The sequence below is a fragment of the Sminthopsis crassicaudata genome, chromosome 3, assembly GCF_048593235.1.
Source record: "Sminthopsis crassicaudata isolate SCR6 chromosome 3, ASM4859323v1, whole genome shotgun sequence".
In the NCBI taxonomy this organism is placed as follows: Eukaryota; Metazoa; Chordata; class Mammalia; order Dasyuromorphia; family Dasyuridae; genus Sminthopsis; species Sminthopsis crassicaudata.
In genome coordinates, this window is record NC_133619.1 from 488,761,490 (window position 1) to 488,833,578 (window position 72,089).

The 72,089-nt window shown below is 39.7% G+C and overlaps 2 protein-coding genes across 2 annotated transcripts in view; both read right to left on the bottom strand.

Annotated features, from left to right (window-relative positions):
* The window catches only part of LOC141563111 (uncharacterized), an 87,846-nt gene extending 78,266 nt beyond the window's left edge, over nucleotides 1-9,580 (bottom strand). Inside the window, exons 1-7 of the mRNA XM_074303744.1 lie at nucleotides 9,418-9,580; nucleotides 6,705-6,813; nucleotides 3,490-3,626; nucleotides 1,911-2,036; nucleotides 1,561-1,731; nucleotides 1,203-1,427; nucleotides 502-628 (exon numbers count right to left, since the gene is read on the bottom strand). Coding sequence (XP_074159845.1) covers nucleotides 502-628; nucleotides 1,203-1,427; nucleotides 1,561-1,731; nucleotides 1,911-2,036; nucleotides 3,490-3,562 — 722 coding nt within the window. The 5' untranslated portion in view covers nucleotides 3,563-3,626; nucleotides 6,705-6,813; nucleotides 9,418-9,580. The remainder of the gene's footprint in view (nucleotides 1-501; nucleotides 629-1,202; nucleotides 1,428-1,560; nucleotides 1,732-1,910; nucleotides 2,037-3,489; nucleotides 3,627-6,704; nucleotides 6,814-9,417) is intronic.
* A 1,193-nt stretch (nucleotides 9,581-10,773) lies between these two features.
* LOC141562243 (uncharacterized) lies at nucleotides 10,774-42,319 on the bottom strand. The gene is made up of 22 exons (XM_074302221.1): nucleotides 42,316-42,319; nucleotides 41,914-42,030; nucleotides 41,020-41,169; nucleotides 39,120-39,335; nucleotides 36,143-36,247; nucleotides 35,069-35,210; nucleotides 34,370-34,575; nucleotides 32,981-33,123; nucleotides 29,698-29,851; nucleotides 29,308-29,407; nucleotides 27,246-27,412; nucleotides 25,286-25,459; nucleotides 24,428-24,583; nucleotides 23,401-23,521; nucleotides 21,659-21,846; nucleotides 19,283-19,432; nucleotides 18,430-18,533; nucleotides 17,633-17,844; nucleotides 16,282-16,502; nucleotides 13,803-13,949; nucleotides 11,551-11,715; nucleotides 10,774-11,023 (listed from the first exon to the last, which is right to left on the bottom strand). The coding sequence occupies exons 1-22, from the start codon at nucleotides 42,317-42,319 to the stop codon at nucleotides 10,785-10,787; spliced, it is 3,381 nt and encodes a 1,126-aa protein (XP_074158322.1). The 3' UTR covers nucleotides 10,774-10,784.
* Between the last annotated feature and the right edge of the window lie 29,770 nt (nucleotides 42,320-72,089).

Here is a 72,089-nt window from a genome sequence, read left to right on the forward strand (position 1 = left end):
TGAGCCAGCCAACAACTTCAATTGTCTTCTTCTAATAGGTTTCCTTATTAGACTTTGTGAGAAAGGAGGTGAGGAGAAAATGGGCACCAGATTAGGAGCAATAAAGGGCTTTGGATTCCAGATGGAGAAATTCATACTTTATTCAAAACAATTTACCTAGATTTAATTCCATTAACAAACTGTGTGACTTTGACTAAATGACTTAACTACTTGGAGTTCAGTTTTTCCCCTTTAAAAAGATTAGATGATCTCTTTTGTCCCTTCTAACTCTATTGATCCAGAAACCCAGGAGGAGACAATTCGAATCCTTTCTTAGATAACAGAGATTGGCAGATGAAGGGACCTGGGCCTATGGCCAGGAGGCCAAGCTGCTTGGGAATTTGACCCCCCAGAGTATCAAGGAAAATGTGGTATCATAGACTTGGTCTCCAGGTCTTGAACACCTGAGGTATGATCATGAAGTTTCCAACCTGGGTCCAGGTAGGCAGTGGGGACACTCACAGCTGCTCTGGGCCAGTGTAGGTGGTGGAGCCTTCAGGACAGATGTAACCACTAGGACAAGGTGTGGGGTCCCCAGTCTGGGCCCTACAATAGAAGCCAGCTCTACACATGAGCTCACTGACTGCACCTGTGAACCACAGAAGGAGGGAAGAGTTATATATAGAACCTAGTGGACCATGGGATAGAAATGGGAGAGGTGATCCAAGTATAAAAACCCTGGGGGAAAATGGGGAAGTCACCATATACATTGTCCTCCTCCTTCCAGAACCTCTCTGAGTCACCTGGAGTTAGGGGTCAAGTCTGTCCTATGGTTGAGATTAGACATCCCTATGTAAAAGGCAAAGCCAGAGGTAAAGTATCTTGAGTCAAATCCTGGCTTTGCCACTCAACATCTGCCTTTGGGTAAATTATTTAACCTCTTTAGTCCTCATCTATTAAATGAAAGAAGTAGATGACTTTTAAAGTCCTTTCCAGAGGTAAATTTAAAATCCTATGATCTCTTGCCTCATTCTACATTTACAAAATTTATCATGTTGACTCAGTGACCCATGCACTCTAAAAAGGGCCTGAATAGGGAGGGAGACACTAAGAAGAAAGAGCAAGGAGGTGGTTAGAAGAAGGGGAAAAGGACAGTTCTGAGTGGAAAGAGAGTAGGGTTAGGTGGGGTTAAGGGGAGGAAAGATAAAAAAAGAAGAAACTACCTGCTGGACACTCTGTGCCAGCTCTGCAGGGGATCTCCAAAACATTTGCCAAGCCAGTCAGTTCTGGGTCAGGGCAGTAGTGCCCGGGGGAACAGAGTTTACAGTCTTCCCATGATGATGCTCCAGGATCTGTCCGGAAGGTGCCAGGTGGGCACAGTAAAGCACCTTGTTTACCTGGGCACCAGTATCCTGGAGGACAGGGATAGTCTTCAAATGTAGATAGACCTGGAAAGAAATAAAAGTGTGACACATACATATAAATATAGGGATGGGGCAGAAAGAAATGAATAGAGACAGATGTAGTTTCCAGATAGGATTTTCCCAATCAAACACTATTGAAACTCTCAGGGCTTTTTACCTGGAAAGGAGCAGAGATATCCTGGGGGACATGGTTGGCACTCTGCCCTGCTCTGAGCTCCAGTTGCTGGCTGGTATGTGTGCTCTGGACATTCTTGGGGGACCCCAAGATAGCTCTCATTCCCTCCGGGACAGTAGTGGCCGAGAGGGCAAGGATATGTTGCTGGGTCACCTACAGAGAAAACATCTGGGTTCCTTTCCCTCTTCCCACTGCTCTCTGATCAGTGGGCTCACTGGCATCTCTAGCATCAGTGCTGTGCCAATCTGGTAGCGGGAGAGTTCATAAGTGACCACATCATTTCTTCCTCTTCTCCTCCATCCCCTGGTATATAACTGCTTCCCCAAACTAACCTGCTTTACACCAGCATCCAGGAGGGCAAGGCCTGCAGTCCTGTTTCTGCTTGGCACCAGGGGCAGCCCCTATGGTGTGGGCTGGGCACAGAATTGGCACTTCACTGCCCTCAGGACAGTAAAAACCTAAAGTGAAGCATAAAGGATTTCTCACTTTCAAGTGAGACCCAGAGTAGGACAAGTACCCAGGGTAGAATAGAGCTCTCTTCCAGAAGGTAATTAGTGATTTCCTGGTAGTGTGGGACTTTATCCTTTACTTACTTTAAATGCTTCTTTGGATCTCAGAGAACAACTCAGTGGTTTGGAAAGACAAATGTATTTAGAGTGAGAAGATCTGGGTGTGAGCCCTAGTTCAGCAAGTTATTATTAACAAGCATTAATGAAATGCCTACTGAGTGCCAGGCACTATTTGAAATGCTGGGAACAAAGCAAAAATGAAATATTCCTTGAGGTGGTTACATTCTGTTAGTGGGATAGGCTGGAAACAATGTACATGTAGTTAAATGGATACAAAATATTTATGCAATATGTATGAAACAAATTGGAGGGAAGGGTGCTAATATCTGGGGGAGTCAGAAAAGACCTTGAGCAGAGCTTTAAGGAAAGTTAGGGATTAAGAGAGTCATTTTCAGTGCTGTCTGACTGTTTTGTGATCTCATTTGAGGTTTTCTTGGGAAAGATACTAGAGTGATTTACCATTTCCTTCTCTAGTTCATTTTTACAGATGAGGAAACTGAGGCAAACAGGATTAAGTGACTTGCCCAGGGTCATGAAGCTAGAAATGAATGAGGCTAGATTTTGAACTCAGGTTTTCCTAACTCCAGGTTTCATATTTTATCAGCTGAACCACCTAGCTGCCCAATGCAGAGGGATAGGGCAGTGCATTGCAGACATGGGGATGGGGATCTGAACAAAGTCATTGGGGATAGAAAATAGGATGCTGTGAATGAGGAACACTAAGAAAGCCAGTTAGCTAGCATGACTGGAGTGATGTCCATTCTGCAACAATGCTTTAAAAGGCCTGAATGCCAAAATAGAAAAGTTTGTATTTAATTCTAGAGGCTTGTCTTCAGTACTGGATTCCTCCTAAATAAAGTGAGAAAGCTGGATCAGATGGTTTCTAAGATTCCTTTCACTTCTAGTATCCTTTGCCAAGAGGCAATGGACAGAGTCCTGGACTTGGGAATCAAAGAACATGGGTCCTTTAACTCTCTAACTTCTCTCTCTAACTACTTACTGGTTATTTTACCCTAGACATGTCATTTAAACTTTCTGAGCCTGCTTCTTTATCTGTGGAATGAAGGGATTGAAGTAGATAATCTTTTAGGTAGATTATCTTTCAGTAGTGTTTTAGTAGATAATTTTTCAAGGCCTAATGGTCTGTGATAGACACAGAGTTAGAACTAGAGTGAGAGGGAATATGAGAGGCAGTCAGCTTCTGGGTCTTCTGAGTCTTTAGAAATTCTGTTCCTTTAGTTCCAAGAGAGACCTTAGGTTTCCTGGTTCACGTTACTACCCAGTATCTCTTGTCTGCTATGGATAAGAAACTTCATTTGTGACAAGAAGCAGCATTGGTTACCTGCTGGGCACTTCCTTGTGCATGGTTGTCCCATAGGGCATGATGTCAAGAATTCCCCCAGGTCTGGTAGCATCCCATCAGAATTCCCAGTTGGGCAGAAATAACCAGCGGGACATTTTCCATGTAGTCTTCCACTCCTGATAGACAAAGAGTGGGGAAAGATAGGCTCTTTGATCTAGTGTTAGAGAGGATCCAGAGGCTAACTCCTTTCATTTTATAGATAAAATAACCGGGCTGGAGAAGTTAAACAACTTTCTGAGGTCATGCAAATAGAAGGCAGTAGGGGTGGTGATTTGAATTTAGCTCCTCTGACTCCAGGGCAAATACTCTTTTCTACAATATCACACTGTCTCCCTAATCAGAATCCATATCTAGGTATAGATATATCTTTGGAACAAAGAATTCTAGAGTGGGAATGAATTCAGAGAGGTCTAGCCTAACCTCTTGTCTCAATGCAGGACTAGCTCAGAAAGAGAACATTCCACAATTGTTTGTGGTGTTGTTGTTCAGTAGTTTCAGTCATGTCCAACCCTCAGTGACCATTTTTGGGATTTTCTTGGCACAGATATTGGAGGTTGGTTAGCTTTGGGAGTTTAGGGAGTTCCTCTGCAAAAAATCCAAAGGGGGTTCCTTGGAGGTCTTCAAGTAGGAGTTAGAGAACCACTCCTTAGGTGTGTTATGATGGGGATTTCTTTCAAGTGTGGTTTGGATTAGATGGTCTCTGAGATTGGGGAAGGGAAGGAAGGGAGCAAATATATAGCATCTAGTATGTGCTAGGCACTGTGCTAAGCACTATTGTTTCAAACCAATATCATTTTATCCTCACAACAACCTTATTTCTACAATTGAGGAAAATGCGGCAAATAGTAGTTAAGTGACTTGCTAAAGCCTACAAAGCCAGTAAGCATCTGAGGCCACAATTGAACTCAGGTCCTCCTGATTCCAGACCCAATGCTCCACCAGCTATCTGAAAGAATTGTAAAGTCCCTTACAACATTTAATGATTTTATTGTTGATAAGATCAGTAAGAGAGAAACAGAGAAACGGTCAGATACAGTCAAATTCCCACACATTCCTAATCTAATCCTTTAAACTCTGCCACAATCAACAAGTCAGTCTTTTTTCTCTTAGCATAGATTAAAGACCAATGAAAAAGGGCTCTGGGCTGCCTTCAACTAGAAAGACCTGTCCCAGATCTATGAGCACCTTTCTATGCTATGAAAACAAAGGTGAACTAGACAGATTTTCTCAGATACTTCTTGTACCACCTCCAGGAAATATTTTGGAAGGGAATTTCCAAGAATTGGGAGGAACTCACTAGTTGGCAGAATATCACAATCACTTCCATCAAGTCTTTGATGGACAGATGAAACTAGCTGCTGGGAATTTGGGGAGGCAGGAAGTCAAGACAGGGGACTTTCCAGTCTAGCTTTAAGGTAGGGCAGACATCAGCCAAACTCAGATCAACTCCCCAAACATAGAGGTTGTAAAACATTAATTCAATTAGAGAAAATAAATATTTATTGTCTAATGTATTCAAGGCTCTATGCTAGTCATTGAAAATACAAAGATGAATAAAACAAATGAAGTCTCCTGTAAACCTTAAGATAGAAAAACCATCTACTCTAAATCTGGTTTCAAAGGAAGGCTCTCCCTACTCTTTAGGGCAATAAACCTGCCCTAGAATTTGCCTAAGCCCAGGTCAAATTTATTAACAACCCCCACCTATATCTGAGAGAGCACATGGAAAATCCCAGCCAGACATAAAATCCCATGAGAGTCTCAAGCAGAGATAACAGAAAGAAAAGGGAGAGGAAGTTATTAAATTTCTTTAAAACCCTCATGAGTTTATGCTTTATGAATAATCAGATACAGTCACAGTAGGGGATGGAAGGAAACTGGATACATTATTTGCTTGGCTAGAATAAGTATTCCCTACTTCCTCCCTATATTTTTGGTAGGTTTAGGTGCAATCCTAATCCTATTGGCCTCTGAAAAATTCTCACTCTGGGCTCTGGAATCCTGATTTAATTCTGTGAAAGCAATCTGGTTGTAATTGGCCACCAAGTCCCATTTGGTCATTGTTTGAATCCTGATCGACTCTAACAATCTTTTTTTTTTTCTTTGACCAGAAACCCTGAAGATCTTCCCCTCCCAGATTTATTTATTTGAATTTTTGGGGGGACTAGGTTAAAAAGGAGATTCTTTGCCTCAATAGCTACTTAATTTTAGAATGAAAATTGAATAACTGAATGAATTCATCCTCAGTCAAACTAAATTGAAGACCTTAGCTTAAAAAGGCCAAAGTCTCTCATTTCATCCAGGGCCATCTCCAGTTGCCTTGATCTTTACCTTGCCACTAGATTTAGATGGCTTTGGAGGGGAAAGTGAGACAGGTGATCTTGCAAGCCTTCCCTCACTTAAATCTAATTCACTTGCTTGTCATAGCATCACCTTCCTGATGTCATGATCCCTTTCACCAACAGAAGACAAATAATAACAACTATCACCTCTGTGATTCTGTTGAAATGTCTTTGTTGCACAGATGGGGATATTGGGTACCAAGAAGTCAACTGGCTTGCCTGAGTTGTTTCTTAAGTTAGCAGTTGACACAGACAAAAATAAGGTACCCTGTGACCCACATTGCACTTTCAACATCCCTTCAAGAATGGAGACCCTTCATTTGGAATTTCAAAAGAATTTTGACTTGTCTATAGGGAAACTTCCTTTTTCCTTCCTGACTTTTTTTGCATTTGTCAATGCCCTAAAGGGAGGGAAATAGTTTGCAATATGTGTGTGTGTGTGTGTGTGTGTGTGTGTGTGTGTGTGTGGTGTGTGTGTGTATGTGTGTGTGTGTATAAATACACATACATACATATGTATGTATACACACACACACATACATATATACCCTTTAGCTTTTATTTTGCTCTTTTTATAGGCCCCACTTGATTACTTTCAGACTCCAGGTCACATTTGTATGGTAGCAAATTGCCACTTGCCATCAAATTGACAACTGCCCATCCATTCAGTGGAGGTGCAGAACAACTCATTCTGAGCTGTCTTCTTAGCCATAGAGTGGGGTGGGGTAGAAGGCCAGACAGGTCTCTTATGGTTCTCCTTTTCAAGGTTGTTGTATTTCCCTGGCAAAATCTGGACTAGAGCAAGGTTAGAGACAGCGAGGAAAAGAAAATGACTGGGTCTACCCAACTGACCTGCAATAGTGACCAGGGGGACAGAGAGAACAGTCACCTTCTTCCTTGAGGCCCAATGTGTCCTGGGAAGTGAAAGTTCCTTGGGGACATGGGGATGGTGACCATGTCCCTAGATGAAAGCAGAAGGGGGAAAAATAATGAGAATGAGAATGATAGCTAGCATTTATATAGTGCTTTAAAGTTTGCAAAGCACTTCATAAATATTATCTCATTATTATCCTTGAAAACCCCCCCTGAGGGGTTAGTGCTATTATTACCCTCATTTTATAAATAAGAAATTGAGATTGAGAGGTTCAATATTTGGCCTACACAACTAGTATATCTGAGGCCATATTTGAACTCAGATCTTTCTGACTCCAGAATATCCACTGTGCCACATAGCCAAAAATAAAAACATCAACAACAATAAACATTTTGAGTGTCTACTATGTGCCAGACACTGTGTTGAGGGGATGAGCCTATTAGCATATACAAACATAAATATAAAATGTATTTATACATAAACATAAATCCAGAGTAAATTCAGTATGGATATATAAACAGTACTAACAAGTAGGGAAATTGTGGAAGCCTTCTAGTAGCAGTGGGCATTTGAGCAGAGGTTTGAAGAAAGGAGTTCCAGGAGGCAGAGTGGAGGAGCGATAGCATTGTAGATCAGGGGACAGACAGCCTATACAAATTGTCCGAGGCTGGAGATGGAATATTCAATTGTGCTCATGGAAAAGCGAATATGTCACTTTGATCAGCTCTCTGGGTGGTAGCAGCCAGGGTCCTATGTTAGGAGATGCTCACCTCCAGGGAACCAGCCTACAGCATTGTGAGGGAGCAGCAATATCAGAGAAAAGTATCTATATTTAGACCAACAAAACTCACTGTTTTGGCTGGCTCTGAATGAAACTGACTTAAATAAGGTACAAGGGTTTCTGCTTTTGCTTTCTGTGTTTGTCATACCCTTCCTCCCAGATGGCCAGCATTTCAAACTACTCATCTTCTCATCAGAAATCTAAGATGCTGGCTATGGTGTGGTGGAAAGCATCACGAAATTTAACATTAGAGCTCCTGGTTTGGCATCCTAACTCTGCTATTTGTTACATATGTGATCTTAGACAAATCTTATCACCTTTGTATATCTTATTTTCATCAGTGTATGATGAGGACATTTGACTAGATGGATATTGAAATCTCTTCCTCCTCTGAATTCTATAAAGGCAAGTAATTATGTTTCTAGCTCCTTACTGTGAACCAGTTAGTATTATTCCTTCCAGGGATGTTTACATTTTAAATGATGGTTAACTGCTTGCCCTCAAATGAAACCAAATAAAATAATATTTGTAAAACCCTTAGCACAGTGTCTGGCACACAGTAGGTGCTTAATAAATATTTATTCATAACAGTTATTCTCAGCAAAACAAGAACTCAAAATAATTCTGAAGGACTTATGATAAAAAATGATTTTCATACAAGAGAAAGAATTGATAGTGTCTGAATGCAGATTGAAGCAGAGTGAAACTTTATTTTTCTTGAGGGTTTTTTTTCATGGCCTATGTTTTCTTTCACATGACTATTATGGAAATGTTTTGTCTGACTACAAATGTATATTGAATTGCTTGACTTCTCAATGAGGGGAAAGGGGGAGAAAAAAAGGGAGATAATCTGGAATTCAAAGTTTTAAAAATGAGTGTTGAAAATTGCTTTTACATATAACTGGGGAAAAATAAAATACAAAGTAAATGAAAAAGAAAATGTTTACTCACTTCTCTTGCCTAAATAAATTAATCTCTAATGATGGAATTGTAGGCATGAGTGGAGAGTTCAGGGATTTGTGGTGGGTAAAGAAGCCTTCTAATTATTTTTTCAAATCATTGTCTTATACTTGGCTACCTAGTTGTGTCTATATAGATAACACTTCTTGGGATATACAGACAGAGAGAGAGAGAGACAGACAGACAGACAGACAGACACAGAGACAGAGACAGGGAGAGACAAAGAGACACAGAGACACACAGAAAGAGACAGAGACAGAGATGAAAAGAAAACAGCTTGGTTCTGAAGTCCCATCCTAATTATGGCTATGATTCAACTAGACATTGGCAAAGTGCTTAATATAATGCAAGAAACTAGATTTTCTGACTCATTGTTTAAAATACATAGCAGAGACAGGGAAAAAAGATGTTTAGCACCAGCAAAGGCAGGGAAAGGGGTGGGTGCCAAGGGCACTATGAGCTTGAGGGGTCTGGGAGAATTATGCTTCCCCTATGAAAGATACATTCATCTTGTAGTAGAAATAGCTACTTATAGAAATCACAAATTAGTTTACTGGATATGAATTCAAATTAAGCACATTTAATACATATATTAACTAACTCACCAATCAGGACAAAATGTATTTCCAGGGAAATGGACTTTGGCATTACTTTCTTTGTTTAGGAGTGTTTGAGGGCATATCAAGAACTTAAAACTAGAGGGAAGCAAGAACTCAATCATCTCACTTTACAGATCAGGAAAGTTGAGTTCCAGAAAGAACTCACCCTAGGTCATACAGGTAACTAGTGGCAGAGCTGGAATTTCAATGAAGAAACTCTGGTTCCAAATCAAGGAGTCCTTTCTACAATACCATGATAATTCTTTTAAATGCTTTGCATTTTACTCTAGAGGCAATAGGGAACTGGTAAAAAGGTGAGACAAGATAACTGAAAGAGATTTCTGTACATACCAGCAGGACAGTAGGCATGTGCTGGGCACAACCTAGGCTCATTTGTACCATATTCTGGACAATAGAAGCCTGAAGGGCAAGAAAGGCAGCTGGCTGAGCCCTGGTTTGGTTGATATTGCCCTGGGGGACAAGGAGAAGGATGAGCTGCTCCTGACTGGCAGAAATGACCCTGAAAAGCAAACATGAGCCATGCATTTCTTGAGGCTTGGTGTTGAAAGGTGGAAGGTAGGTACTAAGGTTGGGTCCACAATGAATTTCATTTTTAAATTTTTATTGAAGCTTTTTTATTTTCAAAACATATGCATGAATAATTTTTCAACATTGACCCTTGCGTTGGCTTGTTTCCCAATTTCCCCTTCCTTCCCCCCACCCCTTCCCCTATATGGCAAATAATCCAATATGTGTTAAACATGTTAAAATACATGTTAAATCCAATATATGTATACATATTTATACAATTATCTTGCTACACAAGAAAAATCAGATCAAAAAGGAAAAAATGAGAAAGAAAACAAAATGTAAGCAAACAACAACAAAAAGAATGAAAATACTACATTGTTATCCACACCCAGTTCCCACAGTCCTCTCTCTGGGTACAGATGGCTCTCTTCATCACAAGATCATTGGAACTGGTCTGAATCATCTCAAACAATGCCTTTTCCAAGCTCAACAAACTTCACATAGTAGGGCCTACAATGACTCATGATGATAATGCGTGATAAGAATAGGAAAGTCTTAGGGAGGATTAGGGTTAAGATTAATATCTACCTCTCAGACAGACATATACATACATACATACATACATACATATATATATATATATATATGTATATATACACACACACACCCAGGGCTTCCTGACTTCAGGGCTGGTGCTTTATCTTCAGCACCATCTAGCTCCCCCTTGCTCTTTGTAAATCTTAAAGTGTCATATAAACCTAGGTATTATTGTTATAGAATAAGGGCATCTTAACCTTAATGTTTCTTAGTGGAGAACTCAAGCTTTCTTGTTTGCTATTTTGAGTTGTTGTCTCTGTCTCCATCTCTGTCTCTATTTCTGTCTCCTGTCTCCTTTTCTTGTCTCATCTCCCTTCCCTGTTCCTCCTCCTCCTTCTCTTTCTTCTCCCTTCCCCTCCCCCCTCCTTCTCCCTTTCCCCCTCCATTTGTCCTCTTTCTCCTTCCTCTTCTCTTCCTCTTCCTTCTACTCCTCCTTCCCCTTTCCTTTTCCCCTCCTTCTCCTCCTCCTTCCCCTCCTCCTCCTCCACCTTTCCCTTCTCTTCCTCCTCCTCCTCCCCTTTCCCCTTTCCCTTCCTCTCCTCTTTCTCCTTCCCCTTTTCCTTCCCTTTCCTCTCCTCTCCCTTCCCCTTCTACTCTTCCTTTTTCTCTTCCTTCTCCTCCTCCTTCTCCTTCTCCTCTCCCCTCCTTTCCTCTTCTCCAGAAGTAAGTGGTGGTACCTGAGGGCACAGGAAATTTGTGGAATTAGAGGACTTGAGATCAGAAGGACAGTAGAATCCAGTTGTACAGGATCCTGTTGGGGAACTGAGGCCTGGGGCACTGCAAAAGAATCCAGCTGGGCAAGGTAGACAGCTGCCCTCAGAGGAACCACCTGGAGAAAGGAAATAATCTTATTACCAAATGGGTCTGCATTTGGGGCAAGAGCCCACAATACCTAATTAGAGAACTTTATGCTGAGATACAGAGGAAAGAGGGAATATAATGAAAGGATGATAGATTTAGAACTGGATAAGAATTTAGAGGCTTTCTAATGCAACTCCCTAATTTTACAGATGAGGAAACTGAAGCCCACCGAAGTTGTGGCTTGCCCAGCATTACCTAGCTAGTTATTATTAGAGTCAAGATATGAACTCTGGTGTTCTTGATTCAAAGTTCAGAACTCTATCTTCCAGAATATTGGATAAAGGAAGGACAGATAAAACTATGTCAGAAACATAATAATGAAACAAACAAAAGAAGATTTGGACAATTTAACTATAGATGTATTATCATATGAGAAAGGAGAGAATGGAATAGTATGAATTCAAAAAAGCTTGCTGAGGGAGGTCCTAAGCAGCATTGGAAAGGGTAAGGGCATGGTTGGGAATTAATTCATAGGTTTAAGGGAGAAAAACTCACCGGTTGTGTTTCTCAGAGTTCCTTTAGGGCAGGGAAGAGGGGTAAGTGTCCCTTCTGGACAGTAGTGTCCTTTGGGGCAGGGTCCATTGAGGGGGAATGCTGCTGTTCTCTTGGGAATGGGCCAGATAGCTCCTCCCTCACAGTAATAGCCTGCTGAGCACAGACCTGGAAAAGAAGAATAATCAAAGAATTTCAAAATAAAAACAAAATCCTCACAGACCTCCTGCTTATGTTAGTGATGTAAATTGTGTCTCCTTTGACTTTGGGGGGGCCCTGAGGCTTTGTCCCCCTTTGAAAGGGTAGCTCCTGGGTCTCAAGCTCTCCCAGCCTCTTGGGAGGGGCCATACACTTCAGTTCACAAGAGAAACTCCCAAGGTAAATAATCTCTTTTCAGTTAGAAATCTAGGCCTGGGGCATTGTCAACATTGAGTGAATCTCCTTCCCTCTACTCCTAGAATTTTGAATTGAATTGAAACCCCATGCCTCAGATGGATAATAAAAGACAACTCTGAACCTGAATCTTCTTGGACATCCTAAAAAAGACCTTGCCCACTGTTAAAGATATTCTCTTCTCAGTGTAATCCACCTTTGCTCCCTCTAAGAAGGCTGACTTCCTAGCAAGCTGTCTTCTCAGTGGAAATAAATCTCTTTTTGCAATAGATTTCAGGTTTGAGAAATCTTTCCCATAGGATCTATGGAGGCTCCAATCAGAGGGGATCTCCCACCCCAATTCTTGTGTTATGCTTCAATCCCCCTGGTTGTAATCCCCCTCCCCCTTCCATTAGGACTGATATAATTTAGGGCTGGCTACTCTAGGGTAATAAATTGTAAATGTTTAATCTCAGGTAAGGGGGAGATCTTCTATTTCAGATATCCTGGCTTCTAGATCCTTCTAAGTTATCAAGAATTTATGGTCCTCACCCCCAACCTGTCAGAACCAAATTTATTTAAGAGCACCATGTGCTCTTAACCACTCTCCCCTCCCTTTGTCTCTCCTGATGGCTGAAGTCCTACAAAGAATCCCTGGAATTCTTCACTTGTTGCTGAATGCTTTGAGTCCCATTTAGTTTGCTGGGGTCAATGTGGATCCTGTTTTGACCCCGAACAATCTCTCACTCTTAATAAAATATCAAAAACTCTCTAATCTCTATCTAACCTCAGTTTCTCCTGCATTACATTGCACCTCATCATTTGGTTCCCTGACTTCATCAGCAGGACTGTATTTTCAGGGGCTATGACCCCCCCTTCCCCACACTTGAACACTCAACTCTGATCAGAAATTTTAAACTACTTTCTGTAGAATAATCTTTACTCCCAATGTTGAATTTATTCAATGGCTGAGACTGGTGGCCATATCCATGGCTGTCTAGTTTTGAGGGTTAGGGTACAAAGGAGTTGCACCAGGATTATTAGATTGAGATAGTTAGGATTTCAAGTGCATATGGAAGCCAGAGACAAAGACTTCTGAACCTGTTCTTTGCTACAAGAGCTTTGTCCCAAACTTCCAGGATGTGAAGGGGCAAGGATAGAGCTAAGAGCAAGGTGGTTGCCCTTCTCTTTGTTTGCAGAGATTGTCCAAAGAGCATAGACTGCAAAGCAAAATAGTCAACAAGCCCCTTGGTGGCCAAATGATAGCCAAGTACCAGAAGTTTTTATGGAGGGTATGAATAAGAACAATTGAGAACCTGAAAGGGGAGGATTTTGAATAAATACTTAAGGTGCTTCCAGAATATTCTTGCTCTGGGATCTCCTTCATAACCCAGATGTGTGTGTGTGTGTGTGTGTGTGTGTGTGTGTGTGTGTAGACTTTGTGTACCTCGTAAGCTTTTCCTGATGGGGAAAGAATAATAGATGTCGAACTTCTGGACACATGACTTGCCCATAGTCACCTCATCACAGAGATTAGAAAGAAATGTTCTGTTACAAAAAGATCATCCACCACATTTATCACTTAAGTTCTCCATCTTATATGGTCATAGTTCATAGTACTACAAAAGAAACCACCTCCGTCTTCTTCACAGACACACTTTACAAGGTGCTCATCTAGTTGCTTCTTATCCCTCTCCTTCCGAACTACAGTTAATATTTACTTTAACCTGATACTAGAGGTGTAAATATGATTGGAGGTGGGGCAGGATTCCCTCCGTTAAAGGTTTAACTAATTCAGCTGATTTGAGGAACTTTGCATGCCCCTCCAAACAAAGCAAAACAAACCAAAAAAAATTGGTCTCTTCAGGAGTGGCAATATTTACCTCCAGGTTGCCAACTGCCTTCCCTTGGGCAGTATCTCCCCATTGGGCATGACTGGCAGGCGTTGAGAGAGATAGCCCCTTCCAAGGAATTCAGAGTCCCCTCTGGGCAGGGCAGGGCTGAAGCTGAATGAGCTGGGCAGTAGTAACCTGCAGAGGAGAAAACTGGAATAACATCCTAGAGTACTACACAGAATTACACATGGAGCATCCCTATGGTCCCTACTCCCCATTATATTTACGCCAATAGTATCAAGTTAAAGTAAACATCAACTGTGGTTCTGAAGGAAGGAGGTAACAAGCTGTAAGATAGGGACTATGTAAGATGTTTGTGTGTGTGTGTGTGTGTGTGTGTGTTTTGGTAGCATCAACTGGTGGAACTATTCTCTCTTTGTAGCCCAGCCCCACAAAGTTCCCTGTGTGTTTCCTAGTCACTATACCCTTGTGATAGGTTCTGCCCATAACTCTGCATAACCATTCAGTGGTTTAGTGTAAGTTCTTTCCTTTAAATAGCATCTTCATGAGGTTATTGCTAGGGTTATCATACCCATTTAATGAATGGGACAGGAAACTTAAAGAATAGACCTAAAAGCTGGTCAGTTGACTGGGTAAAGGCACATACAGATAAATCCAAAGTTTTCTCTGTTGTCAATAGTGACTGACATTAATATTTGCCAATCATATCTACTTGTGTCAACTGGCTAGGTCACCCTCTCCCCGATTTACATTTCATTGGCATAAATCAGCATACATTATGAGTCAGTTGATACTTTTTAGAGTTATTTGGGTGGGGCAATTTTATCATTTAAAAGATATCCTGTTTTCCATCTTTTTCTTAGAACGATGATAAAATCAAACTATTATTGCTTTTGAAAAATGCATTCCAAACTTCTCTTTGGTTCCACTTAACAGTTTTGGAGGTTAAAACAAAACTCCATTTACCTATCTGTTTAATCCTATTAGAATGTAAGCTCCTAGACTAGAGCAAAACTGACTACTTTTGTATATTTATCACTGGCACCTAGAATCTTTCCTAAGACATGTTATGCCCTTATCTGTGTAGGTCCAGGGACAGGCTGGTTCCTTAAGAGCTTTGAGTGCTTTTCTCTAGTAAGAAAGGTGCCTAAACCCTGGGTTAGTATTATAATTATGTAGAATGTTAGGCCTTTAAGGGTGGGAGATTCGTGAGAGGAAAGTTTCTTTATGTACCAAGGATTCAAGACCAGAGTAGCATTTTAATTCTGGAGAACTATCTTGCAGAGGTAGATTTTAGGGGATTAGCAAGAAGAGTTGTTTTGATTATTTGTGGGCTTGGGCACAAGACCTTGGTAGTTTTTGTTTAGTTAAGCAAAACCTGTCCTATATTTGATACTGTGTTAGGCCAAGTGCTTTCATGGAAGATGAAGTCCCTTTTCCTTCTGTTCTGGAAATTTAAAGGTGAACATAGACATGAACCAAATTCTGATGTCCTTCAGGAAAAGTTTGGATAAGGCATTGAACCCAAATTTTTTTTGAAAAGACTGATTCAATGAAAAAGAGTTTATTTTGGAAGCAGAGGCCCCAGGTCTGGCTCCTGGCTCTGCTATTTGTTGCCTATTTGTCCTTGGATAAATCAAAGTCAAGTCATCTATCTATGCCTCAGTTTTCTTTCTTGCTTTTTACTTTCAAAATACATACAGTTTTCAACATTGCAAAACCTTGTGTTCCAAATTTTTCTCCCTTTCTCCTCCCCTCCCCCAGACAGCAAGTAATCCAATATAGATTAAACATGTGCAATTCTTCTAAACATATTTCGATATTTGTCATGCTGTGCAAGAAAAATAAGATCAAAAAAAGAAAAAAAAAGATAAAGAAAACAAAGCAAGCAAACAATAACAACAACAAAAGTGAAAATACTATGTTGTGACCCACATTCAGCCCCCATAATCCCTTTTCTGGGCACAGATGGCTCTTTCTATCACAAGTCTGTTGGAATTTATCTGAATCAACTCATTGAAAAGAACCTCATCTATCACATAATCTTGTTGCTGTGTAAATGTTCTCTTGGTTTTACTCATTTCATTCAGCATCAGTTCTTGTAAGTCTCTCCAGGCCTTTCTGAAATCACCCTGCTGGTCATTTCTTACAGAACAATAATATTCCATAACATTCCTGTGCCATGACTTATTCAGCCATCAATTCCTTGACATTATAAAAAGGACTGCTACAAACGTTTTTTGCACATGTGGGTCCTTTGGGGCTCAGTTTTCTTGTTTGTAAATGAGGGGGTTAAACTAGACTTTTGCAGTCACTTCCAACTCTAAATCTGCAGTTGCCATTTTATACATAGAAAAACAGACTATACAGAAAAGGAAGGAGCAAAGGTGGAAACTGGAAAAATTAAATGTTCTAGCTTTTGTCCATATTGCTCTTCATTGGCAATATCTCCTTTCTCTGTAATGGAAGGGTAAGAAGAGAGATTAGCATGGCGCATGGAGATTACCTTTAGGACATATAGTGGGCTCTACAGAAGCAGCCTGTTGGCAAAAAGTACCTCCTGGGCAAGGAAAGCAGGTACTCATCCCAGGCATTGGACTGAAGGTTCCAGGTTCGCAGGGAAGTTCCATACTGGCCCCTGGCAGGCAATAGAAACCATGGGGACATCTGTATCCCTGGATCCCATCTGATGGTGAGGGGCTGATACTTCCTTCCAAGCAGATGTACCTAAGAAAACAAAGCATAGAAACTAGACAATTCTAAAATCATAAGGATAATGTCCTGAGCTGCAAGACTGCTTTAGAATGAATCTTCTTGCCAGGGCTAGGCTGTGTATCAGGCTCCTATGGTCACAACATTTTGCTAAGAGCTTGATGGAGGCTGACACTGGTACCTGATAGCTTCAAAAATATGCCAAATTTTCTTCTGGGATCTCAGTTAGTAATGTTGAAAAATGCCCCTAGTCCTTGGGATAGGAAGCTAAATTACAAGGGCAAGAGAGCTTAGGAAGGCAGTCTTTCCACAAGGTCAGAGTGCCCTTATCCTGCCTAGTCCAATGGAACTAACTAGTTTCCCCGCCAAACTGGCAGCGATGGCCAGGCTCATGATCATGGCCCAATGAAGGTGAGTCTGAGAGCTCACAAGGTTGGTCTCTGTTTCTCTTCCCTACATGGCAGATGAGAAAATGAGCACATGATTTTTATTGATATCTGTTGTCTCCTGCCAATGAAGGCATTAAATCAAGGTTTCATGGGATGGAGACAGGAATTATGGAGGTGGGACAACTACTAAACAGGTGCATAAATCTATTATCATGGCAGACCACTAAGTAGTTTTTCAGACCTCTTACTCCTGCTATTGTTTCACCCCCAAATGTGACCTTTCCATAGATACTATAGAATTTTTGAGTTTTAGAGCTGGAGGTAACTTTCAAGGCCATCAAGCCTTTGAATCTTTTGGATCTATCCATATATTCGGAGGAATTTTGAATTAGAAGAGGCATTCATGACTATCTCATCCATCCCTATTGTTTTGTAAAGGAGAAACCTAAGACCAAACTTGGCAGGGGGGTGAGTTGTTCAAAGTCCCACAGGTAGTAAGTGGCAGAGCTGGTGCTCTCTCTAGGACTTCTGGTTCTAAATCCATTGATCCTTCCACTAGATCACATTGCCAGCCCTTTCCTTTCATAGAAACTCTGAGACTCACTGTCCCTCTGAGTTTGGGATTTCTAGAACTCTGCTAGGGATGGAGGGAGATGATCAAAAAAATAAGAATCCCATGGACTGGGCTGCCATCTCTCTCCAGAAGGAAAAGCCAAGAACTTTTCAGAGACCAGGGTTGGGGGAAAGCCTCCTTACCCAGGACTGCAAGGGGGTGCCTGGGAGGGACTGGCCAGCCCAGCTGTGCTGCAGTATTTTCCTCTAGGGCAGGGCTGGCACTGTTCTTCAGTATCTAGGCCTGGGGAAGAGGAGTATGTTCCTGGAGGACAGGGTATAGGAGAGCCGGTTCCATTGGGGCAGAAGAAGCCAGAGGGACAGATATCATTCCCTGAATATCCTGGAATTTCCACCTAGGCAGAAAAAGGGCAAAGGAAAGGGAATTTATTAGTTTAGTAATATTTCTAAGATAAAAGTAATTATGCTTGTGGATCTGAGAGTGGTGGTGCTTTTTTGCCTATAATTTAACTGGTGAAGATTTACCCGGTAATAATTTGCATGGTGTTCATCTGAAGTACAAATATTATTTAGGTTCTGTTCAAGGTTCTCAGCAGAGATGTGAACTTGGGGAAGGATCTACTAGAGCAATCTCTTGATTTGAATAAGCTTTCTCATTCTCAGATCATGGAGTTGTTTCACTAACTTTGCTTTCTTTTTATTTCCCTCTGGCCTACTTTTCTAACTCCTCCCAGAACTCTCAGAGAAGAAGACAATTTCATTCTCTATTAAGGGAAACTGGATTCCAGAAAGGAGAGGGATTTATTTAAGATTAGCTAACAAGTAAGTGGCAAAAATAGGGTTAGACCCTTTGACTACCTTTTGATCTCTCTTTAAATGTAATCAGCTGACAGACTTTTTGGATTGGCTTCTGGGCCTCAGCTAATTTGCATGGGTGCTCCAGGGCATGATGCATCCCAGGTGGGGGCCAAGATACAAACCTTGTGTTTGATGGGAGTAGGAGATACAGCTCCCCCTGTACAATAGTGGCCTGAGTAGCAAAAGCCAGATGGATGAGATAATCCTTCTGATGAGCAATACATCCCTAGAACATGCAGACACAGGTAGGGTCAGGGAACAAGTGGAAGCCCCCATGCCCTTCTCCTGTTCAGAACCTGCTCCATATAGAGGCCATTCCTAGGCTCTGAATCAGAGGCTCCCAAAAAGTATAATCATCTGTGAAATAAGATGTTGGAATAATAATAATAATAATAGCATTTGTATAGTTCTTTAATTTGCAAAGAACTTTACATATCTTATCTCATTCGATCCTCACAACAACCCTGTATAGTAGATGCTATTGTTATCCCCATCTTAAAGATAAAGAGGTTTTAAAGGACCACGTGCTTTGCTCAGTCACATAGCTAGTATGTGGTGGAGCTGGGACTCAAACCTAGTTCTTATGGTTTCTAGATCTGCCGTTTTATCACTAATTTTGAAATTAAATATTAGAAGTAGAAGGAGCAGGAGATACAAAGTGTGCCAGGCACCCAGGGAACCAGCAATTCTAGCTAGTTAGTCAAAGGGGGTGGGAGGTGGGTAGGGACTTGTCCTAGTTTCACTGATATAAGTGTCTTTTCTTTCTATGCTCATTTCTCCAGGGGTTTGGAAGATACTGTAAAACCAGTAATGCTTACCACTTATCTTCCATCTTTTCTGATGAAAAGAGCAGACAACTTGGGAATTCTCCTTCACTGACTTGATTTCTTCCTTCTCTACTTCCCTCCTGCATTCTTGTATCCTATCCCTCAACTTGGCCTTCACTTTGGGTCTTCTTGGCCAGATTCCACTTACCAGCTGGGCATGGTTCACAGTCCAGTTCACTCGAGGCTCCTGTTCTGGGTCCAAACGTACCCTGAGGGCATGGATGCTGTGTTGGTAATTGGGTGCCAGGAGGGCAGAAGTGGCCTTGGGGGCACATTTTAGGACCTTGGACATTGATATCTGGGAGATCAACAAGGATAACTGAATCAGAACTGAGTCTATTTGGCTCCTTCTGAAATGTAGGAGTCCCTGAGTCAGACTCAATTTTATGGAATTACTTAAACTCTTCCTGTTTTTGCTTCCCCACCTATACTTATCCCCAGCATGTGATAGTTCACCATTCTCAGTCTAAAATTTGTTAATAGAGTGTTTGTATATAATATAGTATATAGTATTTGTATATAGAAGAGATGTTGTATTCCAGAAATAGCTTCATTGAAAAGACAGGTAAAAAGGACTCTCAACACTAAATCAGAAAAAAAAAAAAAAAAAACCTAAGTTCAAATGCTAGCTTTGCAATCAGTTCTTGGGAAATACTATTAATAATAATAATCATCATAATCATAATCATAATAATTGATATAACACCTCAGGATTTGCAAGATTTACATACAATATGTCAGTTCATGTTCATGACAACCCTTTAAGGTAGGTGCTATTATTATTATGCCCATTTACAGATGAAGAAACTGAAATTGAGAGATGTTAAGAAACTTGCTCAGAATCACATAACCATTTGTTATGTATTTGTATTTTTTTATTTTTATTTTTTTTGCTGAGGTAATTAAGACTAAGTTATCCAGGGTCACACAGCTAGTAAGTGTTAAGTATCTGAGGCTGGATTTGAGCTCAGGTCCTCCTGACTCCAGCAGGTGCTCTACCCACCGTACCATCTAACTGCCTTTAACTAGTAAATATTTGAATTAGGATTTGAACTCAGGCCTTTCTGTCTGTTCAGCACTATATGCACTATTTACACCTACCTAACATATAGTTTAATCCCTCCATTTTATAGATGAGCTAATTGAAATCCAAGATGGTTAAGGGACTTTTCCAGAATCACATAGTAAGCATCAAATGTGGGATTTAAGCCGGAGTTTCTGAATCCGGAGTCAATACTTTTCCTACTGTAGTTGAAGTTCAGATCTGCAGAGTAGGCATTATGTTCTCTCTCTGATGACTACTTTTTTTTTTCTGTAGACTTTGTCTTACAATCAAGAGAGAAATACATACCCAGAGACTGAGACAGAGACAGGAACAGAGAAGACACACACACACACACACACACACAAAGACAGAGAGATAAAAAGATAGAGACAGAGAGAAAGATAGAGACACAGAGAGAGAGATGGACAGAGAGATAGAAAGAGACACACAGAGAGACAACTGACTGACAGAGAAAGAGAGCAAGACAGAGACAAGCAGAGAAACAGACACAAAGACACACACAGATACACAGATACACAGACACACAGACAGATAGTTTGTAGAAGGCCTTCCCTTCCCAAGGTTAGTATATGCCGTTCTCACAAGTTAGTAGCTGGTGGTAGCCAGGGATGGCTGAAGTTTGGTCACCAAGACATTAACAGGCCACTAAGTATTACTTACTGGGGCATCAGGGTAGTGAAATGGATAGAATGCTGGGACTAGAATTCAAATCTGGCCCCATACACTTACTAACTGTATGACTCTCACCTAACCCTGTTTATCTCAGTTTCCCTCATCTGTAAAATGAACTGCAGAAGAAATACAAACCACTCCAGCATGTCTGCCTAGAAAACTCCAAATGGGTCACAAAGAATAACACAGAAGTACAATGACTCAACACCAACCATAAATATGACTGGCATGGAGGCTTTTTTCTTGCCTCTAACAAGAGTATTTGACAACAGCAGGAAGGTTTTTAGAGATCAAAACAGGGAGAGATAGAGCATTGGAATTTGTTCTAGTCATGATATAATAAGCTAATAGCAAATGAAAGTTGATTAAGTGATCTGGAATATTTAGGCTATTATGTGATGATCACTTAGGTAGCTTTTACTCTGGGGCTTTGTTTACCTGTGACCTCAGAGATCCATTTCTGGAGTCTAGGGCAAGGTTTTTGGATCTTTCTTAGGCTGTGAAACACTCAATCTAACTGTGACATTGCTGGTGAACAGTTCCCCTCTCTGTCCCCCATTTCTCTCTATAAAACTTTCCCCAAGTTTGTTAGTCTGTTTATTGACACTCTTTATTTGAATTTGTGTATAAATTTTAAGAGGACTGAAGTAACCTATGACATCTTGACCGACCAATTAATGCCTTCATCATTTTTTAAATTTTCTATTTTAAAGAGGGAAATACACATTTTTCAAAATGAGTTAAGCCTTCTCCTAGAACAGGGAAAGTACCAAACATTCTAATCACCTGAATTGCAAAACTGCCCTGCTGGACGGGGTTGGCATTCCTCAGGACTGCTTGCTTTTGGCCTTTCGCTAACAATACAACCAGAAAAGGGATGTTGTATGCTTGGTGGACAGTAGTAGTGGGCTGGACAGTCCACTGGCCAAAGGAGATCCTTAGGTTCTGATGATTGGACTTTGGAGGGACAGAACCTGTGAACAAAAGAGGTCAGACTTGGAGGGGCTGGATAGGTTACAAAGAAGGAAGGAAGACTTACATTCCCCAGACATTATGATAAATACTGCCAAAAAGAGCCATTCTAGGGGGCTCAGCCGTAGAAATTGTTTGGAAACAGTATTGTTTAGACAGGAGTAACCCTGAAGAGGCAAGATGAAATAATAGATGGAGCACTAGATGCGAAGTTGGAAGATGTAAGTTTTATTTTAATCTGTGTTTTTTATTTTTTTAATTATCTTCCCCAGTTACATGTAAAAACAAGATATTTTTGTTTATACATGTACAGGAATTTTTTAAAACAATATTTCCTTTTGAATCATGTTGGGAAAGAAAAATCAGAACAAAAAGGAAAAACCACAAAAGAAAAAAAATGAACATAGCATGTATTGATTTACATTCAGACTCCATAATTCTCTCTTGGGATTTGGATGGCATTTTCCATCCAAAGTTTATTGGGATTTCCTTGAATCATTGAATTACTGAAAAGAACCAAGTCTGTCATAGTTGATCAGAAGACTTAAATTTGAATCCAATCTCAGACACTTATTAGCTATGTGATCTGAGGCCAGTCACCTAAATTATTTTGGGTTTCAGTTTTCTCCTCTTTAAAATGAGGAGGTTGGACTAAATATAGTTGCACTCTATCTTTGAAATCTATGATCTTATGAACTCCTCCCTCCTATGAATTTTGAGGCTTAAAAGATATACATATGAAAAACTTGACAAGGGAGATGGCACTGTACGTGAGAACCTAAGAGTCAGGGTTAGGGTATCAAATGTTGCTTTTTCTTGTGTAATCTCTGAATTTTCAGGACCTATAATTAATATAGGGATTATAGAGCAAAAGAAAAACGAATAGTGGGTGGGGAGCAAGATATGCTATATGGCCATCGAGGAACTTTGAAGCAGAACAGGAGTAAAAGATTTTCTTAGAAAAATGTATGCTATAAAGAGAAATGGGCTGACATGTGGTGAGGATGAGAGATGACTGGTGAACTACCCTTCTGAATGTGAGGAGACAAATGAGAAAAGCCTTTAACATGCTGGGAAGAACCCTTATGGAAAACTGATGAGAGATCTTGAATAAGAGGTGCCCAGGATGGGCAATTGGCTATGATCTTCATTGTTGGAGAGGACATCCAAGTTAGAAAGTAACTTTGGCCCTACTACTCTTGGTCTTGTTATATTCCCTGAGAGTTCTTAGACACAAGTGACTTACTAAGTCTCAGTTTCTCATATGCAAAATGGAGATGGTGCCTGATTCTCATGGGGTTAGTGAGAAGATTAAATGTGAGAAAAATGTCTGAAAGTGAAAAAAATTATAAAGTGCCAAACCAGTGGGAGTTATCACTATTATATGCTTATACTTCTGCTTCTTTGAGAATGGTGATTGCAAAAATGTCTCCAGGCTCATGCAGATGTAAGAACTACTTACCTGGGGAAAAGACTAGAGAAATAGGGCAGAAAAGGAAATTAGAGTTCAGGGGAGAAACAAGGTTTGAAAAGACTCAGGATCCATAGCCTCTTACTTTCCAGCTGGACACATCTTGCATTGGCTCTGTCCAGTCTCATCCTGATATTGTCCAGAGGGGCAAAGCTGGGGCTCTGGGCTGCCGGAGGGACAATAATGGCCAATGGGACAGAGATTACCTAGGAAATAAAAGGTAGAAGGTATCTATTGTGAGCTTCTTTCTAGGGAAAATTGGTTAGACATGAAAACAAGAATCACTCTAAGGGCCTTTTCCTAATAGTTTTCTTTTTAATGGTCTTTTTCTTGTTCACTTGAAAGAGTCTGTAGGCATTATATATAAGTCTATGTTCTTAAATAATTAGGTCTATTTTCACCTGAGGGTAGTAAACCTAGAAAAAGGGAGGGAATCCCTATGGTCTAGTGGAAAGAGCACTGGATTTATAAACAGAGAAGCTTCAAATTCTGGTTCTGTTATTTACTAGCTGCATGGCCTTTCTCATCTATCATGGGAGTGGGACAGGGAAATTAGTCAATGATCTTTAAGATCCCCCTAACTCTGTCATTCCTATGAACTTTCCCCCGATACCTATGTCATGAATGTGGCATGTATGGCTTGAGAGGAATTTTCTTCTTCCATGAATGGTAATCAGTCAGTCAACAAGCATTTATTAAATGCCTATTATATGACAGTACTGTGCTAAGTGAGAGGGATACAAAAATAAAGTATCTGTTACCCTTGAGAAGCTCACAATCTGATGGGAGAAATGACATGCAAACAACTCTACAAATAAGCCACATCAAGGATAAATTGAAAGTAATCAGCAGAGGAAAGGCACTAGAATTTAGATGGATCAGGAAGAACTTCCATAGAAGGTGGGGCTTTATGTGGTTTTTGAAGGAAGCCAGGGAAGTCAGAAGGTAAAGTTAAGATAGGATAGTTATTTTATTAAGCATGGAGTTGGTGAAAATTCTCAGAACATACAAATGTCATAGCCACTCGGAAGGGGTCAGAGAAGGGGACCCCTTTATCTGACTGATAGCAAAGGCCACGGAGATAGCAGCCACAAGAGACTTAAGAGTCTTACCTGGGTTGTTCCCAGAGATTGAGGCGATGGGGCAGAACCAACCTTCCTCACATGCTGCCTCTGGGAAGCTCAGCCCTTGCTGAGAGCAGAACCAGCCAGCGGGGCATGGTTGGCAGTCCTTCATTGATGAAGCTCCTGGGAAAGGCAGGAAAGAGCCTGCAAGGCCACAGGATGAAAAATGACATATAAATTAATCATAAGAAGAGAGGACAAAAGGAGATAGACTCTCCACAGCCTGAGTACCTCTGCTGCTCCTGCTACTACAGAGGCGGCCAAGTCTCTTCCATCAGCTATTATCAACACTCCATCCCCAAGCTGAGGTCTCACCATTCTCTTTTTCCTTTTCTCCCCTCTAGGGAGTCTTAGCTTTGGTTAATTCCTATCCACACATATAGCTTACTCAGTACTCCCCCTGGGCATTTGTATAGTTTTTTCTTCCCCAGCCACTTCATCTTTTCGTTATTTTATCTCCGTCCCCTTCTTTGAGCTCGTCTCAACCTGACTTTATAAAGCTTTTCCTGGCTAATTTTGCTGGGTTCTGGCCTTTCCCATTATTTTGCTCCTTTGATTCTTACTCATTTATACTTGTGGCTTGCAAAATGTGAATTCCCAATTCATTTTCTTAAGAATGAAAGGGTTCAAATGGAGACATGATTCACTAGACTGGGAATTTCCTAAGGGAAGACACCATGTCTCTTCCATTAGATAGGAGGTCTTTGGGGCAGGAACCATGTATTCTCTTCTGTTAGACAAGGGGTGGACACTCCATCTTCCCCATCTCTCCACAGTGCTACTGTAGAACTCCTTAGACCATAGGTAGGCAACAGTAAAATCGGATTTTGAGATTTTTGAACTCACCTGAGGGACAAGGAACAGGCTCTGGGCTGCCCTGGGGACAGGTATGGCCAGCAGGGCAGAGATTTCCTGTGACTCCATCAGTGGGGTTGGGAAGGGAGGCTCCTTTGATGCAGTGGAATCCTGCATTGCAGGGCCCATAAGGTTTGGCCAGTCCTGGCACAGGGCAGTACATGCCTATAGAGAAAGTTGAGAGGAAGAGCTGAGGTTCTAAGGACAAAATTCCCCTCCTGTTAAATTAAGGATTCTCTAAGTCTAAGCTCTCTCTCTCTATCCTGTTGGTACTCTTGCCACTTAGATTCAAACAATAATTCTTCATTTTTCAGGGATTTCAGTTATGTCCAATTTTTTATGACCCCCACTTGGAATTTTTTTTGGCAAAAATATTGGAGTGATTTGTTATTTACTTTGCCAGCTTATTTTACATTTGAGGAATCTGAGGCAAACAGGTTAAATGACTTGCTCAGGGTCATACAACTAGTAAGAGTCCTCAGGAAGATGAGTATTGCTGACTCCAAGCCCAGCACTCTGTGCACTATGGCGCCACCTAGCTCCCATAATTATTTTAAGGATCTGTTATATGAGAAATCCCAGGCAAGCTGCTCATTTTCCTCCTGGTTTATTTTCCATCATTCTCTACCTCCACACCAGGAGTTTTGCTTCTCTTCGGAGGAGGCAAACTAGGTAACTGGTGAGTTTTTCCCTGGAAGTCTCAGCCATGTTGCTTACGGCCAGGCTACTCTCTGACCTGCTCTACCCTTTCACTGTCTGCCTACCTTTTCCTTCCTTTCTTCCTTCCTTCCTTCTCTCCTTCCTTCCTTCCTTCCTTCCTTCCTTCCTTCCTTCCTTCCTTCCTTCCTTCCTTCCTTCCTTCCTTCCTTCCTTCCTTCCTTCCTTCCTTCCTTCCTTCCTTCCTTCCTTCCTTCCTTCCTTCCTTCCTTCCTTCCTTCCCTCTTTCCTTCCTTCCTTCCCTCTTTCCTTCCTTCCTTCCCTCTTTCCTTCCTTCCTTCCCTCTTTCCTTCCTTCTCTCCTTCCTTCCTTCCTTCCTTCTCTCCTTCCTTCCTTCCTTCCTTCCTTCCTTCCTTCCTTCCTTCCTTCCTTCCTTCCTTCCTTCCTTCCCTCCTTCCTTTCTTTCTTCCTTCCATCTGTTTGTATATCTATATCTATCTGTCTATATATCTGTCTGTCTGTCTATCTGTCTGTTTATCTCTGTCTCACTATATCTATTTGTCTATCTCTATTTCTTTCTATTTATCTTTCTATGTCTCTATCTATCTCTATCTGTTTCTGTTTATATCTGTTTGTCTATTTCTACCTATCTATTTCTGCCTATCATCTATCTAAACAAGCTGTTTTTGCTTCTCTTTGTTTCCCCAGGTTTTGTCACAGTAGTTAGGATACAGTAAGCACTTAATAAATGCTTGTTAACTTGACTTGGAGACAGGTAGACTTGATTCATTCATTTTAATGCTGCTGTTGATACTACTATTGATAGGCAAGTCACTTAAGTTCTTTCAAAAGTATCCTCATCTGTAAAATGGGGATAATAATACATGTAGAACTCTTTAAAATCTTAGTGAAAAAGCTAAGCTTTAAAAAACTGTACTAGATGCAAAACTGCATTAAAACTTTTAGGATATCCTTTATACTAATAACTTTATAAACTTGAAACCGTTACATTGTCAGTTATTATTATCATTATTATTATTATGGGCAATGAATTCAATTTGAGCTTCTGTTTCCTCATCTGTAAAATGGGGATATTAAACTTGTGAGGATGAATATATATGTATATGTATATATATATATATATATATATACATATATACATATATAAACTATTATTGTTATTTATTATATTAGGGTTGACTTTTCTTCAATTGACCAAGATAATAACATTGTCCTCTTCCTACAAGGTTAATAAAGACAAAATGAGGATGAGGGTTTTCTTTATCCCTCTTACCTGGGTCACAGGGGATGCAATCAGATACTTGGTCACTGCCTTTCTGAGGATTGTAGGTCCCTCTGGGGCAAGGGAATTGAGAGGCTGAGGCTGTGGCAGGAGGACAATAGTGACCAGCAGGACACTCATTCGCAACAAAGGAGGAAGAATTTTCTGGGCAGAAGAAACTACGTAGAGAAGAGAAGAAAAAATGTTCTTTCAAGCTTACTGCCATGGAGATCTAAAGTGTGCTATGGAGTCTAATACTACCATATGATGTGGTATGCAGATGGGATCTTTGAGTTAGGCCTTAATGACAATCTTGGAGGTTTATTGATCAGCTGGGGAGCAATTGTTCTCTATTTCCAAGGAGAAAAGGATAAGCTTACATTTCAGTGAGAAGAGAGAACATGTTGACGTTGTAAAAAGCTCTTTGCCATTCACCTTGGGGACTTGGGATACACAGCCAAGGGAGCTTGTGACATTTACTTCTTTGAAGCTTTTTAAGGAAACAGAAAATCACCTTTCTCCTCCTAGGATGTTATAGATGTATTGCTAGTGGCCCTGAAGACTTTAGAGAGGCTTTCTCTGGATGGATTGTAAAAACAGTATCTGACTTCTGGGAATTTTGGTAATGAATGGGTTGCCAAATTGAATTACTCTTTTTTTTCTTTTTTTAAGGGGAATGGGTACGAATATGGTAGTATTCATTTATGGTTTTTTTTTTCCCGTTCTTAATGCTCTTCCTTTCCCATGATAGATGATGGGAGATATCTAATTAACCCAATGATTTCTTCCAAAAGTATGGCTGGAGCAACAAAACTTATCAGAGACCAAGAGTCTTCCCGATTGGCTGAGACTGAGCCAGGACTTACTTGGATGAATTACAGTTTGGGTGTTGAGGATGAATTGGAATGGAGTGGAGAAATATGAAATGAATGAGAAAGAAATGCCATTGCACTAGAGGGCTAGGTAAGAGCACGAGACTCTTAGTCTCATGCCTCAGGAATTGTGGGGCCAAGCTATTTCTGAAAAACTTTAGTCAGAGAATAGTATAGCAAATTTAAATCTAGATATAATGTTTAAAACAATGATCTTTAATGTTTTTATTATAATTGTTTTGGAGTACCATGAACCCAGCTCATATAAAATAATGAACTTAATAAATGTTGTGTGTGTTCTGATTATTCCACCTATTCACTATTTCCCCCATCATTCTCCCTCTCCTTCAGCTTCCATGTTCCCTGAGATACAATATTAAAATTAGGCCAATCAATAACCCAACAATGGCTTCTAAGGGTTCCAGTGAAACAAGAGTCAATCGATGTGGCAAACTTCATTGTCTTATTTTAGGAAATTGCTACAGGCACCTTAACCTTCAGTAAAACTACTCTGGTTAGTCTGCAGCCATTAATATGCAGGCAAGAACCTCCACCAGCAAGAAAGATAACAAATTGCTAAAGAGTCAGACAATAGTGTGTGTGTGTGTGTGTGTGTGTGTGTGTGTGTGTTTTTTTGCTGAGGCAACTGGGTAAAGTGACTTGCCCAGGGTCAAATAGCTAGAAAGTATAAAGTGTCTGAGGTTAAATTTGAACTCAGGTCCTCCTGAATTCAGGGCTGGTGCTCTATCTACTGCACCAACTAGCTGCCCCTAGATGACAGTATTTTTAAAGCAATAAGTTATTTTACAACTAAAGTATGTACATTTAAAAAATATAACACCATTGTACATTTAATAGACTCCAGTGTAGTATAAATACAACAATGTAATAAATACAAATATGTGCACTGGGAAAGCAAAAAAAAAAAAAAATTGTGTATATTGTAGTATTTGCTTTATTGTACTGGTCTTGAACCAAATTTTCAATATTTCTTATATTTTATTCTTCTTGTAAATAAGAAGACAAAAAACTGGAGGAAGAAGTACTTCTTTGGTCTGGAGTTTGGGACAGTAGGAGTAAGACAGTAAATAGGCAGGGAGAATCCAGGTGCACAATTAGAGACAGAAGGAGGGGAAATGCTGCTGTCTGCAGAAAGATAGGGACCAGGGTTAGTAAGTGTGACCTGTGACCTCAGTGCTTACCCCTGAGGACATGGCTTACAGCTGCTCTGGGCTGGGAGAGGATTATAGAATCCTGCCAAGCACACCTGAGGGACCACACTGGCCCTGGGGCAGAAATGTCCTGTAAGAGAATCAGGTAGCAAGAGTATGAGAAAGCAGCAAAAGGCTCCACTCCTTATATCTCTCCAAAGACCCCAGGGTGGTGTTTGGGTACAAGATTTATCCCAGAGGGAAATCAGGACTTCAAGCCTGATTTCTTTCATTTCCAGATGGGGAAGGAGAAGCAATGGTTGGAGTCTGTTGAAACTTAGCAGAGTGACCTTGCTTGGCTGCTCTGGGGAAGGTGTCCCACCCAGCCTGGTTCTCAATCAAACCTTTGGAGAACTGGACAACCATGGCTGAAGGCCATACCTGTGGGGCATGGACCACCCCTCCGGTCCCTGATGGAACTGTTGGGAGTGATGGCTCCTCCTAGACAGAAGAAACCTTTGCTGCATAGGCCGGATGGGGCTGTGAGTCCTGTGGCATTGCAGTAATGTCCAGGGGGGCAAGGGGAACAGTCAGCCTGCAGGGAACACCATCAGCAACATATGTGTGGATGCTCACCTCTCCATGATCCATACTGATCCAAGGGAAAGGGGACAAAGCAGAACTATAAAGTCATCTGTATTTGTTTTAGGAAAGTGTTTTATAAGATATAACCTCCTAATCATGTTTTTCTTCAGGAAATATTTGCAATTTGCCACCCTTCCTCCCCCCACTGTATGTTGTCTGCAAAACAATTGGAACTGATCAAAAATTTAGACAATTAGGAGGCATAATCTAGTCAGGAAGACAAGAATTCAAGTTCTACCATGTGGTCCTGGCAAGTCACTTAATTGTCTCAGCCTTAGTTTTCTCAACTATAACATGGGATGATAATAGCACTTACTTTTCAAGGTTGTTGTGATGATCAAATGAGATAACATATTGAACGGTATGTAAAGGAAAGCTATCATTACTAGACTGAGTCATTGTTATTCAGTCATTTCAATCATATCTGACTCTCAATGACCCCCATTTGAGGTTTTCTTAACAAAGACATTAAAGTGGTTTGTTATTTCCTTCTCTGGCTCATTTTACAGATGAATCTAATTGAGTTTAAATGATTAGTCCAGAGTCAGACAGCTAGTTAGTCTGAGGCAGGATTTGAACTTAGTTCTTCCTGACTCAAGGCTCAGCGGTATCTACTCTGCCATCTGGCTGCCTTCCTATGCTGGGTAGTGGGGCATTAAATTTTTTCTTCTGATGCAAATTAAGATAATTCTGAGGTATCACCTCATATATCTCTCAGATTGCCTAAAATGAAAGGAAGAGATACTGATAAATGTTAGAGGAGATGTGGGAAAACTGGTACATCAATACAATGTTGGTGGAGTTGTGAACAGATCCAACTATTCAGGAGAGCAATTTGGAACTATGCTCAAAGGGTCATCAAACTGTGTTTTTACTGAGTCTGTATCCCAAAGAGAACTTAAAGGAGGAAAAAGGACCCACATGTGCAAAAAATGCTTGTAGCAGTTCTTTTTGTAGTGGCAAGGAACTGGAAACTGAGTGGATGCCCTTCAGTTGAGGAATGTATGAATGAGTTATGGTATATGAGAGTAATGAAATATTATTTGATAATATATATGTATATATATTAAAAAAGAAAAAATTAATATGTTGGTATGCAAGCAGCAAAAAAAGAAAGAAAGAAAGAAAGAAAGAAAGAAAATTGTTTCTGTGCAGCTGCAAATTTTCATCCAGATAATTAAGAATTGATGGTAATAAGTCCATTGCTAGTTGGATTATTCTAGAATCCTGAGGGGAGCATTAGTTACTATTCTCTGGTAAACTAACCTGCTAATTATGTTCTAGCTAGGAGATGGAACCCAGAGGCAGTGTTTGCTGACATAAAGTTCTTTGCACATTTGTGGCTCTGGTAGTCACAAATCCTCCATCCTCTGAACATTCCTCACTTTTCGAAAGGGGAAATGAGAAGATTTTTCCCCAGCATCATCCAGAACATAAATGGGAATTAAGTCCTGTGTACTTCCTGCCCTGCCCTTTAACAGGATGGTGGTTAAACTGGTTCAGTTTTGCAACTGAGATTGAAATGCCATTCCCAACCAACTAAGTGCATGTTGTTCTTTCCATGACCCTCACCTAGTTTGAATAACAACACATGGAGAAGCCCTATTACCTCTTAATTCCCTGAGATCCTCTGACCTTCCCTCTGTTTCTGTTTTACTTCTTTTCATAGTCTTTCCTTGGACTATGCATCCTCAGCTCTATATCTATGATTCCATGATTATCTTGTCCAATCCCATTGTTTTATAAAAAGGGAAACTGAGATACAGCCTCTCTGTGGGTCACATCACTTGAAAAAGTTCTCATACTGATTAAAAGGAAGATCTGGATCTTATTCTATTCTGGTCCTGCCACTAACTTTTTCAGACTCCTCAGGACCCTATAGAGGTAGATAATTCACACTTGACAAATGGAGAATATCCAACCAAAGAAAAGTTCTATTCAGTAAATGAAGATTTGGGATTTATACTGCTGACTTCCTGCCCTCTGTAGGAATGTTTAGCTGGAGATGTGAACTTTTAGGATAGAAAAGTTCATCCATATTTAGAGCAGAGCCTTCTTAGCCTGCCCTGGTCCCTTAAGAAAAAGGGGCAGTAGTCTTCCTACCTCTGAGCTTAGTTTGATTTGATGGCTGAAGGTTCCCAGAGGACAAGGTTGGGGCAAAGCAGAACCTTTGGGACAGTAGTGCCCCTGAGGGCAAGGACCAGCATCACCTGGAATGGAAAAACAAATTCAGACCAACGATTGGCAGGAGCAAGTTACTTTAGATTCTGCTTCCCTCTTTTCCTTACTGAATACTAAAGAAAATCAAAGTCCTGAGTTTGAGAAGGAAGTATGTTGTAGTGGAAAGAATGGCAGAATCAGAATCTAGGGTCTGTCATTAACTAGCTGTGTGACATTGAGCAAAAAGGAATTTGGATGAACTATAACTCATATTCTATTCTATTCTCTCCTCTCCTCCTTAACACTAACTCCTTTCCTCTTGTACCCCCTTGCTGATTGGGCCAGTGAAACAACTGGTCAGAGGTAAGGAAGAAAGAGCTGACCATTTAGACTGTGCCTTTGGGACCCTTTCACCCCATGCTAAGGGCAAAGAGTTAATGAGTATAATGAATTGAGGGGATGAGGTAGATTTACTAAAACTAAAAGGGCCGCGATAAAGTCAGTGACAGAAGCTGGTAGAGAATCTGAGTAGTTCTTTTTCACATTCTCACATTTTGCTTTCAAGTATGGATGGGAGGAAGAGTTGGGTGGGAAGAAAAAAACATGACCGAAAAAGAGAAATAAAAACTTTTCTCAATTCAAAAGGGGTTAATAGAAGAACTTCTCCCAAGAAGAGTTTTTTGGCGAACCACGCAGTGTATAGAATGGGACTACTGAGGGCCCACTGTGGTACAGATGCTTTGAACAGAACAAGTTTACTGGCTCTGTGTGCTGTAGTTTAGCGATGACCCTGTTTTTCCCCATTAGGAAGCTAAGGAAACTGTAGAAGAAAGGTCAAAGTACCATCTGTGCCAGGTTCTGGGTTTGGCCACCTTGATCCTCCTGGGCAGAAGTAGCCTGCCCAGCACTCTCCCCTCACATCTGTGGCATTAGCCATCAGGCAAAACTTGCCCCTATCACAGACTCTGCATTCCATCAGACTGCCTAATCCAGGCACGGGACCATAGGTGCCTGCAGGACACGGCTGCCAGTTTAGCCCTGTCCCTTCAGGGCAATAGAAACCTGTAGAAAAACAGGGATACGAATAGGTGAGATGGGGAAGAGGAGGAAGTGAGACCAAGTTGCCCAACTCAGTGTAGACTTTTTCTGGCCAGAGTCTGGGTCCAGGCTGGCTTCGACTTCCTCCACCAGGATTCCTGGCCTCATTCACAGGCTATCCTACTGGGGAAGAGGTGGTTTTATGTAGGGAGTAATAGGAAGGCCTGAATTCTACTTTTTTGTCTTCCCTTCCTCCCTTATCCTTGACCAAATCACAATACCTTTTTCTCTAACACTAAAATGGAGGTAATGATACTTATTCCTCAGAGAGGTTGTGAAGTTAAAATAACAGACACAAAATAATTATAGGATCATAGTCTGAGAAGTGGAGGGGATCTGAGGGACCATGAAGTCTGGCTCTCTAGTTTTATAGGTGAGAAAACTGACTCAAAGGAGTTCAAGTGATTTGTTCAAAGTTATATTGCTAGCAAATTTCAAAGGTGGCATTTAAACCAGGACTTCCTGGCAGATTAAAAACAGTCAGTGAAAACTTTTATAAAACAAAAGGGGTTGTTCATCATTATTTCATCAGTAATAGCTGCTAAAGCTTTTTTATGTTGGCAAAGAACTGGAAAGTGAATAGAATGTCCATCAATTGGGGAATGGCTGAATAAGTTATGATATATGAAAATAATGGAATATTATTGTTCTATAAAAATGATGAACAAGCTGATTTTAGAAAGGCCTGGAAAGATTTACACAAACTGATGCTGAGCAAAACAAGTGGCACCAGGGATACATTGTACACAGTTAACAGTAAGATATTGTCATGATCAATTATGAAAGACTTGGTTTTTCTCAGTGGTTCAGTGATCCAAGGAAATTCCAATAAATTTTGAATAGAAAACACCATCTGCATCCAGAGAGAGAACTATGGAGAATGAATGTAAATCAAAACATGCTAATTCACTTTTCTCCCCTTTTTTCTTCTACTTTTTCCTCTCTCATGGTTTTCCCTTTTGTTCTGATTTTTATTTCCCAACATGATTCACAAAGAAGTATATATAAAAAAAGATGAATGTACATGTATAATCAGAAAAAAAATTAAAAAGTAAGAATTGCTGAAATTGTCTCTTAGGAATAGTGCTCTTCTGAGTTCCTTTCCTTAAAATACTTAGCATACTATATGGAGAATAAAGCATCATCAGAGGAAGAGATGCTAAAGGTGGCTCCTCCTGCCATACATCTTCTGCCATGCTAAGACACTCACCTCGTGGGCAGAGCTGTGGCTTTTGCTCTGGGACACAGTACTGGCCACTGGGACAGATGTGACATTCGGCTGAATTTTTAAAAGGTGTGTAGGAGCCAAGGGGACAGGAGGTGGAGTACTTCATTTCCTGGGAACAGAAGTATCCAGTGTAGCAAGGCCCCCCATCTGTGAAGTAGGCCAGAATAGCATCCTCAGTGCACTGAAACCTGGAATAGTGTGAATGGAAATAAAAAGGATACTTCTGCTTTTAGGGAAGTCCAGAACAAAGAAAAGGGAATGATTTCCATTTGGGGCTTGGAGGATTCAACATCTTAATTCTGCTAATGGATGTTTAGGGTGAGAGAGATACCCTGGTGATAAGACTTAGGGCTTTGGACAATCTACTCCAAAGTGGCCTATGGATTTTCATCTGTCCTCTCTTATCTTCTTGATCCCTTCCACAGGTATCTAGAGTAAGGGAATGGGGTCAGACTTAAGAAGAGAAATACTAACCTGAAGTGGCTGACACTATTACCTGCCTGAGAAATAAATCCTCTGAAAATTAGGTACAGACACATTAAGCTCTTCAATCCTCTTGGGAATGGATCATAGAGGACTAAAAGCTCTTTCTTTCATCTTGTTCTTAGGCCTTTGGTTAGAACTGACTTAGTGTTCATTCCTGCTCTGATCCTACACCAGAGAGGAAAAGAAGCTCCTTACCTCAGATTACAGGATCTAGTGAGAGCTAGCGGGCTGCTGCTGTTACAGAAATGGTCCCCAAGGCAGGTTTGACATCCAACTAGGTTCTTGTTTCCTTCCTTGGACCATGTACCTGGGGGGCAAGGGGCTGGCCTAAGAGTTCCTGCAGAAATCAAAGAAATGAAGATAGATTCAGACAACTTCTAGCAATCTTTTTAGAGAAAGAGTTATTTGTGGAACAGAAGTTTGGTCTTAGACCAGTGAGGAGTTTATTAACTATTTTGTTATCTTATATATACAGTCTAGTAAAGAGTCTGGGCCCCTTCTCAGGATAATATTTTTTAAATAATTGAAGGAAATATTAAATTTCAATTATAAGTTATCAAAAGCAAAGATATGATTTCTATCATCAACTCTGAAATCTGTCTATAGTAGGGGTCACCATGGTTAATGAATCCCTGTCTTAGAGTCATCTTCTAGCCAAGAGCTATTTCTTTTTTCTTTAAGAGCTTCTCTTTTCTTTCTTTTTTCCCTTTTCCCTTTTGTATTTTCTTCCCTATGTTGAATGTGTACTGACTATGGGCAAAATTATTTCTTGAACATTGTGGGGGAAGAAAAAGTTCATGTCCTTCAAAAACTGAGTATCTGGTTCAGGAGACAAAAATAGGTACATTTGAAGAAAGGGTGAGAAAACAACAATTTAGTAAGTAGGGACAAAGTATAAACTATGGAATGAGGTCAGAGGGAGTGATAAGAAGAATTAGATCAATTCAGTTAGCAAAAATTTCCTGGAGATCAATTTGGAGGTTTTTTTTTTTTTTTTTTTTTTTTTGAGGAGAGGATAGGATTGGCAATAAACAAGAAGGTAGGCTATCCTAGGTGATGTCAGAAATTGGCCTATCTGAAGACCAAGCTTGAACAATTATATTTCCTTCAATGGTTACTTAACAAAGACTTTTGGATCATAAAATAATATTTGAAAGATAGGCTAATGGTCTATACAATCCCACCTTTGCCCAATGACTAGGTGCTACAGGGGAATTGTAATCTTAATCAGAAAATTTCTTCCAATTTGTCCGGAGAAAGCTGTTGTACCTGTGAGACAGTAATGCCCTGGGGGGCAGAGAAGGCCTAGCATCCCATCTGTAGGATTCTTCACAGAGGCACCTTCTTTGCACCAATAACCTTCATCACAGTCCCCTAGAAAAGAGAACATCTTTGCATCTTGCTGCTTTCCTTACTTATTATATTACACACCAATGAAGACTGTAACTAGTTGTACCTATCATTCTCTACCTGACAATACAGACCTATCGGCTCTTCTCTTTACATCTACCATGGAGGAATTGTTATTTCCTTTACTTCACTTATAGGTCAACATAGTTCATTAATGGAGAGAACACTGAGAATAAAGTTGAAAGCTTGGGTTCAAATCCCACCTCTAATACTATTTGTTTCATTTTGGAGAAATTATAACCTCTCTGGATTCAGTCTTCTTATCTGGAATATGAGGGTGTTGGACTGGATGACCACTGAGATTCCTTCCAGCTTTACCTATGACCATATGAGGCACTGGCCCCTTCCAGAGATCTCTAAGGGAGAGGGGAGATCCTAAATTTTGGTAATGTGATTTCCTCTAAAGAATCCCCATGTTGTAGCAAGACTCATGTGAACTGATGAATAGTGAAATGAGAAGAATTGGGAGATTATTGTGCATAGTAGCAGCAATGTTGTAATAATGATTAATTATGAAAGATTTGTCTATTCTGATCAATGCAATGATACAAGACAGTTCCAAATGACTTGATGAAAAAATGCTAACCATCTCCAGAGAAAGAACTGATGAGCTCTGAGTGCTAATAGAAGTGTATTTTCCCTACTTTCTTTATTTTTTTAAGATATAAGGCTAATATGGAAATTTTTTGCATGATTTCACATGTATAACTGATATATTGCTTGCCTTCTTAGTGGGTAATAGAGGGAGAAAGAGAATTTGGAACTCAAAGTTTGAAAAGAAAAGCACGTTTGAAAATTAATTTTAAAAAAGAGTCCCCATGCTCAAAGCCAATAAATCCAGCATTTCTTGTTGAAGAGAAGGAAGAGCAGGAAAAAAGGACTGGAACTTTAAGGTTAACCCTTTAGAAACTAAAGGATATAAGCACTGCCTTTTCTCTTATGGACTAAAACCATACTTCTATCTTCACAGAGAAGCTAGCAAAGTTCACATGGCCATGAGCTAACCATAATTTTATCTTGTGCGTCATTGAAGGTAAGTTTTCTATAGACATAGAGGTCTTCAGCACCTGGCAGTATTGAGCTCCTGGGAGATGTAAGAAATGAGTGGATCTTAAGAACATATCATTGTTTCTTTTCCCCTGGAGGAGGTTATCTTAAGAGATGGTGATGCATCTGGGACACCTCTGTTTTGAAAGAAGAGAGAGATGGATTGGAAAGAAAGAGAAAAATAGAAAATATACTAGAGGAAGCTGACTGGTTTAACCTATGGGGAGTAGATGCCTCTGTTTTTATTGGTTCTGCCACTACAGTAGCCACCTATCAGCCCTCCAGGGAAGAGGGTGACTGGAGCAAAGTAATGATTGTGAAGCTTTTTCTCCAGGAAATCTGATAAAGGATAGGAGATATGATAAAGCACAGTAAAGTGCTCTGTCTTTCCTTCTCCTGCTTCTTCTATTCTAAAACAGATATTTAAGCTAAAATTTTCCTATTCCTTTAAAGTTACATTTATCATTTCTGTTTCAGTTTGTACTGAGGCTGCTTGTTCTAGATAAAGATTTGACTAATTAAAACTGTTTCTGATTTGTGTGCTTCCTCGTTGTGAGGGGAAAACCAGAAAAAAAGAGTACATACAGTAATGGCAGAGAAGATTGGGAAAAGTGAAAGGACCAGGGAGTAGATATTCTGTTTAAATTATCAGTAAGGAAGGTAAATCTTTCTGATTAGGAATTTAGGAGCTAAATTAAACAGACTCTGATTGATTTCTTATTTTTATAAATTTCCTAAAGTGGGGCAAGCATGGATCTAGATCTTCTCTGGGAGCTAAAAATAGCAGTTGGCTGTCCAGTATGGGGACCAGACATTATAGTACTTTTCCCATAATTTTCTTTCTTGCATGCAAAGAAAAATCCCTCTATGAAAGTGGAACTGAGGTTCCAAACTAGAGAAAATGTCACTTCTTGTGGGAAGAGAAGGAGAATGACTATTTAGAGCTCCTGTCTTTAGAACAGGATCCAGAGAAGAGAGTGAGCATCTTTTACTTTCTGTAGTAGTTTAGCAAGGATATTTTCCCATTTCTATGAAATAATCCTCCCAGATATCTGCTACATTCTTATTGGAGCTACCAAATAAAGCGGCAAAAACTTATAAATTCCTTCTTCCAACTTGATCTTGGAAAGTTGTCATAAAATTCCTTAAAATAATAGATAGAATTGAAAGAAATATGATAGAATTTGAAAAGGCATTAGAAATATTTAGTCTAGTTCCCAACTCATGTTACAGATTGAGAAACTAAAATTGGAACAAGAATGACATACAAGGGATCATATGACCAGTAATTAGCAGAACCACTAAGTAGGTTTTGGGAGATTTCAGTAGCCATCAACTGGTGAAAACAGGAATGCATTTCCTAGAGAGACTGTGAAGTCTTTCTGGAGATGTTTAGAAATAAGTACAGTCCCGCCTAGAGGAAGATGGAGGGATTAAAACATCTGGAAGACTTTCCATACCAAAACCCCTACTTGGGGATATTGAGGACCTTTGTAGTTCATTTTCCTAAAGATTTCTACTTTAAAGACCCAGAGATTATAAAACATAGCTTTAGGGCTAAGAGCCTTTTGAGGTGGTCTAATCCTTTTCATTGGCATATGAGGAAACTGAATCCCAGAGTGGTCGCCCCCCCAGATTTGCTCAGAGATAGCATCTAGATACTAGAGCTCATTCTACATTCTCTTCCCCCCACCACTATCTTCAGTTTGTCTCCCTATAATGTTCCCATGGCCTCTGTCTCTTATACTTCTGTTTTCTCCATTCCATTTATTTGCTGGTGTTTTTGTACCTGTTGGAGTTGACAGTCCAGCCCCGGCACAGTATTTCCCAGCTGGGCACAATTGACACTCTGTGATGCCTTTCAGTCCCTGCCAGGGTCCATAAGTACCCACTGGACAGCTGTTCTGTTTGCCCCAGGATGTCCCCAGGGGACAATAAAATCCCTGAGGACATGGGTATAGGTGAAAGTCTTTGACTGGTCCAGTCCTGGAGTCACAGTAATAGCCTACAAGGAAGGGAGGGAAAGATAAATGAGAAAGGCTCTATCAGGGGACACCAGTAGCCTCTTCATATACACATAAGTCAATGATAATAATAATCCCAGGAATTTATTCCATCACAAAAAGACCTTTTATCCATTTGTGGTTAATGTTCCATAGAACATTAAAGATTCAAGAATTATAAAATAGCAACTTGTCCCAAAACTTTCTATCTGAATTTTATAAAAAAAGATAAGAATGATAACATAATAATATCATAATTTAAAAAAATAGTATCTTATGGTTTACAAAGTAATTTCTCACATTTTGTCTCGTTTGACCCTCACAATATTTCTGTGAGGTAGGCAGGGCATTGTTATTCCCATTTACAGATGGAAGAACTGAGGTCCAGAGAAAATAAGTGGTTTTTCTCAAAGTCAGAGAACTAACAAATGTCTTCAGGGCTAGAGTGCAGCTCTTGTAACCCCTAGTCTAATCTTCTCTCTACAGCACTCTGGGTTATAAGGGCAATAAATCATCGGATTTCAAGAGGTAATAATGGCTATGAGCTCAGTAGTTTTGGAGCTCTTGACATTTCCAAAGTGCCTTTCTCACATCTGTTTAATGAACTTGCTAGGATACCTTTTCAGTAGGGAGATTAGGCCATACCAGCACATTGGAGATAAATCAACATTTGGACAAGATGAACTATTTTGCTGTCCAATATAAATATGTTGGCAATGGGCAATGACCTAGGGTTTTTACTCATTTCTACTTCATCGCTAACCAGCTCCTTCTAAGGAAATCCCATTCAATGGGGATACCATTTTAAACACCGAAACAGTCAAAATCTATGCTATCCTGTGATGAGATAAAGCCATATTTGGAAGAGACAAACTGGAACAAGCCCAGAAAAACACCAGCTAGTGGAGGGGATGGAAATTGTCATGTGAAGAACATTTGAAAGAGATGAAGATATTAAGGCTTAACGGCACCTGAATAGCTCCCTCCAAATATGGAAAGGGTTGACATAGAGAAGAGGAAACCTATACCTGAGAGGAAAAAACATATAAACAAATACTGGTGTCATTGGATCTAAGTTGTAATGAGACAGGTCTAACAATTAGAATTGACCAGCAAAAGAATAGCTTGTCTAATAAGGATGATTGACTATAAGTGTTCAATCATTGGGTGATCTGTCATGTTATAAAAGGGATTTCTGCATTGTGTAGGATGTCTCTAAGGACTTCTAAGATCCTGTGGATATTCTAGATTACCTGGTTGATTTAGTGTTGAGAAGCAACAAGTAGTTGAGAAGGAAGAATTTCATGGTGTTTTGATTGAATGTTATCTATTTATCTCTTTCCCCTCTTCATAGAGAAATACTCTTAATTCCTACCCAAGTGAAACAGTGAGATTCAAGTCAATCATCTCTTGTTCTCTTTTTACAATGTTAGAGAGACTGTCATAATGTTGGTGGCATTGAGTTGGTAGAGATTTGATCTCATGATTCCTTCCTTGGTCTCTTTACCTTTTGCTAGGGTAATCTTTTTTTTTTTTTTTTTTTTTTTTGAGATCTCTCATGTACGTGGAATATCCACGGTGGTGGTATGTGAAAACAACAAAATAGAAACAAATGGTGCCCCTAAAAGAACTCCCACTTCATTTGTCATGATATCATATGTTGGTTGTTCATTCTCCATGTCTCACCTGCTGGGCACTGCCCATTTGGGGTCGTGAGACCAGCATCCTTGCAGTAAAAGCCTGATGGGCAGGTGTGGCAACTAGAAAGTGCCACTTGCCCATGGATGTTGGAAAATGTCCCAGGTGGGCAAGAGGTAGGCCTGTGAGATCCAGCAGCTGAAAGTCAAAACATGAGATATTTAGTACACAATTTTTAAAGAAATCAGTGGGATTGGCATGCGATTAAAGCCAAGGGGTGATCAGGAATGTACTTGGACCTTGCCTTAAATGTGAGTGAACTTAAGTGTGGGTAGATGTTTGAACCCTAAGTGGCTCAGCAATCCAATATCCTCTTATTGGAAGCACTAGAAGACACTGACTTATTTCTTTAACCAGGCACCTAATTCTAATCTGCCTCAGAGAGATTGCTTCAAATATGTACCTCTGCTTATCTTGTCCCTATGCAAACGCCACCCCTTTTCACTCCTTCATAGAAAACAATAAAAACAATACCCTCCAGCACCAAGTGATCCAGAATATATCCCTCCCATGTAGCATGAGCAGAATAGCTAGAATTAAGAATATAACACGTGACTCAAGAGTTAACAAGAACTTAAGTATTATGGACCAGTTCCAGGGCATGTGCTGTCTCTTTTGATAACATGGCACACAGACCCAAATTTCATTTGAGCTAGCACTTCTGCCCTCCCATCTTACTAACCCTTGGTCTGAACTGCTTCCAAGAAAGGCAATGGGCAGATTCTTTGACTTTTCAAACATCCAGATCATAGATCAAAATTGTTCTACCCAGTATAAGAATGTGAAAGGGAGGAAAGAGAATGGAAGGGATTGGATAATGCCCCAAAGTAGGGGAACTAAACAGCAGGGACCATGTGAAACTATGGTAAAATTTATACTCACGGCAGTATGTCCCTGCAGGGCAGAGGCCTCCAGTCACCCCATCATCTGGATGTGGGACAGCTGCACCTTCTGCACAGTAATAACCAGCTTGGCATTTTCCACTGATGGTAGACAGACCTAGGACAAGGAGAAGGAGAACCCACTGCTGGATATTGCAGAAAAATGAAAGTGAGGATGAATCTCAAAACTTCTCTGGGCAAGGAAGAAGGCACCCTTAGAGAAATCTGGCTCTTACATAGAAACTTCTTTGATATATTTGGCATTGAATTATAGAATCCAGGAGGGAAGTAAGGCAGGACATGGGATAATGAGGGATAGGGAAGCTTCAGAGTCTATTATGGGGGTCAGGTCACTCTGGTGTATTGCTAAATGTTCAACAACCAGCAATGGAAAAAAATGTACCCATGACACACTCCTAAGTTTAATTTACATCACTGACATTTTCTCTATCACTTTTTAAAGTTTAGATAATCAACAGAACAATAGATCAAATGGTGCTTGCCAATTTTTAAGGTGCCAGGTCTCTGGTTGCTTATTTGAACTAGGTGCAGCACACCATAGGGTCAGAATGTACTTAGTGCTCTAAGCTCCAGGCCATATTGAAGACTACTACCTGACATGGGGAGACATCCTGGTCCTCAAAAGGACAGGACTTTCCCACTTGGCTAACTAAAGAGAATGGAGCCACCATATCTTGCAAGATGGCAAGTATGACTTTGCTTTACCCTAGTAGCTCCTTCTGGATTGCTGATATGAGGCTTACACTGGAACAAACCACTACTGTTGACCTTCTAAGTTGTCTTGAGTTGGAAAATTGTATCACCATGTCCTTATGTTGGTTTTGCCACTCCAGAATTAATTTTGAGGCATTACTTTAATATTGTTTGGAAAGAAATTTGGGAAAGGTCAAGTAATTGTTTACTTGTTCTACTATTTTGACTCCACTTCTCACTCTAGGAAAAGTGGGACTAAACTTTCTACCAGCTGTGGTTTTTGACTCTTTTTCCCTTAGGAATTTTTCCCTCACCATCCTGTTCACATAGTTTACAATTTACTAGAATAGGGTTATCTCTACTCTTTTTCTGCTACTGTACATTAACAATTAATTCAATTACACATTTCAATTTATTTTAAAGGTAATTCAATTGATCCAACCAATAAGTGCTTTTAAATGTGCCCAGTACAGTGCTAGGCATTGGGGATTAAAAGACAAAAATGAAGCCATTCTCACGCTCATGGGGTTTATAGTCTACTGGAAGATCAACAACAAAAGATGAAGTTTACATGAAATATCTGTGAAATAAATACAAAATAATTTGGGAGGGATCATAGAATTTGGGGCCAGAAAGAATTTTGGGAGGATCATTTAGATTAAATTCCTTATTTTTGCAAATGAGGAGCTTCACACAATAAGTGCTTCATGAATTGTCCCAAGTTTAGACAATCAACAAAACAATAAATCAAACTCTGATTTGTAGTATTTGCTCATTTCTGACTTATAAAATGTAAAAGTGGCAGAGCTGGGATTGGAATCCACTGACTCCAAAGTCATTATTTCCGACTGGTTTCCCCCAACAGATCATTATACACTCCAGGGCAGCACCAAATCCAAATTGGAAAAACTGTAGAATTTCTGGGCAGACTTGATTTACATCCTGGCTTTGTACTTTGCTAGCTCTGAGACCCTAAGCAGCCACTTGCCTCTCTAAGCTCCACTTTTCCCATCTGTAAAATGAGGGGATAGTTTAAATGATCTCTCAGATCTTTTCCATGAGTTTCAAACTCTTATTTGTAGAAAAAAAATCTCCTGCAGGCTTAATAAGTGGGATTTTGTTTTTTGTCTTTGCTAGATATCAGATTCTCCTTACCAGAAGCATTGCAGTAAGAGCCTGGGGGGCAAGGGATGGGTTCGCTGCTTCCCTCGGGACAATAGGAACCAGAGGTGCATCTTCCTCCAGTGGCAGTGGCTGGGCACAGGCAATTGGTATTAGTATAATTATCTAGGTCAAAGGGGCGGGCAGTCCAGGCAGCCAACACACAGAACCAGCCTGGAAGACAAGAAAAATCCAAAAGGAAGTGAGAGTCACAGAAAGACAAACAATATAATATGGCATCTCTAGCATTTTCTAATACAAAGTTCACATAGGTCGCAGAATTTTCTCCTCTCCTCCACTAGAAATCTTTTCAGAAAGATCATCTGTATCTTCTAGCTCCCCAAAATGGAAGTCTAGACAGAGGAGAGTATTTGTCCTTAGGGTTAAGAGGTTTTTCATGTAATTAAAGGGTCATAAGAGCCTAAGGGTGCTTTAGAGGGAAGGCTTTTAACTCGCCCAGATAGCCTTTCTACAGGGGATACTTACCAGCATCACACTTCCCAGATACTTGGGTTAGATTCTCTTTCCCACAGTAGTAGCCAGAGGGGCAGGGCAGGCAGCTGTCCAGACTCTGAGTCAAGGGGTCTGGGTTGTAATAACCTCGGGGGCAAGGGAACTGAGTGGCATACTTGGTACCTGAGAAATAAAGCAAAAATCTTCTCTCAGTTAATGGCTCTGGTCCCCAGGAAGAGAGACTGCATCCCCTGTATCTATCCCCTCCTCCATCCTTTATTGACCTCTCTCTCTCTCCTCCCAAGGTATGCTGGCAAATGTTTAACAGCTCTCTAGAAAAAATGTGCATTGGACAGACTTTTAAGCTTAATCTGTATTATTAACATTTTAACCATTATTTCCTTAAATCTACATAATCAACAAAACAATAAATCAAGTTTTGATTTGTAATATTTGCCTATTTCTGAGTTGTAAAGTCTCACACTATTATTTAAGAGATGTCTCTCAGGAGCCAGTTAGAGCAGATTCCAGCACACTTCTCTCTTTCCCTCCCTGCCCCAGTAACTATAATTAGCTTCTCCTTCAGAAAAAGCATGGGGTATTAGAAAGCTTTATTTGAAATCTCTAAAGCTCACTTTTCCTTGTGCCTCTTTTACTCTTGGTAAATTCTAGAACAAGTATTTTATTTTTAAATTCAATTTTATTTTATTTTCAATTCTGAATTTTTTCCCTTTTATTTCCCCTTGCCTGCACCCATTGAAAAGGCAAGAAAACAAAACTCTTTACAAATATGTATAGTCAAATGAAATAAATTATTGTATAAATCATGTGTAGGAGAAAAAGAGATAAAGGAAAGAAGAAAGAAAAGAAGCTAAAGAAAATGTAATATGCTTCCATCTGCATTTTGATTCTATTAATGCTCTCTCTGGAGATGGGTAGCACATTTTATGCAATGTCCTTTGGAATTGTGAATGTTGATTGTATTGATCTGAGTTCCTAAGTCTTTTGATACTTATTTATCTTTATAAATTGTTCTCTTGGAACTGTGGATAATGAATGTAAATCAACATGCTGTGCTCACTCTTTTTTTTCTTTTTCTTCTGTTTTTTTTTTTTTTTTCCTGTCATGGTTTTTCCCTTTTGTTCTGATTTTTCTCTTCCAATATGAAGGAGATATGTAAAAAAAATTAATGAACATGTATAACCAAAAATGTTTTTACATGAAACTGGCGGAGATAAAAATTTAAAAAAATTAGTAAACAATTTTTCTTGTGCTATAAAAAAATTGTTCTCTTGGTTCTGCTCATTTCCTTTTGCATTTATTCATAAAAGTCTCCCTAGGTTTTTCTGAAACCAGGCCTTTTTAAAATTTAATTATTATAGTATTCTATTGCATTCATATACCATATCATATCCCTGCTTTATGAGCAACACCCTTCATTTTTTAAAAATTCCTTATTACTATGTGAAGAACCCCTCTAAACATTTTTGTATATGTGGCCTTTTCTTCTTTGATTTTGTTGCTATTTAGAGCTAGTAGTGGTGCAAATGGATCAAAGCACATGCTATATATACTTCTCTCCAGAGTTCTTGAGTCTGACTTGTTTGTATTCTCTTTCCCTTTCTGAAAGTTTCTCCTCCAATTTCAGTATTTGTCCACATCCATCCTTTAACCCAATAATATCCAGCTCATCTCTCCACCCAGTGATGACTTTCAGAGCTGCTGTGGTACTCACCTCGAGGACAGTAGAAGCCAGGTGGGCAAGGGTGTGCACTATAGTCATGAATATTTTCAGGGCAGAAGTAGCCAGCTGGACAAGTAAAGCAGGCTTCTTGACCAGAGAGGTTGTTGTAGGTGCCAGCCAGGCAGGGTTGGGGAAGGCTGGATCCTGTGGGGCAGAAGTGGCCCACAGGACAAGGACCTCCTTGTTCAGAGATTCCTGGTTTTAGAGGGAAGAGGCAAAATTAGACTTCTCAACTGTTTAGTAAGTGACAATACTTTAATTAATTAAATTATTTAATTCCTCAAACCAAATGAATGATTAGTTAGCATTCAAGTAAAAGGGAATTTTGGTGTTCTGACTGAATGATTTAATGGAGAATATTGAAATGGAAGGTAGATAGGAGATGTGGATCCTAACTCAAGCTCTTCAGACTAACCAGATGTGTGACCTTAGACAAGTCACTCAACATGTGGGACCCTGAGTTTCTTTATCTGGAATATGAGTGGTGTATCAGATTCAATAATTTGATTCAATATTAAAATTATGTGCTAGGCACTATACTTGGTGTGATATTCTAAGGGCAAAAAAATGAACAATTCCTCCTCTCAAGAAGCTTACCTATTTGTAAGCTTATGTACCTATTTATATATTGAGGTAGAACATTTATACAAGTATAGTAAAACATAATGTACATGAAGTCACACAAAGCAAATCCAAAAGACTGAGAATATTAACAATAGAAATGGACAGGGGGAGTTTGAGGCAGGTATACAGGGCTGGCATAGAGGGCTGGTGAAAGAGGCATGTGAGCTGGGCATTGACAAATGTAGGAATTCTGTGAGATAAAGGTGAAGCAGAAGTACATCCAGGAGATATAGGGGATCATTTGTGTCAAGATACAGAGGTAAGAAAAATCCATGTATAGGGAAAAGCTAAGCGATTTGGCCAGAATAAAGTATGGCTAAAGGGGAAATAATATGAAATAAGATTGTTAAAATAAGTGGGAATCAAATTTTGGATGGTTTTAAATCCTTGGCTGAAGAGTTAGCTTAGAGGCAATAGGCTATTCAAAATGTGTGTGTGTGTGTGTGTGTGTGTGTGTGTGTGTGTGTGTGTGTGTGATAGAGACAGAGAGACAAAGGAAAGACAGAGAGACCCAGAGACAGAGAAACACAAAAAGCAACAGAGGAGGGAGAGGGGAGAGTGAGATAAAGACAGAGGCATAGAGAGAGACACACAGAGAGAAAGAGACACAGAGATAGACAGAGAGACATGGACATAGAGTGATGAGGAAGTGGGGAATAGAGAGTACTGCCCAACAGACAGAGAGTATTATGGAATTATAGTTCCAGGAAGATTGGGGCAGGTATAGCTTTGAGAGTTATGTTTAAGACCTCTAGATTTGGAGTTCATAGGAATTAAATTCAGAAGAAATTTTACAGATCATCTATTCCAAACCCTTCAGTTTAAAGCTCAGGAAAATGAAAGTAATTAGTTGTCTCCCCAAAATCTCTCTTATTATGGGCCCTTCTCTCCATTCACATAGTCACCATTCTAGTTCAGGTTCTCTTTGTCTCTGCTTCAAGTCTCTCTTCATTCTAACTCACCCTCCACTGAATTGCAATGTTTGCCAGAGTTTGACTTTGTAATGCTTTCCTCCCTCCCCACTCCTCCCTCTTGCCCCCACCCCACTACAAATTTAATAAATTCCAATGACTTCCTCTTGGATTAAAGAGAAATTCCTTCATTTTCTATTTAAGCTCTTTACAATCTGACACATTCCTTCTTTTCCAGATTTCTGATATTTTATTCTCCTTTGTGCACTTTATAATCCGGCTGTAGTCATCTACTTGTTCCTTGTACAGATTTCTTGAATCTCTTACTGCAAGTCTGGAATGTTCCCCCTTTTCATCTCAGCTTCTTGGAATTACTTTGTTGCTGTTCATCCTTTTCAAAGAGGTCCAATGACACCATGATGAGATAGTTGTTGTCTTGACTTGCAGTGAATTGGATTTAAGTGAGGAAACTGGGCAAACTGACTTTCTCTTCTAGAAAATCAACTTAAATACTATCTTCTATGGGAGGTTGCTCTGTTGCCTCCACCCAGTGCTTTCTAGTACATCCCTCTCTAAAACCACTTCCTGTGTATCTTGTATGTACCTATTTATATACACGTTATTTCCCCCATTACAATGTAAGCTCCTTGAAGGTAGGAATTGCTTTTGCTCTTCTGTGTATGATAGAGTGCCTGATACATAGTAAGGTATTTATAAATGCTTGTTGATTGATTGACATACTGACTGATTGATGAAGTAGCTTGGACAATGTCACTCAAATAGTAAATGGCAAAGCTAGAATTTGAAGCCACATCCTTTGATTTTGAATCTATTCTTCTACTATTCCACAGTATGGAGAATAGGTATTAAATTATTAGTTTAAGTCTAATTATTATACTTGCTCTATGGAAGTACAAAACATGTCATTGGTCTTAGATCATGGATAATGAAAATGTATGTAGAGTGCTTAGCACCGTGTCTGGCACATAGTAAGTGCTTAATAAGTGTTGATTTCTTTCCTTTATTCTTGGACTCTTTATCTCTCTAGGAACAAGATAATTATATCTTAAATTTTGTTTTTTTATGTTTATCTTTTCTAGACATCTGTTTTTTTCCCCCTTTTTTATTTTCTCTCATTCTCAGAGAGAATCCATATAAGGTCAGTCTAGAAGGAATTCATTGCAAAATAGATAAAGTTCTAACCAAGGTCACCTTATACTCTATGGGAATGGGCCTCAGTAGATTATGGTTTGTTCTTCATTCTTTTTTTTTTTTTTTCCCCTGAGGCAAGTGGGATTAAGTGATTTGCCCAGAGTCACACAGGAAGTGTTAAGATATCTAAAGCTGGATTTGAACTCAGTCCTCCTGACTTCAGGTCTGGTGCTCTATCTACTGTGCCATCTAACTGCCCCCATTTTTCATTCTTTAAGAGGATTTTGACATCAGGGAGATGATGTCATGACTTGTGAGTAAATTGGATTTGAGTGATAGTCTCCTGTGTAAAGTCATCACCCTCATTCTCTCTTCCAGAGTCATCTGGGTCCAATTATAAATCAGGATGACTGGAGATGGCCCTGATACCTTGACCTTTTTAAGCTCAGAATTTTTCCAGGTTGCAGTTTGGTCCCAGTGGAGGCAACCTCCTCAACTATACGACATTTTTCTACTTAGCCCCAGGAAGGTATAAAATCCCTAGTGTCCTAGAGATCTTTGAGCTGGGAAAATGGGATTAGATGCTGCTACATACTTCTGTTTGTTGGTGTGTGTGTGTGTGTGTGTGTGTGTGTGTGTGTGTGTGTGTGTGTGTGACTGGCACCCTCTTCAATGTCCATTCCAGCAAATGGGGAATAGTAATAAGGATAATAATAATTACTAGCATCTAGACAGCTCTTTAAGGATTGCAAAGTGCTTTTCAAATATTATTTCATTTTATCCTTACAGCAACCCTGAGAAATAAGAAGATGGCATCATTAGCTATTTTATAGATAAGAAAACTAAGGCAGGCAGAGGTTATGTCCCTTGCCCAAGATTATATAGTAAGTCTAAAGGTGGATTTAAATTCAGATGTTTTATATATTGAGTCACTAAGGTATCTCAAAATTATAGTTTCTTATTATAACATTTAACACATGAGAAAACTAAGTCTGTGAGAAGTTAAGTTGACCAGGGTAACACATATAGTAAATGTCTGAGGAAGACTTCAAACTCAACTTTTCCTAAATCCTCTTCTTCCTAAATCCCTCTTTCATAAAAGACCTTGAAATACTTGAATACAACTTTGTTTAAATATTCATTTTTCCATGATGAATATTTCCAATAATTTCACCCAGAATTTGAGTGGCAGGAATTCTCTCTCATATAGATACTTTTAAGTTTATCAACTCTGTAAATAAACTTTGGAAATACTGTTAGACTCAGTTAATGTATCAATTAGTTTTGCTGAACTGTTCTCTTTTTCATTCATTGTTACAAAGAACGGTACTCTGATGGGGGAAGAATAGTTTTAAAAAAGTGTTATTAGAAGAAGACATCAATTCATTTTTAAAAAACCTATAAAAACATCCTTCCTAAATATGGCACCCAGAGGTGAGCAAAATACTGTAGATAAGAGAGGAAATATCACCTTCCTATTCTTGGTTGCTGCTTCTTACTGCAGTCTAAACTCCCATGAGCTCATCTTGCTATTATTTCACATTTTTGACTCTCTCTGTCTCTGTCTCTCTCTCTGTTTCTCTCTGTCTCTCTGTCTCTCTGTCTCTCTGTCTCTCTGTCTCTCTGTCTCTCTGTCTCTCTGTCTCTCTGTCTCTCTCTCTCTCTCTCTCTCTCTCTCTCTCTCTTTTCTCTGCCTCTGCCTCTATGTGTCTCTTTCTATGTTTGTCTCTCTGTCACTTTAATTCTTTGTCTCTCTGTTGTCTCTATGTCTCTCTCTGTCTCTACTTGTCACTCTCTCTCTATCTCTTTATTTGTCTCTGTGTCTGTGTCTCTCTGTTGTCTCTATGTCTGTATCTGTCTCTCTGTATCTGTTGGTCTCTCTGTCTCAGTCTGTCTACTAAAACCATCTGCCAGCCTAAGATGAGATAACCCATTCTCTCCACAAGACCAGTTTCATTTTTCCCTTTGTGTCTAGTAGAGTCCATGACACCCAGTAAATGTTTAATAAATGCTTGTTGAATATGATTGTACGGAACTTAGAGAACATAAATACATTATGGTCTCTTTACTGAGCTAGGTAGTGAAAAATAAATTAAAAGTCCACTAGAGGGAGATAGATGGCCACAAAGCAGCTTGCTCCTGCAGTCTCCAGCCCTTTACAGACATTTCTTGATTCACCTTAAGCCTCACTTTCCTCCCCTCTTCCCCCCCCCCCCCACAACACCACCTTTTCCAGAGATCCCTATGGAAGACCTAGACTGTATTCCTTAGCCTTCGCTCTATTCCCTGGGAAGCTACAGCCTCCATTTCTGGACAACCCTAACTTAGCTTGCACCAGTAACAAATGCTTCTAAATCCTGTTATAATGTATTCTACATAGTATAGGGCAAGACACATTGACTCTCTTCTGTGTTCCCCATACCCAATCTCTCCCTAGTTCAATCTGTTAGGAAATTGCTGGACTGAATTCATTTTATGAATAATAAGCAGAAACATTGAGATCTCTGATTGAAGTTAGGGGACAAATTACAGGACACTGCTTTCCCATTTCCCCAAATGAACTCATTGCCATGTCAATAGTGTCCTAGGGAGAATTCCTCCTTTAGGGCACTCTGTCTTATATCTGCCTCCCGCCCAACCTGAAGGGCTGTTACCTGTGGGGATTGGTGAAGAGGCACCTCCCAGGCAGAAGTAGCCAGCAGAGCAAGGTCCTGAGGGGGAAGAAAGGCCTGAGGAAGCACAGAAAAGGCCAGGAGGACAGGCCAGGCACTCAGATGCCATGGAGAGAAAACACCTGGAAGACATAAGGAACATTAGGAAAAGTTATCCAATAAGCATTTATTATGTGTCCTTCATAAATTAGGTAATTTAATTGGCATTGGGGACAGAAAGACAAAAAAACAATGAAGCAGTATCTGCTCTCGAAGAACTTGCCTTCTGCTGGAAGAAAACAACAGACACAAATACAAATTAGGGCAGCTAGGTGGTATGATAGATAGAACACTGTGCCTAGAGTCAGGAAAACTCATCTTGAGTTCAAATCTGGCCTCAGACATTTACAACTGTGTGATCCTGGGCAAGTCATTTAACCCTGTTTGCCTCAATTTCCTCATCTGGAAAAGGAAATGGAAAGCACTCCAATGTCTTTACTAAGAAAGCACCAAAAAGGCTCACAAAGAGTCAGACTGACTAAAGTGACTGAATAATAACATATTAGTTTTATTGGGTGTGGGGGATCAAGTTACCTCTAACAACTGGACAATCAGGAAAGGGCATATAGAGGAGGCAAATCTTGAGTTAAGCCTTGAAGGGGTTCTAAAAAGCAGAGATGAGAAGGGATCACATTCTTGGCATGGGTTATAGTCTGTATAGAGTCAGAAGAAAGACTTGTAAAAGAACTGCAAGGAGGTCTGTCTGGCTAGAGTATGTAAAGTAGAATATGTGAAAGATAGGTTGGAGCCAGCTTGTTAAATAAGTTCCAAGCAGAGGCAAGAAGGAACCACTGAAACGTGTATATATACCTTGCTTTGTAAATATTTGTTTGCATGTTGCCTTCCCCATTAAACAGAAAACTCTTTGAGGGCAGGAACTATCATTTATCTCTTTCTGTATCCCCAGTGTTTAGCACAGTACCTGGCACATAGTAGGCACTTAATTAATATTTCTTTTTAGTTTTATTTTATTTTTAAATTAATGTTTATTGAAATGAAGAAAGGGATGGCATGGTCAGACTTCTATGTATGTTACTGTTCAGTCATTTTTTCAGTCATGTCCAATTCTTCACGATCTCCTTTGGGAATTTTTTGGCAGAGATACTAGAGTGGTTTGCCATTTCCTTTATAGAGGAGAACTGAGACAAATAGGGTTAAGTGATTTGCCAACGATCACATAGCTGGTAAGTATCTGAGGCCAGATTCAAACTCTTTCTAATGTTATGCCTAACAGTCTATCTACTGCACCAAGTAAAGAATATCAGTTTAGAAGCTCTGAGGAAGATGGGCAAGGTAGTGAATACAGTCAGGGAAATTGAATAGGGGACTACTGCAATAAACCAAATATCAAACCAAAGCTTGACCTATGGTGGTGACCACATGGTTTGGGAGAAGGGTGGGGGTAGATGGGATATAATGTGGAGGTAGAAACTATAAAACTTGTCTAGAATTGAAGATGATTCCAAGGTTGGGAACCTTTGTGACTAGAAGGATGGTAGTGTCCTCAGCAGAAATAGAAAAGTTAGAAAGGGGAGTGTATTTTGGTTAAAAGATAATTTCTATTTGGGATATGTGGAGTTTGAGATGCCTATAGGATATTCAGTTGAAGGTACCCAATAGACACTTGTTGTATTGGGTACTGAGAAGAGAAACTAAGGCTCAATAGAATAATAAATAGAATAAAAGATAAAAAATAAATAGGATAAAAGAAAATAATTGGATCCATGAAACAGATGAAATCACCAAGAGAAAGTGTACAGAGAAGGACCAGGAAGTTTTGGGGGATACCTACAATTACAGAGTAGGAAATAGATGATGATCCATTCAAAGTGACTGAGAAGGGCTAGTCAGGCAATAGGAAAATCCAAAGAAAATAGCACCAAAGAGAGAAAAAAAAATCCACAGAGCTTCTAGAAAGATTTGAAAGAGAGAGAATTGAATTTCTAAAAATCCAGAGTGTTTCTAGAAAGAGGTAGTAGATTGTCAGAGTATGCAGAGAAAATTAAGAAGGATATTGACTATTGGAATCAGCAATTAAGAGGTCAGTTACTTGGAGAAAAGAGGGGAAATAAAGGAAGAGTATTTTTGCTTTTTGGGAGACTGGAAGTGAACAGAAAAAGAGCTATAGAGTGATAGCTTGAGGGAGTGGCAGAGTCAAAATAAAAATCTAGAATCATCATATAACATATGGACTTGGGAGGAGTCCTTAAAAGCCAATTGGTCCAACCTCCTTAGGAAACTAAGGACCCCTAGAGATGTTCCATGATTTACCAAAGATCACTAATAGTTCAGTATCAGAGTCAGACTTTAAACATAGATTACTTGACTCTGAATTGATTGCTTTTTCCATTTTGCCATGTGCCCTTGGGAGATAGAAAGATAAAATCTTGGGACATGGAGACATGAACTTGGAAGAGTAGAAGAAGCAATTTTCTAGAGCTGGTTTAGTGGGTGAAAGGTCTAATTACATAGATAGGGAAATACAAGGGAAGTCTCTAGAAAGGTAGAAGGCTAGAAATTGCAAACCATGGAGAAGTAGAGCAAGGATATGATGATTCTGTTTTGTTGGCCCTGGAACTGACTTTTACTAGTGGATTCCCCAGGTGAAACACAACAACTGTATTTATTTGGAAATCTGGTCTCTAGATAGTTTTGATTATAAATAGAGATGATCAAGGAAAAAGGAATAATTCTTTCTCTTGATGGGCAGCTGAGATATTGAGTTCAATCCCTCTTGATTTCCAATCCAAGCTCACACAGCTGTCCTGGTCCTGCCTCCCCACAAACTCTCTCCTTCCCAGACACTTTGGCTCTGGGTTCCAGAGTCAGGATAACCTGAGTTCAAATCCCACCTCCTACACTTTCTAGATGTGAGACTCTAGGCAAACCATTTAAGTTCTCTTTGCCTCAATTTCCTCAAGTGTAAAATGGGACCTACCCTTCAGATTGTTTCGAGGATGAAATGAGATAATATTTGTAGAAAGCAGTTAGCTCAGTGCCTGGCATATAGTAGGTACTATACAAATGCTGATTCCTTTCCCTCCCTTCTCATTAATTCCTACGCAAAAACAACCACCAGATCACTCATCTTCCTCCCTTTAATATAACTCACATGCCCACTTCTATCCTGGGAGATGGTGAAATTTAAAAAAAAAAAAGAAGATTCTCCTGTCTGATAGGAGAATTGGATCACCCACTTAATTGAACTTTATGCTGTTTGGACACAGCTGAAAGGATGATTCCAGCATCCCCATCCTCCCCAAGGTCCCTCATGGTGATTAGTGATCAGGATCTCTGTAAGTTCTGGCTAGAGAATTGCGGATATATAGAAACACAACAGCCACCTCCATAGTATGTGTCTAAGGCACCACCTAGTGATATATATGGAAGTAGCATCTCTTGAAGGACACTCTTCGGCTCTCCATTATAACAAATATTAATCACAATAGTTAACATTATTATAGGGTTTTAAAGTTAGAAAAGTGCATTATTTTCCATATATCATTTAAGCCTCACAACAGTCCTTATTATATTTCCGATTAATTTCAGAGTGGTTAAGTTTATGATAAGATAGTTTGTGTCGTGGTAGGATTTAAAACTAGGCCTCCTTCATTCTATGACCAACACTGTATATACACTATGTCACATATCAAGGATAGGGAAAAAGACAGGAGATAGCCAATGGGAAGGTGACTCTGGGTTCAGGCTCCTGAGTTCTAAATAGGTAAAGTTCTCATAGTTGGGGACTGGGGAAAAGTGATACTCACCTATCTGAGAAGGTTCCCACTGGGCAAGGCAGGGGGACACTAGTGCCAGCTGGGCAGAAGTGACCAGGAGGGCATGGGCCCCCTGTATTCATACTGACTCCATCTGGGGTGGCAACATTCACTCCTGTCCTCAAAATGAGAAGGGGGGATAAGATCAATAAGGAACAAGAGAATCTATCCCATTACTCCTTTCTGTGCAGTAATATTATCACAGAAGCAAGTGGTTCCAAGGTTCTTGCTATATAGAGTCTATCTTCTGTCAGGACTATCCGCCCTAATCACAAGACAAACTTAGGGGACTAATGATGTTTTTGAATCAGGTATGGTTGGATTGGATGTCTTCTGGGATTGCTTTCCATCCCCAGATCCTGTGAATCTATAAACTATTTCTGCTTTTAGCACAAAGATATTGAGTTTCTTTAGGGGGCAGCTAGGTGGTGCAGTGAATAGAGAGCACCAGCCCTGAATTCGGGAGGACCTGAGTTCAAATCTGGTCTCAGACACTCAACACTTTCTAGCTGTGTGACCCTGGGCAAGTCACTTAACCCCAGCCTCAAAAAAAAAAAAAAAAAAGAGTTTCATTAACTGTCAAACTCTACATGATTAAAGACAAATTATTAAATCATCCTTCAGTGGCTGAATTTTGACTATTTTGTCTTTTCCAAATAGTTGTTAATTTTTAAACTGATTGCCTGGGAGGGTGTCTCGATACGTGGTTATTATCTTAGGTCCAATGAAAAGAGTCTAATAACATGACCTTGATCTTTCATCCCTGCATGATACTTATCACCTGGTGTTAGAGTATAATTCATTACCTATACTATATGGCTGGCAGTCTTGAATCTGATTCAACTCAGGAAATGAACCAAATGTCATTTGGGAACAAGGACAAGGAGAACTGCCGGTTCTCTCAGGATAATAAGAGCCATTGGGGCAGACCTTCTTCTGGCTACCTGGGCAAGAAGACCCTGCAGGACAAGGGAGGGAACTGCCTGAAAGACAGAAAACATCAATCACTGGAGACTAGCCTCAGCCTCAGCTCAAGGTGAAGATGTCTCCAGAAACATTTCACTCATACCTTTACCTGTACCTTTACCTATACCACTGCTATTCTGCCCATTCAGGTAGGAAGTGGTAAAAGATGAGCCTTCAGAGTAGACATAACCAATAGGACAAAGATCTCTACCCACTCTTCTAAATGGCCTTGGGGTCTGTGCCCCTCCTGTGCAGTAGAATCCTAGAAGGAGAGAATTGGTTCAGCTTTGTTCTAGGTGTTGCCACAGATTGCTTTGTAAGAGTTACTGCAAATTCTGAGCTCACTTATTCCACACTCTGTTCTATCCATATTTCTGGAAAAAACAGAATGTTTTTAATAATAATAATAGCAGCTCATATGCTGATAGCTCTTGTTTACAAAGTGTTATCTTCCTGACAACCCTATGAATAAAGTAGATACATATTTGTTATCTCTATTTAACAAAGGTGAAAATGGAGGCATGGATGGATTGGAAAACTTGCTGGGATCATACAACTGGTTAGTAAGGGTCAGAGCTGAGATTTCAAACTGTGTTTCCAAATCTAATGATATTTTTACTATCTGGGAGCAAAGCTCCACTGGGATTTTGCTCCAGAATGTCAAAATAAAGACGACATTGGAATCCAGGCAGGAACATCTATGCTTAGACTTATTTAGAAGGATACATATTTAAAATAGTAAATTATTAGAGGATGCACAATTTCTCCCCCAAAATGGGGAGGTGGTATAGTGAGTGGATAGAGCATTAGGTCTAGAGGTGGGAAGATCTGAATTCAAATTCTGCTACAGACACCATGTTACTTTGTGCACATTATTTAACCCGTATTTGCCTCAGTTTGCTCAACTGTACAATAGGGAATAATGATAGCAGCACCTACTTACTAGGGTTGTTGGGAGGATCAAAGAGAATGTTTATAAAGCACTTAGCACAGATGCTTAATAAAGGCTCATTTCTTCCTTCCTGAATGCTAACATCCCAGGTGAGCCTCCATGCATTCCCAAACCTTTCAAATAGATTTACTTTATGAGTTAATGTGAGGGTGAATTTCATGTTGTTTAGGCTGGTAACATCATAGATATTTAGAGTGAGAGGGAATTCAGAGACCATTGTGTTCACAACCCCTTCATGTTACACATTAGGACACTGAGGTACAGGGAGATTAAGTGATTTGTCTGGATATGTTTTGTAAAACTATTTCTAGGTATAGTAAAATATTGGCAATGGAATGGATTTGATTTCTCACAAAGCTTGGACTATCTGCAACATGATGATGTTATATAAGGGCTGTAATCTGCCCATAGTCTAATAACATCATCATGTTGCAGATAGTCCAAGCTTTGTGGTGTGCTCCGAGTGGTTTAAAGGGCTACTGAGTACATACCACAAGGGACCCTGCAGTGAGAAAAGGTATAGTGATAGTAGTGTCACTCAACAGGTTGCAGCTACATCCTGTCAGACAGCTCATGGCATACTTGGAAAGTCCATAGTTGTAATGTGCTGTTGTCTCCAGAAGCTGCCAATCGCTCTCTGGGAGGAGATCTGCTGTGTCAACTCAAATCTCTCGGACAGATTCTTCTTCCTATAGAGAACCGTCTCCAGACAGTTGCTATTAACTCTGGTCCAGAGAAGTGATTTCCCTTCCTGCAGAGAGCTGCCTCAAGTCTGGTCTAGAGCAGAGACTCCCTTTTTCCTCCAGAGCTGCCCTCTTTATCCTCCCAGAGAATGGGCGTGGGATAATGCAAGGGCTTCTGGGAAAGAATTACTTCAACCAATGAACTTGCTCCTCCTAAGCATGCAAGCTCTTCCCCAGGAAAGGCCGGAACTAGAGAATTGTCAAGTACTGACTTAGCACTTAGTAAGAACCTAATATCTCATTATCTCATTAGCACTTAGTAAGAACCCAACAGTAATCCAATGAATTTTTCCAATCAGTCATGTTCTCTCAGTTCCCTTAACCAATAACAGAACAAGTCCTAGGAATTAACTTCTTGGGTCACACCTTTCACACTGTGTTAGTTCTCTATGTGGGGTAGGGTTCATAGGACTGCCTGCTCTGTTTGAAGTTTGAGGGAAAGATGGAATCTTTTCTGCTCACTCCAGGGCCTTACCTTACCATTATGGCACTTCTTCTGCTCCTGCTAACTCTTTCCTCCCAGGGATTGAGTATTTTTAGTTGCTGTCAATTAATCAAGTGACTTTGGAAAACAAATCTTCAAATGCATTTAGAAGTCTTCCATGCCTAGAACTGTTCTTAACCTCCATTGTTTATAGCCTTGGATACATTTGGTCATTCTCTTAGTAAATCCCTGATAGAGGTGTTCCTACCTTGGGTGAGTCTAACAACGCATTCTTTGCTATGTAAATAAGAGATGTTATTATTGGGAAGAGGGTTTAGTGTGATATAAATCCTTTGGAGTTTAATGTTCATTTCATTGTTCCTATGAAGCTGCTTGAATATTCCAAATAAGTTATTTGTATATTAAGATAATGATCTTGTAACTTGAATGCCAAAATGTGAAGTTGACTTTGCAAATGTGAGGCTGATAATGTCCATAGAACATTAGAATCATATTCCAGACTCACCTGGTGCACATGGGCCTCCTGGGGCAGCCCTGCCAGACACATCACAAAAGAAGCCAGGAGGGCAGGATAGACACCAGCTCACATCCTGTGCCCCCTTCTTCTCATTCCAGGTACCAACTGGGCAAGGTTTCTCCTCTGGATCTGCAGTGCCAGCTGGGCAGTAATGGCCCTTTGGGCAGACATCACCAAAGGAAAATCCCACCTAGAGAAAAAGAGATCCAGTGAGACTTGGGTTTAAAGGAAGGGAAGGACAAAGCAAGGATATTTCTCTCCACTGTTAGCTCCTTAAAAATCTTGATCAGAATACACTCTCTTTTCAGTGTTGCCTGCTGACCTTCTTGACTTTAAGTTCTAATTAAAACCCTATCTCCTATAGGAAGCCATCCCCAACTTCTCTTAACTTCTCCCTGTTAATTGTTTCCTATTTATCCTGTATATAGCTTGCTTTCTATTTTTTTGTTTGTATGTTACCCTTCCCCTTTCCCTCTCTCCCCCACTCCAGCCACCGTTTGATTCCCCTTGAGGGCAAGGACTTTCTTTTATGTATATGTGCACACATATATAGACACATGTATGACATATGTATACATGTATGTACACGTATGTGGATACTTTCATATATATATTCTATCTATCTCTATTTTCCTTTTAGGCAGTGAGTCTTAATATATAAAGAACTGTAGTCTGGAAGATCTGTGTTTAAGTTTTGCCTCTAATACTTATTGATTTGTGAGACTAGGTAAGTCTCTTTACTGCTCAGTGTTCTAGGCCTAAGCTTCTTAAATTGTGAGTCATGATCCCACATAGGGTCACAATAACTGAATATAGGGGTTGCAAAAAATTTGGCAAAAGTAAAAGGTTTCTGAAAACAATGACCAAAAATTAATTCAAAATGAAACACATGAATCCAAGGTATTTCTGGCAGTGCTTGCCCAGGGTTGCCTTATATGAGCATTTTGCCCTGTGAATGCACAAAAGCTGCCAGAAACACTTCAGCTCAGATTTGAGGTGGGTAACATAAAATGTTTCTGCTGAAAAGAGGTTATGAATAGAAAAAAATTAAGAAGCCCTGTTCTAGACAATTTTCTTTAGAATTAGGAAACCAGTGAAAATACAGGTCTCATCCTTCAGTTTTTCAGCACTCCCAAAGAACTGTGATTTGATCAGTATACATTCTGTCAACTAAGACAGGCTGAAATCTTCCACATTTCCTTAGATTGTCCCCATGAAATGCTATGGCTAACATCTCCTCACTCTCCCCCACTGGTTGACAGCCTAGAGAGGAATTTATTATGTACAAGTAAGATATATAGAATATTCAAATAGCTTTATGGGAAGAATGAAACAAACATTAAATATCAAAGACTATAATATGTTCCCAGTAATAATTCATATTTATATATCAAAGAGTACAAAGTTAAACCATACATTTTTGTATGGTTGCAACTCATATGTACATAATACATGATAATCTCTTTTTTTCACTTCATTTCACACACACATATAAGCCTTTAATACCCTTTATCAGAGATATCAAATACTTGGACAGTATGCAGAAGGGACCAACCAAATTAAAATGTAATTGAAAAACATTTACAAAAATAAATAAAATTCAGTACAACATAGATGATGTTAATTTGTAGTTTTCTGAGTCAATCTATGGCCCACAGGGATCCTCTTCTATTTAAATTTGACACACTAGTCTAACGTGATTGCTATCTTTAATTACTTTATTTTAGTCTGGATTCCTGATTTCATCAATATAGATAGAGAATTTCCAGTGTGGAAACTATACCTATCAATGTAGATCAGAAATTTAGATATAATTTTGTCTTGCAGAGCTGCCTAAGGTACTAATACATTAAGTGACTTTTTCTTGTCAAAGCTAGTGTGTGTGTCAAAGATAAGACTTTCTGACTACCAGTTTGCCTCTCTATTTACTATGCCATATTACTGTATAATATTTCAAAAGATAAAAGGCGTCCACAGAACATTAGAATTTATTTTATAAAAGGGGAAACTGAGTCCCAGTAATAACTTGATCAAATGCTAATTAGTGATAGAAGTGGCTCCTATGTAGAATTCCCAATTCCCATTTGAGAGTTCTTTTCATCAACCTTTACAGTAATTTTTGTAGCCTTTATTCGCCCACAGCAAGGAATTTGAATGGTTGCCAACTTTTTGTTAAAAACAAATAGTGCTGCTATGAATGTCCTTGTAACAAATTAATTTTTTGTTCTTTTGGGTTAGTTCCCAGGGGCACGTTCCCCCAAGTAGAAATGCCAGGTCAAGAGGTCTTAGTAGTTTTAAAGCTCTTGTAAGATTGTGCTTGGGAAATATTGGAGCAATTTACAAGACCACTGGTAGCAATTGCAAGCATGTACACTACCTGTTTCCCCACATCTATCACTGGGTTTTATTATCTCTCCTTGTTTTTTCCTAGTTTAACAGAAGCATAATAGTGCCTCAAAGTTATTTCATTTTTTCTTTCTTTAATTGCTAGCTAGGCTAAGCACTTTCCATATGATTTATCACTGTGTCCATTTGCTCATGAAAATTATTATGCACCTACTATACACCATCCTCTGTGCTAAGGCATCACAGAAGAATATAGAAATAAACAAGATAACTATTCTAAGCTAAATAAGTTTAGAATTCAGTTCAAAGATTAAATAGCATGCAATCCCTATCCTCATGGAATTTCCAATCTATGAAGTGAGACCAAAGCAAGGGAGATCAAATAAATATACAAATAACTATACATTAAAATAAAACAAAACATTTGATCATTTATTGAAGAAAACCTGGAAATAGACCCCATATATTTATATAAATTCTTTTTCTATTTTCAATATATTTTCATATGAATAAGAAACTTTATTATTTATTTTTAATGATTGATTTTCCCAATCCATCTTTGCATTTAGTTTTTAACTGTCTTCTTCACATGTGCATGCCCTGCCACCTTCTCTGGACTAAGTTAATAGAGACCAGTTACTGTTTCCTTTTTCTGTTTTGAGTTTCCTCCTCCCCCTCAGTCCAGGAACCTGCATATGACGGTTCCATTTGCGTGATCCCTACACTGACAGCTTTTTACTAGACTATGGACTCTTTGAAGAATGACTTAAAAATGTCTAAAAAGCTACAATGTCTAGTACAGTATTTTGCATGTTTAATAAATATCTGTTGAATATAGGAAGGAAGGAAGGAAGGAAGGAAGGAAAGGAGGGAGGGAGAAAGGGAGGGAGGAAGAAGGAAGGATAGAAAGGAGGGAAGGAAGGAGAGAAGGAAAGGGAAAAGGAGGAAAGAAGGGAAGGGAGGGAAGGAGGATCAGATTAGAATGAACCAGGATAACTTAATGCCATATTCACCGGAGATGAAGTATTGGACCCATGTCTGCAGTAGTGGCCAGGATCACATAGGCCCTCTGGTCTTGTCAAACCAGCTTTGCTACAGAACATACCTGGGCAGCAGGGCTGGCATGAGTCTATGCCAGCTGCACCTGGAGCTTCTCGAAAAGTTCCCTAGTGAAAGAAATAGACACATTCACATACACAAATATACCCCACATACTTAGGAGCTTGGTATGCCTGAATTCCAATTGAAACAGTTGAAACTAGAGAGAGGGGAGAAATAAATGCCATTGTCTTTGCTGAAGCAAATTGGATGATGACAATAGAATTAGTGTGGCTGAGGGTGCTGAGAAGCTCCTCTTCTCTATTCCTTTTCATACCCCTCAACCTGCCTCTTGATGCCTGAAATTTCCCTTGTAGGAGAGAAAGCCATCAATACGAATGCTCCTAGAAGAGAATATTTTGAGATAATTCCTTCCCCCTAAATTTTGAATGATTGATGCAATATCTTTTCTATATACCAGGCTTTGGTAGAGAGAGAGATCAATAGATGGATCTAATGCCTGAAGGAAGATGGAGAATGGGTGCAGGAATTCCTTAAAGCTGGTGAACACAGAACATGGCAGTGGATTTTCTAATGTCAATTATTTCCCAGCTCACTGAACTCGTGCAATAAACCACAGCTCTTTCCTCTTCAAATCTAAGCAACCCAAACCCTATGACCAAGGGGTGGCAGAGACATCTTGCTTACTTTTGACCTAGCAGGAGGGTCTAGTTAAAATAGATGGGCTGATTTTACAATCAGAGATGGGGTATTGGGTGTTCAAATTGTTCAAATTTCAACCACTGTTTATTTAGAAAGCCCTGAAGAAATCAAATAGTGTTGAACCTTTATGGATTTTTTTCCTGATCAGGACAAGAAAAAAAATATCTATCTGCTTGGTATGAATTAGGTGAAGATAAGGAGATAGGTGAGAAGACTTTCCAAAAAAATGAAGTTAGTTAATATGAAGCAATGGACTTTGAGGATATTTGCCAATCAGACTGATAATACCCCAGTTAGTCTTTAGGGATTCTCTTAAACTTCTGGACATGGCAGGGTGGAAATGAGGCAGAATGAACACCTTTGGCTATAGCCTGCCTAGGATCCACCTGATAGTCATTCTCCCTAACAGAAGTTACATAAAGTAGGAAAGGAACTAATGGGCATCTTACCACTGGACACAGGCTGGGTACTAGACTCTTTGCTGGGCAATAATTCCCAGGAGGACACATTGAAGGTTCAGCTAGCCTGGTATCATTACAGAATTTTCCTTCTGGGCAATCCTGACACAGTAGCTGACCAGGGCTCTGTAAAGAAAGAAGTTGGGAAAAGGTCATAAATCCTTCTCCTCCATTCAATAGTAATCTCTTTGGCCTGGCATAGATCACTTTCTAGGTGTATCAGGTTGGTGAAAGAATAAGGGAGGGGAATGTTAGAGGTTATCCAGGTTTTAATCATAGAATTATGGAGTTCTACAGGACCTCAGGGATCATCTAGTTCAACTATTCCCCAAACACAAGTTCTATCTACTCTATTCTCAGTATAATTATCTTCTGATTCAATCTCAGCTTGAATGAGGAATGCTCTTCTCTAAGAGGCAACCTATTAAATGTGGGGCTAGCTCAAGTGATGTAATAATAATATTAATCAGAATAATAGCTAGCATTTATATAGTTCCTACTATGTGCCAAGCACATAGTAGACAGAACATTTTATGACATTAACTTATTTAATTTTCACAACTAGGAGATAGATATTATTACTATTCCCATTTTAAACCAGATTTTATGGTTGGGGAAATTCAGGCAAATAGAGGTAAACAGTTTGCCCAAGGCCACATACCTAGTATGTATCTGAGGTGGAATTTGAACTCAGATCTTCCTAATTACAGGTTCAGTACTCTTTCCACTATGCTACCTAGCTATCTTTAATCATAACTAATGTTCTAATAAAAGTTAGAAAGATTCTAAGACTAGTATCTTATCTACAGACTGTTTCAATGTAACAACTCTTCAAATGTTTAGATAACTACTGTATCCTCTCACCTTATCTCTTGTTTTGTACACTGTACTCACAGGCAATGGATTTAGTCCCTTTCCCATCTGGTTCACCCTGCTGGGTTCTCACTTTAGCTTGTCAGTGTCCTCGCTAAGAGATGTACACAAAGTACTTCAGATTTGCTCTGATAAGGGCAGACTATATAAGAGGGAGCAGAATTTTCTTTGTTTTAGGTCTTGGCTTCACATAAAATGTCCTTAACGCAGCAGGAGATCATGGGAGACTTTTGAATAGACTTTGTTTGCCTGTATTGCCCAATGGGCCAGCCAGATGCCGGCTGCAACACCATTAGAGGCCCTTCAGGGATGTAATAAAAGCTTGGTCTCTCATCCTTTTAAAGCCCCTCTTTTTCTTGCCTTTTTCCCATCAAAACTTACTTATTGAATATTTTATTTTCCCCAGTTACATATAAAACAATTTTAAATGTTTGTTTTTAAGACTCTGAGCTCCAGATTCTCTCCTTTCTTCCCCCTCCCAACTGAGACGAGGCACACGTGAAGTTATACTAAACATTTCCATAAAAGTCATATTGCAAAAGAAAACATAGATCTCCTCTCTCCCACAAAACCCCTTAAGAAAATAAAGTAAAAAAATTATGCTTCAATCTGTGTTTAGACACAGTCAGTTCTTTCTCTGTGTATGGATAACATTTTTCATCATATGTCCTTCAGAATAGTCTTGGATTATTGTATTGCTGGGAATAGCAAAGTAATTTGCGGCTGATCATTCCACAACATTGCTATTACTTTGTACACAGTACTTTCATCTTGCATGAGCTCATGGAGAATTTTCCAGGCTTTTCTGAGAGCATCCTGCTCATCATTTCTTGTAGAACAATAGTATTCCATCATAATTACATAAAATAATTTATTCAACCATTTCTTAATTAATAGGCTTCTAGGAGAAAACAACTGCTCTGAGTTTATATATATATATATATATATATATATATATATATATATATATATATATATATATATATATATATATATATATATATATGTATATATATACATATGTCTTTTTCTTTTTATAAAAAAGTCTCTTTTGAGATACATGCCTAAAAGTGGCATTGTAGGTCAAAAAGTATTCATGATTTTATAGACCTTTGGGCATAGTTCCAAATTGCTTTACAGAATGATTGAATCCATTCACAACTCCACTAATAATGCATTATTGTCTCATTTCCACCTCCCCCCACATGTCACCTTCCTTTTCTGGTCCATTAGTCAGTCTAATATGTATGAGGTAGTACCTCAGAATTATTTTTATTTACATTTCTCCAATCAATAATAAGTTAAAGTATTTTTTCCATTTGGTTAAAATAGCTTGCTTAATTCATCTGAAAATGGTTATCTTATAATCATTTATCAAATGGGGAATGACTTTATTTTTTTATAAATTTGACTCAGTTCCCTATAAAACCCTTCTTTTCCATGAAGTCTTTTGTAGCTCAGCAATAAGTGAAAGTTGAAATTCCTACAAAACCTAACCTAAGAAGGTGGATGTGGGTGCCTCAAAGCTGTAGAAAACCATGTGTTTTCTAACAGTGGAAATGATGAGTTCTCCCAGAGTGCCCCTGTTTGGGTGAAAGGTCCCCAAAGTAAAGCCCTGTGACCCTTCCCCAATCCCAAAGCTCTTAAAGCACTTAGAAGACAAATACATTTTCACTGCTTTGAACAGAAATAGGTCCCTGGAGCTGTCTTTTTCTTCCTCCCTCCCATTCCTTTTTTTTTTTTTTTCTCTTCTCTCCTAAAAGTAGGAGCATGATGCAATGGGCCAGACACTACACTTGGGGTCAGAAAGTCTGGATTCAAACCCTACCTCAGACACTTAGCACAGTGCTTGACATAGAATAGTCACTTGTCATTTCCAAGTCACTTACTTGTGTCTCAATTTCCTCATCAGTAAAAGGAAGAGATTATACTAGGTGATTAATTTATAAACATTTATTAAGCACTCATTACTATGTGCCAGGCACTGTGCTAAACCTGGGGATACAAAAAGGAGTAAAAGACAATCCTTGTTCTCAAGAAGTCCACAATGTAATTGGGAGACAACAAACACATATAAATATACAAGTTTTATACAAAACAAATAGGAAATAACAAGGAAAAAAGCACTAGAAAAAAAAAGGACTTGACAAAGGAAGGCATGGTCCCTCAGTGATGCAGGGGAGAAGTGATATTTGGTTTGGAGAGCAAGGCTGTTGATTTTCTGGAAACTAGAAGGAGGAGGATAATGGATCTGAATCTTTTAAATTTTTAGATCTTCTGGAAATAGACAATCTACCTGCTGGAGAGCCATTTCTTCCTGAAGAAACTCCTATTCTCTCCTCAGCACCAGGTTGGCCCTCCAGATGGGGCAAGATGAGCTGAAGGAAAAATGACTTTAGACTTTTGACTTGTTATTCATAACTCTTTATTTGTCATTTATCTCCTCTCTGATCTTAATGAACACTTCCCATGATAATTACCGAATTCTCCCATTCACAGAGGTCTGGGCTGGCTAGGTGGCAGAAGGAAGCAGCAGGGCAATTAGCTATTTATAAAATGCCACTTTCCCATCAATATGGAAATCCAGCAATTATCACTCGAATTATTCATGACAATTGAATGCCAGATAAATAAGGAAGAGAAAAGGTGGGGAGGGAGGGCACCAATTGCTTATTAGAATCTGCAAAAGAAATAATATCTCTCCCATTGTTATCTTGATGCAGCCTGTTCATTGTTTTACCTACTAGGGTGAAATGAATGTTTGATACCATCACAATTGGCCTATCCTGCTGAGCTGGGTCTAAATGGAGGAGGCTCATTGCAGTCTCCACTCCACAGTAATTATTCAGACTGAGAAGGAGGAAATCAGGGCAGGAAAAGTAACCTTGCACGTCTATCAGGGCTCAGTGAGGAGCAGGAAACTGGGGAGAAGCAGTGGAATTCCATTTCTTGCCTGTCTATTGGGTTATAGCTCCTGGTTTCTGGTTTTGCTCAGATATGTTCCTCACAGAAGTGATAGGAGTTTGTGTTCCATTCAGAAGGTGATAACCCGCTCCATAACACCTCCTTCCCATCACCAATCTGAACCAATTTGAGGTGACAGGAGGACTTAAGCTCCAACTTCCCCTCTCTCCCACAGGAGAAGGACCAGAAGGACCCTCACCCTATTCATCTGCAATGCTGAAGAAACTGAGGCAAGATAGAGATTAGAGTTTTTAATATTTTAATAGTGAAGAATTTGGATTAACTATGGAATAGAACATGTCCCCCCACTAGTTGGCTGGATAGGACTTTTGTATCAAAGCACCCAGTAACAAGCAAGTAATTTCAGACTTTTATAGGGCTCCAGTATCAGGGAAACAAAGGCAAGAAGGGGGCAGACCATTGGGTGAGTGGAAATTCCAGGAAAGGACCATAAATCCTGATTAGTTGGAAGTGAAGAAAGTGATCAAGCAGGAGACAGGAAGTCTGGGCCAGGAAAAATAGAGAATGCGATCTAGGTATTTGAAATAAACCATCTGGAGTTTTATGATCTTTGGAATGCCAGAGTGGCCAGAGCTTTGGCCCTAATTCTCTCAGTCCTAATATCCAGGAAGGGGGGGGTGGCCACCAGGGAAACTGAGGCAGTATAATTCAGGGAAATGAATACAGGGAAGCTAATAAAGGGGAACTGAGGTATTACAATTCAGGGAAACTGAGGCATTACACATCCTCCATGTAGTAAGCTACACTGGAAGACTCAGCACCTAACTTGATCCAGGGCCTGAATGTAGAGTTTTCCTAGATCCAAAGCATCTGTATGATTAGGGACCTTTTCTGGAGCTGGAGCTGTAAAGAAGACCTATCTAGAAGTAATGTGTCCTGCCAACGTCAGGCTTGGGCAGGCCCTAATTTTGAGAGAAGTAGATTTAGGATAAAAAGAAATTATCATTCTTTTCAGTTTTAGAAGTTTTATTCCTTCCCCTTTCCCCAGTTTGTTTAGTAGTCACTGTGATACACTTCCTATAAAGCAAGGAGTTCTTAACTTATTTTGTCCCATGGACCCCTTTGCCTCTTTGGTAAAGGTTATGGAACACTTCCCAGAATCATGTTTTAATTGCAAAAAGTAAACTATATTGTACTATGAAGGAAAAAAAATAAAGTTATTCAAACATATATACATATGTACACACACATATTATATATGTATATATTTATATACATTTACTTGCATACATATACACACACATATAAGTACATATATTGTCCATGATTGAGGCTCATGAATAGGAAGCAGTAAGGGCCTTGCTGAATGACTTGGCACCTTGGGAATATGTCCACATGGGGAGGTAATGTCCTACCCTGTTCTAGGGTGGACCTCTTAAGTGAATAACAGGCATTTTCCATGTCTCCTGGGATGCTCTAGACCATGCTAGGAGTCAGTAGTCCTCCTTTCAAAAAATAGACTCTAGACTCTCAAGGCCTCTCTTCTTTCCCTGCTGAATTCTAAGCTTATCCATACCCACCTGAACTCGATGGGGAAGAAACTTACAGAGTAACTGCCAACAGCACATGGCAAGGGTGTCACAGTTCCAAATTTGGGGCAGTGATGCCCTTTAGGGCAAAGGGCACAGTCGGCAGTCCTCCAAGCACCTGGATTTGGGCCATATGTCCCCCTAGAAGAAGAAAGAATTGAGAGTATCTACAATCTAAGTACTACAGAGACACCTGAAAGGAGGAGCTACTCCTCAGCAGAAGGATCCTGAACACATAGGACCCAGCAGCAGAGGCACTAGCAAAGGAGAAAACTCCTGGGTTTCCAGGTAGAGACTCTAGCCTCTACTTCTCCCAGGAGACAGAGGGGAAGGCTTCAGTTTCTGGGGCCGAGGCTAGCACAAAAGTTTCTTCTGAACTTTCAGTTAAAGTAGTTTCATTTTGGGGATAGGTCACTCTAAACCCCTATTCTACTTCCTTGCCCTCTACTTCCTCATACATTAAAAAAATTTTTTTTAACTATACACTTGGACAAGGAAGCAGGACTGTGTAGAGGAAGGAGCATGGGATTCATGATCAGATGTGATTTCAAATCCTGACTCTGTTAGTTATAATATACTAACTGTTAATTATATACAAATAACTGTTAGTTATTTGCCAGTGCAAGTGGCAAATCAGTTAACTTTCCTGTGCCTCAGTTTCTCTATCTGTAAAAACAAGGTAGCTGAACTAAATGACCTTTGAGATCCTTTTTATCTGTAAATCTAAAACTCTAAAGGGATATTTTTCCCTTTAAAAAAGCATTAACAAGCATTCATTAATTGTCTTTCAAGTGTTTCAAAAATTAAATACTCCTTGTCCTCAAGAATTTTTTATCTCATTGGGGCAAAGCATCGTGTACATATAAAATTGTGTGTATATAATGTAAAACTCTACCCATGTAATATGATTTGAGTCATTTATTAACCATCTAGTGTATGCCCAACACTGTGCTGGATGCTGGGAAATATAAAAGAAAAAAAATGGCATAGTTCCTGTCCTCAAGAAGCTTATAATCTTCAAAGGTTGAGTCAGGTAGCCTTGGGCAGCTAAAGGGCACAGTATATAGTATATTCTACCTGAAGTCAGAAAGATCTGAATCCTCCCTCAGATACTCACTACTTGAGTGACCTTGGGCAAATAATTCAATTTGCTCTGTCTTAGCTACTTCTGTAAAATAGGGACAATGATTTCACGAGGTTGTTAGGAAAATGAAATGAAACCACAGATAAAACTTTGCAAATGTTAGAGCACCATATAAATATTACTTTTTTATTATTAAGTCCATGAAATGCTACCCTTTCCTTTCCCTAGACCCTGTAATCTAAACAATCTTTCCATTTTTCTGTACTCACTCATACACCATCCAAGTTTACAGATTTTACAATCAAGCACTATCTAGTCCTTGATTGTATTCTACAAATATTATTCTCCAGTTATTGGTGTCAGTCTATGTTCTCTCGCTAGTGAGACCAAGTAACAAATACCTTTACCATATTGGCTTCATAATACTGAGTATGTGGTGTACAACTCATGCTTGTCAGCTTTTCTTGTTTTGATGTTGGTAGATGGATCTCACTTACCCTGGGCAGGCCACTGGTTTGGGGGATCCCTTGGGACAGTAGGCTCCAGGGGGGCAGCTAGTACAGTTGGTAGGTTGATCATTGCCTATCTGGAAACTATAGGTACCAGGTGGGCATGGAAATTGGGTACCCCACTTTGAACCTGTTCCAGAAAAGAGGAAGATTTCTAAATTGAGTGGTGCTGATTGACCCCAGGGGGATAAGGATAGGGAAGAAACAATGCCACCTGACCAAAGGGATTATCCTGGTCAGAAATTAGTCCTTTGCTTGGCCCAAAAGGTCTGAGCCCATTTCTGTTTATCCTGTTATCTTAATAATCAAGCAGTCATAGATTGTCATCAGAGATCACTTCATTCGTTTCTTTACCTCCAACTAAGACATTGCTTTCTTTACAGACAGAAATAATTTCACAACCTTCTGTGATAACATTTCAAAGTGTTCCTAGATCTATCAACCTTTACCACCAGGAAGGTCTCCATGATGTCTCATCTCAATACCTCCCTCTTTGATACAATTCTTTTCTCCTTTTGTTTCCTCCCCCACAAGAACTATACAACGGGCATGCAGTTGTTACTTCTCTGACAATATTTGGTGTTTGCCTTCACTTACTCTTGCCTGGTCCATACCCAATGATCCCAGTGAATTCATTTACCTGGGGGGCAGTAATGCCCTGCAAGGCACTGTCCTGATGGGGTGTGAGCTCCAGTGAGGCAGAACCAGCCAGCTGGGCACAGCATACACTCTTTCTCAGAGGTTAGGCCTGTCCGATTGCTCCAGGTACCTGGTAGACACTGGAACTGGGTCGAGTGCTTTGTGCCCATGGGGCAGTAGTGGCCAATAGGACATGGCCCAGGAGGTCTATCCACACCCCCAGTTCCTGGAAATACAGTTCCCAGATGGGATCACTGGACTTTTCCCTATCAATCTCCTCTAAAGGCAGAAGATGAGTAGTTGCATAATCCAAATGAAATGTAGTACCGTGGAAAGGAAAATGGATATGGATCAGAGGACTTGATGGCTTGTTATTACTTATTTGACCTTGGATATCACTTGTCCTCTTTGGATCTCAATTTTCTTCCTATGTAAAATGGTGAGGGGTTTGCTAGATCAGTGATTCTCAAGCTTTTGTTCTCACTAAAATTATTGTGCATCTGTTCAAATAATTTTTGTTTATGTGGATTATATTTACAGATATTTACTATATTTGAAATAAAAATCAATTTCAAACTTGTAGAATCTCTGAAAGTATTTAAAGAACTCCCAGAATTCTCTGGACCATACTTTGAGAACCACCATACTAGATAATCTTTAAGATTCTTTCTAAATTGAAACTACAATGATACCAACATTCTCAGTCTGAATAAGGAAGAGAATCAGGATTTGGGATGAGAAAGTTAATAGCCTGGGATGAATAATTTTCTTCAGGTAATTCACATTATGGATCATCCACAGTCAGGTAGTTGAGTGGGCTTTGTTTTCTTTTATGCAAAAAAGGGGAGGGAATCATGTCATGGGCAGGACTGGTTTTTCTGGCTGATCCATCAAATGGGAGATATGCTGGGTTCTGTCCCACCAAAGGTTGGTCCAGCAATGAGGTTCTGATGGCTGGCATCATTTTTACTTACCCCCTGTACAAACCAGTCCAGCTGGACAAGGCTCACACTGCGACAGGTCAAAAAGGTCAGTGCGATTGCTGAAGGTTCCAGGGGGGCAGGAATTGTTGAGGAAGTGAGGACTGGAGGATCCAATGGGACACACATACCTAAAATATCACC

What these genes read in the sequence shown, in the direction of transcription:
- LOC141562243 (XM_074302221.1), bottom strand. An exon ending in GGGTGGTCCATGCCCCACAG is followed by an intron (nt 29,408 to 29,697) that starts GTATGGCCTTCA and finishes ATTCTCTTACAG; the next exon opens with GACATTTCTGCCCCAGGGCC. An exon ending in AGGGCAGTTTTGCAATTCAG is followed by an intron (nt 19,433 to 21,658) that starts GTGATTAGAATG and finishes TTGATCTCCCAG; the next exon opens with ATATCAATGTCCAAGGTCCT.